Source organism: Hibiscus syriacus, unplaced genomic scaffold, assembly GCF_006381635.1.
Source record: "Hibiscus syriacus cultivar Baekdansim isolate YM2019G1 unplaced genomic scaffold, ASM638163v2 tig00117056_pilon, whole genome shotgun sequence".
Classification (NCBI taxonomy): domain Eukaryota; kingdom Viridiplantae; phylum Streptophyta; class Magnoliopsida; order Malvales; family Malvaceae; genus Hibiscus; species Hibiscus syriacus.
The window spans coordinates 8,097,913-8,170,001 of record NW_024063539.1 but is presented as its reverse complement, the minus strand read 5'-3'; the positions used below and the strand labels follow the sequence as shown (position 1 = coordinate 8,170,001).

Sequence of the window (72,089 nt, the reverse complement as noted above, 5' to 3'; positions counted from 1 at the left end):
GAAGATTGCTACTTTCTTATAAGTAATGAGACTAGGCCAAATTACAAGCAGTTTCCCTAGTGCTTGCCAAAAATTACTGCCATTTCCGAGCAACTAGACTCCTCTTGCCCCAATTTCAACAAGAAATATGTGATTCAAGCTTTTACATAGCAAGAGCTCTAGCTACTTTGTTTCAGTTTCAACATAACAAAAGAGTTCGGCATTTAGAAATTTTGGGGAAATGATATGATAGTTCACTTAAAGCATAGTTCTTAAGAGATTGTAGTTTTAAAACAAACAAAGAAGGCATTAATCTTTGTTAACAATTAGATCACATAGCTTGAACTTTGGAAAGCATATTACTCTAACTTCAAATCATTATATAAATCTGACAGATAAAAACATCCAAGAAACTCCTATACGCTAAGAAAAATAGATAACTACATCGACAGATCAAAGAAAAATTAACAAATGTATATAGACTTCTTACCAGTAAATGGCTTGCGCTTAACGGCCGGATCAAGCTGATTACACCAACGAAGCCGACACGACTTGCCAGAACGGCCGGCGATACCACGCGCAATCAAACTCCAATTCCTCGCCCCGAACTTGCTCACGAGTTCACTCAGTATTGCATCTTCCTCAGGCGACCAAGGCCCCTTCACTCGCTGTTTACGCACTCGCCCTCCAGTCGCCGAATCTCCAGTCGCCGAATCTTCGCGGCTTCCGCAATCGGCCCCTTCCTCGGCTGCTTCGCCGCCATCTAAGGGCGGTGCTGATGGGACTTTGATTTCGGTAACGGTCGTTCCGTTGCCGTTTCCAACTGTCTCGAGTTCCGTTTCCATTTAGCTTTAGAGTGATGACGGTCTCTCGAGTACCAGACTTAACGGCAAAGAGTCTTTGTTACACAACTTGGAAAATAGCTTTTATCGGGCAAATGTTGGTGGGAATCCTTCCTGTTTGACAGTTTTGTCCTCGAAGCTTTTTATCTTTACGGATTTGTCCATCTTCAGTCCACTGTAGGAATCAAATTTGGAATTTTTTCCCCTCTCAATTTCTCATAAATATGAAATATCCAGAGATAGAAGCGTAAAAAAATAAAAATAAATAAATTACTAATTATTTTATAAAAATATATTTATTTATTTTTTTTAAAAAAAATCTACTATTTCCCCCGATAATACTGAAACAAACAAGCTTAAGACATGGGATCTATGTCCCTAGCAACTAATTCAACCACCTCAGGTGGAGGATCACGATAAATCACCATCCCAAGGGTTTGACCTCTCGCCATTGAAGCAAGCTTATCCGCGACCTTATTAGCCTACCGATGAGTAAACAGCATTGAGTAGATCAACAGCTGCCTTACAATCGGTTTTCATCTCCGCCCTCCTAAAACCCATGTTCCATGCAAGCAGGGAAGTGTCGTGTATAGCCCACAGTTCAGCATTCAAAGCTATGCAACTGCTTATGCTTGAATAATTATTTAATTTAATCAATTAGGGATTTGGGAAGTTTATGAATAACTTAATAAAGGCATTCAACAGATCATAGTTAATGATTGAGTTTATTTTGTATTATAAACAACAACAACAAAATCATATTCCTATATGTAATGGGGTAAGGGGGAGGTATGGTAGTAGACTACCCTAACGTTAGGTTGAGAGCAACTTCCGTGGAAGAACTTCGACAGTCAGAAATTAAAAAAAAATAAAGATAAAATACAATGTACGTATAAATAATAAATAAATACATAGTTGAACAGTCTTAATATGCAATCAACATATGCTTGTCCATAATGAGTAGTAATCCCTGCAAATAAATCTTTATGTAAAAATCTCTGTATATAAAACGTAAGACTGAGCTAAATTTAAATAGAAGAAACATGCTTTTAATTCCAATTTAATGGGTTTGAGAAAAGGGGAGGGTGTTTCGTAATTTCATATTGATAATAAGGACAGTTCATTCATAATACTAAAATTTACACTGGGCTGAATTGGCGGGAAAGCTGCGCTATTTCTATTCACTTCGATGGCTCTAAATTAGCCGTCCACCCAAGCCCATTAGACCAAGGTTCAAATAGCCTGACATTGCGTTAGTGAGATTGGGTCTGATCATGGTTTACCAAAGCTTCCGAGTCACTCTCTCGTATAATTTTATATTATTTTATTTATTATTATGGTTATAAATAAGTTTAGTCGGGTTTAAGAATTTCTAAATTCGGCTTAGCTCGAAAACTTTAAAATTAGATTGAACTCAATTCGAAAGTTTTTGATTGAACTTAATTTGAAAGTTTTCGAGTTAAAATTATTAAAATCGACTTAAACTTTAAATCAAAATTTGAAGTTCGATTCGACTCGAAAACTCGCGATATTAATATTCATATTAAGTGTTAATAATACATAATTTAATTACTATTATTTTAATAATTAAATTATAAGTTATTGTTCAAATTAATATCTCTCCATAATTAAGTGATTATTTAAGTAATTTACCCTCTTCAACAATAATATTTTTAGTCGATAATAAAATCTTAATTCACCTTTAGTTGATTGATAATTTTTTTATATTTTTAAATGGTTTTTTAATTTCAAATTATATAAACAAAAAATCTGCTGGGGTGAGATTGATCGATTCGAATTAAAAAATTTCGAGTTTTTAAAGTTAACAAGTCTTATTATATATATATTTTTTATTTTTTTCAAATTATGTATATGTTATAAAATTCGATTCAAGTCAAGCTATTCGAATTTATATTTAAATTTAATTGTAAATATTTATAATATTATGGTACTATTTGATTATAATTTAAATAATATACAATACATACATATTTCTTCATATTTTTTATATGTGATAAAATTATACATATATGTAGACACCTATTTTAGTTCGGACACAATTAATATATTATTATATAGTATATTATATATTATATATTATATGATATAAGTATATTATTTATATTTTATATATTGGTATATGTATTATATATTATTATTATTATTATTATTATTATTTATTATTTTTATTTATTTAATTAATTTGATTCGGTCTAAGTCCAAATTAGAGTCCAAGTCTAGTCCAAAATAGGGAAACCCAACAAGCAAAGCCCACTTGACCCAATGAAGCAAGCCACCAGACCTGGTCCAGCAGAGAATGCCCCAACCCAAATACGTTAGGGTTTAGTATCAAGCTAAAGGGCGTTGCACAAATGAAGATCGTGAGATCAAGATAGAGATCAATGGCCATAATCATAAGAGAGTTAGGGTTTTTAAAACCCTAAAATATCATCACACCGCAACCGATCTTGTGTCGTTGGATTTGCAACCAATCCAATGACCAATCAAATCCCAGCTCAAGTGCCACCGTAACAGTGCATGGGAACCACGCACCGGCGAGATTGCCAGTCGGCCAAGATTTTTGGCACTTGAAACTTAAAACTCGGAGCAACTCGGGATTGAACCATCCCGAGATCTTCTGTCAAACACGAACAACCTGATTAAATCAGATAACCAGTAAACAACCCCAAAATGCTCAAAAATAATCTCGAGATGATCGGAAGCCACCGTAGTCGGAGGGGTTATATAAACCCCAAATACCATCAAAGCAACAGACAAGGGTAAACCATCAGAAAAGTGAACCATCATATACCGAAAAAGCAACAAAAAGCATCAGAAACAACATAACAGCAAGAACGAAGCAACCTATAAGCCACAAAAATCACAAAAAACCAAAATAGCTTTTGGTTTTTAACGTTGAGAGGAGAACGGTCACCGAAAATTGAGAGACTTCGCCGAGAAAAGATAAAACTCGAAAAGTTTTTTTCCTAGATCTACGCCAATAGAGACGATTTCTTGATGTTTAGAGATCGATTCCAGCCTCAGGGTGTAGAGATCTTTCGAAGGAGGTATATTTTAGGTCCCCGACCACCAGAGGCGGTGGCCGAAATGGCAGAGCAGTGGCGGTTGGTCGTCGGATGGGTATCCGACCCTATTCCGATAGGAAGAGAAATGAGAAAGTTGAGAGAGTTTAGGAGAGAGTGTTTTGAGAAATGAGGGAGAATGAGGTTTTTTTTTTGTTAAAGGGCTTTATAAAGGAAGGGTTTGGGTGTAAATAATTTTTTTATAAAATTATTTTCGCAGTCATGATATTTTGATATGTAATTCATTTTGGTCACCTGTTGTAATTTTACCCTGGAATTTTAAATTAATTCAATTTAACCCCTGTTATATTTTTTATATTCTTACAATTTGACCCCCTAACTTTTTGGTTTTGTTGGAACTTTTAATTAACATCAAATTGATCCTTGATTCTTAATTCTTTTCAATTTAGTCCTTTTTTTGAATTTTCCTTTTTATTCTTTTATTATTTAATATTTATTTATTTATTTTATTTATTTTACAGCTGTAGAAACTCATTTTCGCCCGGAGTTATTTTGTTATATATATATATATTATTTATTATTATATATATATATAATAATAATATAGTTTGTGAAAATGTTTTTGACAAAATATAATATATAATTTTCAGAAAACGATTTTCGAAAGTTTGTATACTATATGGTTTTTGAAAATATTTTTAAAAATATATATAATATATAGTTTTGAAAACATTTATATATTATATAGTTTTTAAAACATTTTGAAAACATTTATATATTATATAGTTTTTAAAACATTTTGAAAACTTATATATAGTTTTTAAAACATTTTGAAAACTTATATATTATATAATTCTTTTAAAACATTTTTGAAAAATTATAATATATAATTTTAAAAACATTTTTGGAAAAATTATATAATATATAGTTCTAAAGACATTTTTTGAAAACTTATATAATATTTTTAAAACATTTTGAAAACTATATAATATATAGTTTTGAAAACTTTTTTAAATATAATATATATTTTAAAAAACTATTTTTGAAGTATATATATATTATAATTTATATTATATTATTATTTATTCATTTTGCTTTTATTATTTTCTTTCTTTGCATTTTTTCAGGGTCAAATAACAGTCCAGATTGGGCCTGAACCAGCCCAACAGTATATTAGGGTTCTCAAGGATGTCACAACGCCGTATGGAACAAGTCACAAGGGCAATAAGAAGTCACCGAACAACCAGGCGAAAAATCCAGCCAGAAACCGGTCACAGGGGCGCAAGTCCCGACTAAATCGAGACTGAACCATCCCATTTTAGCTGGGCAAGTAAGCAATGATCCCATAATGGCGGAAACAACCCGTTGAGGGCGGAGATAACAAGCGTCAGTGGTGGGTATAAATACCCCACCACCATCAACAACAGGGGGACATCATCGACCGAGTAACATCGGGAAACAGAACCCAAACGACGACCATCAGTAACCAACCACAAACAATCAAGCCCATCAGCGCAGTAAACCAAACACAAACAAAAACTAAACACAACCATCGACTTCAAAACCAAGGCAACAAAAAAAACGAAGCAAGCATATTCGAAACAATAAAGAATATAACCCAAAAGATCCGGTTTTTGAACCAATCGGAAGGGAGCACGGTCGTGGAGCACCAACGATCGTCAAAAGGTGAAGAGGCTCGTCGAGAAAGGTGAGAACCGAGGGGTATTTTGTTAGATCTGCGACCATAAGGGCTTGTTTTGTTGATTTGGGGCTTAGATTCGATTTCACGACATTGAGGGAGTTATTTTCGTGGGTTCGAGTCGGCGGTCGACGTTGGCATGATGGGGAGGCCACCGGAGTTGTGGCCTGATATCACCCATTTGAGAGAGTATGAGAGATGGGTGGGGGCCTTTTCTGAGAGATGAATCAAATGAAGGTTTTAGGGGGATTATTTTGGGTTATATAGCAACCCGATGGATCGACCCATGTGTGACCCGACCTAGACCAGGGATCCACGTTTTTCTATTGTAAAAGAGGGTAAACTATGTTTTTGATCCCCCTAATTTATAATTAATTCATTTGGGCCCTCAATTTTAATTTTTTACTCCGGATTCCTCTTAATTTCACTCTATGTTTTGTTATTATTTCAATTTAGTCCTTTATGTTTTATTTTATATATTTTTTGTTATTTAATTAATAATACTTTTATATTATATATTTTGTTTATTTCATTTTTTTCCTAATATATATATATATATATATATTATTTAATCATTTTTTCATTTATTTTATTTCATTTTTTAAACTAACCTTCTTATTTTCTCTCTCTTTATTTTATTATTTTATATTTTTATTACTAACTTTTGTTTATCTTTGTTATTTATTTTTTATTATATTAATGTATATATATATATAACTTGTTCTTTTTCAATCTATTTATCATTATTTTACCATTTGACATTTTCAGTGGTAATTTCAATCAATCGAAGGTAAGTAATTCGAATCGAGTTTTTAAAATTTTAATTTTAATTGTAAATTTTCGTAACTAAGACAACCAACAAATTAATTGGTACCGAAAGGGTGGTTCAAGGGTGTTAATCATTACTTGACCGTAACCGACTCCCGAACCAGACACATTTATGGTACAACGTAGATCAAGTAAGATGGTGTCCGACCCACCTAAATTCATTTTAAAATGGTTGGTGGCGACTCTAACCTAAATTAATTCAAGTCGAAGCCCAATTCCGGGCCCACCGAAAGACGGGCCCGATAGCTTGGCGACTCTACTAGGGACAAGTAAGTGAGTTATACCAGAATTAATTTTTGGTTGTTTTTTATGCGAAAATGGTAAATTTTAATTTTAATTTAGTCATTCGATTCCAATTATTTTCCTTTGTTTATTTCTCAAATAAATAGTTGTACTGACATTTTTTTTCAATGATTTCAGATTTTTGAAAAGTTTCTATCTCTAGCTCTATACCCGAGCTCTGAACCCTATTTAAGTAGGGGATAAAAACGACGCATTCGTGTGAATTTATTCACCGCACAGGCCTAGTAAGTAGCCTTCGGGATTCATATACCTTATGTCGTCGTGTGAATTTATTCACCGCACAGACATAAGGGAATGTGTCCTCTCGAGTTTAACTTAGTCCACACAAGCTTGTAATGGGCTTAGGACTAAGGGGTAGGCAAGCCCAAAGGGGTACCAACAAGGAGAACTCGAGTACCCTTTTAGAACCTAAACCGGGATAGTATAGGGAATTAGAGCCCATCCCAAAACCTCATTTCAAACCCTAGGCTGCTTTGTTTCCTGCTTTATTTTCTGTTCAAAGCATGCGAACTAGACAAATATGCGGTTAGGATTTGTTTGAAATTAGCATGCATGATAGAGATCTTTTCCGGGTAGGAATTAAAGCATGTGTGGTAAGATTTTTTATTTTTTAGTGTTTTGATTTACCTCACTAACTCTTTTTATTTTTTATTCTCTTTCATCTTGCTTTCATCATTCGCATCATTTAAAAGATGTGTTGATCCACCAAAAACGTGTTTGTTAAACATGAATAATCTACATTAATAGACAAAGGGGTTGTAATACAAGAGATAAAAATGCAGAGGACAATCTACAAGGCGACTATGTGTCGCATTCAATCCAGAAGACGTGGTGCTCACAATTGAAGAGTGTATCACTCTGCTGTATTATAAAAGACTCAGAATGAAATGGGTCTACATCAAGCACAATGAAAGTCTATCTTTGAAGAACTGACTGGCAGAGGTTGCAGGGACAAGATGAAGTGAGTCCCTTCAAAGACAATAATGACAAAATGATAGCTGAAATGGGAGACCCTTGCTGACGAATTCAAGAAACATACAAATGAACTTCACATAGTTCCTATCAATTGAGGGCTCCAATGATGTATTCGTTGAAAATAGGTTTAACAAAAGATAAATGCCAGATATGCAGTCATTCGAGACTTCTTGGGCCAGTACAAAAAGCAACTCAACTTTTGCACAGATCATCCAGAGAAGCCAGAGCGGTTCGACAGGTTATTCAACCGGTGACAAACGAAGACAGAAGACTAGTCAACATGTCAGAAGCTGTCAGGATATTTTTGTCTATTAAAAGATAAAACACTTTTGTCTCCAATAAGGATTATTTCTAATAACAGACACATTTTTGGATCAATGCCTCGAACATTGCACGCATCATGCATTCCTGCATATTTCACATTATTTTTCTTTTTTATTACATTCACATGTCTCATAAAAAATGAGAACATTTTGATTATATTCCCAGGACCTATAAAGAGCTTTACTAGCAACTTCTTGACACCCATGTAGTGTCACCATACATGGTGGAAACCATGAAGTCCCCATACCCCAAGTGGTATGACGAGAATGCTCATTGTGAATATCATGGCGGTATCCTAGGGCACACAATTGAGAATTGTTACACATTCAAGAGAGTCATGCAGAAGATGCGTAACAGAACTAGATCGCCTTCAACAACTTGAGGGCATCCAAGTGAGGAAGATCATTTCATCAATTGAGTCATTATATTTGAATTTGTTTTTTTTCATTTTTCTCAAGTTTTTGTAAGGACTTTTAAAGAAATTTATGTTACGAAAACTTGCAAACTTGCAATTCTTTGAATATCATTTGAATTAAGAAAATCTGTAGATGATTCAAAGTTACAAATCTTTGACGAAGTAACATGATTTAAAACAAGGACTTTTGACCTTACCCAAAATATACACTTAAACACCACACCCTGCTCTTACAATTAACCAATGTAACATTTTCCTTTCATAAGGTGCAGACAACATGGGGTATCATTTGCATATGAAAATTACTATAATTTTTGTTTAAGACGTTCAATGATGATCATTATCTTTACAGATGGAATAGTCGAGTAAGTGAATTTAGTTTAGGTCAGTTGCTTGAAAATTGAACTCTAAAGATGAAATTTTTGACTTTCAACAACACCTAGACTATAACAGGTTCTTCTTGATAATCTTAAGAAGTTAAATCTGTAAAGTTGAGCTATTCCACTAAGGCAATTGGTTATAGAGGAAACTTGAATGCCCTGGCCTTATGAGTAGATTACATTCAAACCATGACATTGCTCGAACACTTGGTAATTCAGTGTTTACTCCAATGCTATTGTCCAGTTGAAGACTTTGTGATGAGATGAACCCTTCAGTTAACTTGATAAAACTGATTATAATGTTATGTTGTCCCTCTAAAGCAATTGGTTAAACTCCCCGACTTTATGGATTCAACTAACCAGATAACGGCAAAATAAATCAAATTTATCTAAGCAAGAAATTTTCGGTAATGATGGACTAAAGGAGTTAAGGAACATCTGGTATAGTCAATTTCACACGAGCACTCATGAATTTCATTTTTAGACCGATATTTCTGCACTACCTTTGTTAGAGGAGCTTACAAAACTTGAACAAATGAAAGATTTCAGAGGACCGAAATAAAAGGTCTAGTAATTGATCATGTTAGTTGCGTCATTTTTTCCACACCCAATTAAAATGCCAAACCAAAAAAGTATGTTGCGATATTTCAAAAAATGACATTTTGGGTTACCGAAACCTTAGAAAGAAGGCTAACCTAAAGCCAACTCATCCATTTGAACATTTTTCAAAGAGCTGTAACTCTGAAAGCAGTAAAAGAGCTATTGATTCCTTTGATATACTTTGAACTCATGTTTATAATTTGATTCAATTGCGAATAATATTTTACAGAATTTTTATCATTTTCCCTCCTAAAAACAAGAAAAAGGAGAAAAATAATTATAAACAGGATAGTCTCAAGTGTGAAAAGTTCTGGAAGCTGTTAAGGCTCATTTTGTCTATATTGAATAAAAAAAACAATGCCAAGTTTCGAGCACTTAACATTCTTGAAAACAATTAGTTCGAGAGGCCAGATATAATTTGTGACATCAACCTGAGAAAAAAATAGGGCATGGTCGATTCCAATGACAAGACCATCAGACAAAAATGAGGCTCCATCCAAGAGATAAAACAAAATTAATTCATGTTGCATGCATCTTAGACATACTTAAGCATCACATTTATCATTTTTTTCACATACATAATTTTTGCAGCTTTAGAGTCAAGTTTCAACTTCAAGGCGAAAGATACTTGATTCAAAAGAGTTTGTAAAAAATTGATGGTGATTGCTTAACTCAGCAGCGAGGAGCTACACCTCAACTAATTTGACATATTGAAATATCGACAGATCTTAGAATCAACTTCAGATGAGTTCGAGAGCTAATTTAGAATAGATCTAGTTCACGTTTTCAAGCCAGATTTCAACTCCATGACAGAGGACATTCGGATGACAAAATTTGGCTTTCCTATGAGGAGGGGGTAATCCAAAGAATTATGATCGGTTTAGACCCACGAATGGGGGCCATCTTTCATTTAGAGGAAATTTACAGTACACGTTAAGTCGAGAAAAGCTGACTGTTAACAAACAACTTTTCAGTTTCATTCAGAGTCAATTTCATCTTCACAACGAAGGATATTAGACTCAAGACAACACAAGTTGAACTTTACAGTGAAGGGGAAACTGACTGTCAACAAATAACTTTTCAGTTTCATTCAGAGTCAATTTCAACTTCATAACGAAAGATATTGGACTCAAGACAATACAAGCTCAACTTCACAGTGAATGGGCGACCGACTGTCAATAAACAACTTTTCAGTTTCATTCAGAGTCAATTTCAACTTCACAACGAATGATATTAGACTTGAGACAACACAAGCTCAACTTCACAGTGAATGGGCGGCTGGCTGTCAACAAACAACTTCCCAGTTTCATTCAGAGCCAATTTTAACTTCACAGCGAAGGATATTGGACTCGAAACAATACCTGCTTGGATTTCAACTTCACAACAAAGGATATCTAATTCGAGGCTCAACTTCACCAAATTCACAACGAAGGGAATTGTACCCACCAAAGGCCTTCGAGTTCGACTACGCTTAGCTCCAAGGCACATTATTTGCAGCATAACTTAAATCGAGAAGGGTTATCTGCCAACAAAGACCTTCGAGTTCGACTACGCTCAGCTCCAAGGCATATTATTTGTAGCATAACTTAAGTCGAGAAGGGTTATCTGCCAACAAAAGACCTTTGAGTTAGACTACGCTTGGTTCAACGACATATCATTTGCAGCATAGCTTAAGTCGAGAAGGGCTATCTGCCAACCAAAGACCCTCGAGTTCGATTACACTCAGCTTCGAAGGCACATCATTTATAGCATAACTCAAGGCTAGAAGGGTTATCTGTCACCAAAAGACCTTCGAGTTCGACTACGCTCAGCTCCAAGGCACATCATTTGTAGTATAGCTTAAGTCGAGAAGGGTTATCTGCCAACCGAAGACCTTCGAGTTCGATTACACTCAGCTTCGAGGGCACATCATTTACAACATAGCTCAAGGCAAGAAGGGCTATCTCTCAATAAAATTGTCGAGTTCGGTTCCATTCACCTCGATGACAGCTCAATCACACTACTGTCCGGTTGCAATCGAGGTTTTCAAGTCGAGAAGAAGACCCGGGTTAATCGTGCCTCAGTAAAAAAAATCGTTTCCCGACAGCATAGCTTAAGTCGAGAAAAGCTATCTTTTAACGAAGACCCTTCGAGTTCGATTCCATTCAGCTCGAGGGCTTATCAACCACATGGTAGAGTCAAGAAACTACTTTCCAGTCGAATTTTTTAACTGAGGTCTTCAAACCTAGAAGAAGACCGAAGTTGACTACAATTTTGCAATGATAAGCCACAATCCGATTCAAATCCCAAATTACAGCTTCAACTCCATATTATTTCGAGATGGACTCGACTTCACGATGGAGGGGTCATCTGCAACTCAAATTCGACAGGGAGTTATTCCTAATTCAAATCAATTTTCAGCTCCATCGAGCGAAAATTTGTGTCATTTTATCTTTATCCTATTTTCGTTCCAAGAAAAAAGACAAAGAGGGGCAGCTGTAGACACTCATTTTCGCCCAGAGTTATTTTGTTATATATATATTATTATTATTATTTTATATATATATATATGTATATAGTAATATAGTTTGTGAAAATGTTTTTGACAAAATATAATATATAATTTTCAGAAAACGATTTTCGAAAGTTTGTATATTATATGGTTTTTGAAAATATTTTTAAAAATATATATAATATATAGTTTTGAAAACATTTATATATTATATAGTTTTTAAAACATTTTGAAAACTTATATATAGTTTTTAAAACATTTCGAAAACTTATATGGTATATAATTCTTTTAAAACATTTTTGAAAAATTATATAATATATAATTTTAAAAACATTTTTGGAAAAATTATATAATATATAGTTTTAAAAACATATTTTTTGAAAACTTATATAATATTTTTAAAACATTTTGAAAACTATATAATATATAGTTTTGAAACTTTTTTTTAAATATAATATATAGTTTTAAAAAATATTTTTGAAGTATATATTATATAATTTTTATTATATTATATTATTATTATTTATTTATTTTTTTTATTATTTTCTTTTCATGTTTTTTTTAGGGTCAAATAATAGTCTAGATTTCAGTCCAGATTGGGCCTGAACTAGTCTAACAGTAAATTAGGGTTCTCACGGATTTCACAACGTCGCATGGAACAAGTTACAAGGGCAGTTAGAAGCCACCAAACAACCAGGCAAAAATCTGGCCAGAAACCGGTCACGGGGCAGCACATCCCAGCTAAATTGGGACTGACCCATCCCGTTTTAGTCGGGCAAGTAAGGAACGGTACGATAATGGTGGGAACAACCTGTTGAGGGCGGAGATAACAAGCGTCGGTGGTGGGTATAAATACCCCACCACCATCAATAACAGGGGGCATCAACGACCGAGTAACATCGGGAAACAGAACCCACGAACACAGTAAACCAACCATCACAAAGGCAGAACCAAATGACCATCAACAGGGTCATAACAACCAACCACAAACAATCGAGCCCATCAGCGCAGTAAACCAAACACAAACAAAAACTAAACACAACCATCGACCACAAAACAAGGCAGCAAAAAAAAACGAAGCAAGCATATTTGAAACAATAAAGAACATAACCCAAAAGATTCGATTTTTAAACCAATCGGAAGGGAGCACGGTCGTGGAGCACCAACGGTCATCGGAAGGTGAAGAGGCTTGTCGGGAAAGGTGAGAACCGAGTGGTATTTTGTTAGATCTGCGACTATAAGGGCTTGTTTTGTTGATTTGGGGCTTAGATTCGATTTCACGACGATGAGGGAGTTATTTTCGTGTGTTCGGGTCGGCAGTCGGTGTGGCGTTGGCATGATGGGGAGGCCACCGGAGCTGTGGCTTGATATCGCCCATTTGAGAGAGTATGAGAGATGGGTGGGGGCCTTTTCTTAGAGAGGAAGCAAATGAAGGTTTTAGGGGGATTATTTTGGGTTATATAGCAACCTGATGGATCGAACCATGTGTGAACCAACCCGGACTAGGGATTCGCCTGTTTCTATTGTAAAAGAGGGTAAACTATGTTTTTGATCCCCCTGATTTATAATTAATTCATTTGGGCCTCAATTTTAATTTTTTACTCTGGATTCCTCTTAATTTCACTCTCTGTTTTGTTATTATTTCAATTTAGTCCTTTTTGTTTTGTTTTTTATTTATTTATTTTGATATTTAATTAATAATACTTTTATATTATATATTTAGTTTATTTCATTTTTCCCCTAATATATATATATATATATATTATTTAATCAGTTTTTCATTTCCTTTTTTAAATTTAATTTATTTCCTTTTTTAAACTAACCTTCTTATTTTTCTCTCTCTTTATTTTATTATTTTATATATTTTACTAACTTTTGTTTATCTTTGTTATTTATTTTTTATTATATTAATGTATACATATATATATATATATATATATATATATATATATATATATATATATATATATATATATATATATATATATATATATATCTTGTTCTTTTTCCTTCGTATTTATCATTATTTTACCATTTGACATTTTCAGTGGTAATTTCAATCAATCGAAGGTAAGTAATTCGAATCGAGTTTTTTAAATTTTAATTTTAAATTTTCGCAACTAAGACAACCGACAAATTAATTGGTATCGAAAGGGCGGTTCAAGGGTGTTAATCCTTCCTTGACTGTAATCAACTTTCGAACCCGACACGTTTCTGGTATAACACAAATCAGGTAAGATGGTGTCCGACCCACCTAAATTCGTTTTAAAATGGTCGATGGCGACTCTAACCCAAATTAATTCAAGTTGAAACACAATTTCGGGACCAACCGTAAGACGGCTCTGACAACAGTTTAACATTAATCTGATTTATTTCTAGGTCAATTTTAAATTCATCAAAGGTAAGTAATTCTAATCAAAATTTTTAAATTTTAATTTAATTTTTAATTTTCCCAATTTAAGGCAACCGAGAAATCAAATTGGTATGAAAAGGGCAGTATAAGGGTGCTAATCCTTCCTTGACTGTACTCAACTCTTGAACTAGATTAATTTATGGTAGAACGAATATAAGACAAATGGTAGGTTAAAGTGTCCGGTCAACCTAATTTTAAATGATCAGTGGCGGCTCCAACACATTAATTCACGTCAGAATTCGATTTTGGGCCCACCCGAGGGACAGTTACGACAGCTTGGTGACTCCGCTGGAGACAGTTAAAAGAGTCATGCCGAAATTGATTTTTGATTGTCTTCTTAAGCGAAAATTGTAAGTTTACATTATAATTTATCTTTTCGATCCTTTTTATTTACCTTTGATTATTTTTTTTCAAATAAATAGTTGTACTGATGTTTTCTTAATGATTTCAACTTTTTCAAAAATTCATTCATCTCAGGCTATATTGCCGAGCTCCAAACCTTTTTTAAGTAGGGGGTGAAAACGATGCCTTTGTGGGAATTTATTCTCTGTATAAGCCTAGCAAGTAACTTTCGAGATTCATATACTTTATGTATTCGTGTGAATTTATTCTCTGCACGGACATAATAGAATGTATCCTCTAGAGTTTAACTTTGTCTACATGAGCTTATAATTGGCTTAGGACTGAGGATTTGGCAGACCCAAGGGGGCACCAGCAAGGAGAACTCGGTTACCTTTTTTAGAACTGAAATGTGATGTTGCAAGGAATTAGAGCATACCCCGAAACTTCATTTCAAAACTTAAGATGCTTGATTTAGTTCATGCTTTGTTTTCTGTTCAAAGCATAGGAATTAAAAATATATACGTTTAGGATTTGTTCAAGAAAATAACATGCGGGATAGAGATCATGTCCTGGTAGGAATAAAAGCATGCGGGGTAAATATTATGTGGGGTAGAAAATTTTATTTTATTTCTATTTCACTAACTTTTTTTTTCTTTCATTTCTATTTTATTTCCATCTTTATCATTTGCATCATTTAAAGAGGTGTTGATCTACAAAAGTTTTCGTTTAAACTCGAATAGTTGGCATTAATGGACAAATGAGTTATAATGTAAAAGGTCGAGAATGCAGAAGTACGTCTATAATCAGAAAGGACTCAGAAGGAAAAAGAGGACATTCTGCAAGACAATTATGTGTTAGATCTGGATGGCTACGCTTCCATCAGCCTCAAACAGAATGATACTAAGGAGTTGTGAAACATTTAGGACAACTGGAAAACTGACAGAAAACAGAAGTTTTATCAACGATACGGTGATATGCGCACCTGCTCTATGTCAAGATAGACGAACCTTTGATTGAAGCTTTGGTACAATTTTGGAATTCAGGGTATAACTTCTTCACCTTCAACCAAGAAGACATTGTGCCCATAATTAAGGAGTATAACACCCTGTTATATTGTGAATGAATCAGAATGGATTGGGTCTTTATTAAATAAATCAAGAATTAGCCGTTCAAAAATTGGTTGGCAAAGGTTGCAAGGGTTGATGAAAACTGGGTAACTGGGCAAAGGTGAATGAATTGATTAGACTCACATCAAGCAGTTAATGAAGAATCACCCTAATGAATGGAAGGTGATTGATCTTTTCGCACTGGGTATGTATGGCTTGGTTATCTTCCCAAAAAATTTGGGATATATTGAGGCAGTTGTGGTGGAATTATTCGAACAACTGGCAAAGTGAGTGAATCCTGCACTAGTAATCCTAGCTAAAACTTTTCGATCACTAAACTACTACAAAAAAACTGGTGGAAGACGTTTTATAGGGTGCTCACAGCTACTTCAGGTTTGGATCCATAGTCATTTTTGGAAAACTAATGGGATCTCTTACCACCGGTTCAGTGCGACATATTCACCTTTGGAAAATTCCTTACACAAAAATGGCGAGAAGACATTCCAAATGAGATATTGATAAAAGTATTTAGGCACCTCTAGGACAAGGACATCATGTGGAGAGCCCTTTGGTTGACTCATAGTGACATCCTTTACCGATGCGGAGTTTCAGGCGTAGTAATGTTATTCAACCTGTGAGGAGGAGTAGGTTATTCTTCGCTTTTAGCACTTCGACAGTATGAGGTCCGTCAGTTTTTCCCAGTTACACATGAACTATCTGGATATGAATTCCCATATTATGAAGATAATTACGAGAATAAAGTTAAATATATAGCCGAGTCATGGAAGAAGATATTTCGTACAGATGTTGTGGCGGCTAAAGACATGCTTACTCCAGACTATATGGAATAGAGGAAGTTGAGGAAAAATGACACTATTCCCATATCGGATCATGAAGACACTCAGACCGTTGAAGAGTACATTAAATCAGTTCCCTCTGAGCTGGAGATAGCAAAGAAGAAATTTGAAGCTGAAAAAGAGGAACTGAAATAAAGATTGAGAGAGATAGAAGCTGAAAAATTCCAATAGAAGCTAGATGTCGACACTCAAAAGGATCAAGCAGACATATTAGAAAAGGAACATAAGAAAGTCTACTTTAAGTTAGAAGATATGAGAAAAGGGTATCAAGAATAGGTACAGAAAAACACTAGCTTGAAAAAATTTCTGCGTATTGGAAAGATGAAGTCGGCAGCCTAAAAAGGAAATTTGAAGAATAAGATGACATATTAAAGACGTCCCAAAGATAGTTATCAGAAAGTCAACATCAGAACAAATGGATAAAGACCAAGGTAATTGATCGCGAAAGCTCCATTCAAAGGCAACAGAAACATGATAAAACTCAAGCTAAAATGGAGATCATTGTGAATAAATTCAGGAAACAGGCGAATAAACTCCAAATTATCCCTTTTGATGGAGAACTCCAGTGGAGTTTCCATTAGGAACATGCTTAACAAAGGGTAAAAGCTAGAGATGCGGTCATTCGGGACTTTCTAGAGTAGGTACAAAAAATAACACGCCACTTGCATGGTTTAGCAAAAGAAACTGGGTGGTCTGACAAGGTATTCAACTAGTGAAAAAATAAGCAAAAAGATTATTTAACTTATTAGAAATCGTTCGAGTCTAAAATATCTAGTTAGAATGAACCTTTGAATTGCAATTGGTATATTAGAAGTAACACTTTTGTCCCAATAAAGTCTATTTATAATAATAGACACGTTTTGGATTAATGCCTCAAAAAAAATTTCATACATCATACATTTTTGCATATTTTCTGCATTTTCATTTCTCTACATTCAAATTAACCAACAGAAGATGTCTCATAAAAAAAATACACAAACATTGGGCACACCTCATCAAGCACTGGACACATCTCATCCATAAAAAAGAAGAATATGTAAGCAAATTGCTCAACTTGAGGAAAACATGTTGAGATTGTAAAAGGAACTTGATGAGAAAATAAGTCAGAATCAACAAAATACCTTGAATTCCATCACTAGGAACCAAGATTCATTAGTTTTCCAGATTGTTGCAAGGTTGTCTGGCCTGAATCAAATGAATACTCTTGGGACATGGGCATCTGAAGGAGTGGTTGTACCACCTACTCCACAGTTAGTTATTTCACCTGGAATCTTGCCAGGGCTTCAAGGGGATTCATCTGTTCCAAAAGCGCAGGCCTCAGTAATCAACCCTCAAAATAATCCAAATAATTATTGTATTCCAGATTTTGATGAGGAAACTAAAACAAAGAAAATTGAGGAAAATATCTAGCAGTTGGAAGATCAAATAAAGAAAATTAGAGGAGAGGGTAATTATTATGGAGTTGATGCTCTGTAATTAAGTTTGGTCCCATATTTGATTATTCTTCATAAGTTTAAAGTCCCAAATTTCGAGAAGTTTGATGGGAATAGTTCCCCCTCAACTCACATCACCATATTCTATCGAAAGATAACAGGATATGTCGGGAATGACCAGCTCATGATTCACTGCTTTCAGAAGAGTCTAGAAGGTTCAACCATTCGGTGGTACAATCCACTAACTGCTATCCCGTTAGGACGTGGAAGGATCTTGTCAAGTTGTTCTTGGAGCAATACAAGCATGTAAATGACATGAGACCAGATCGTGTTATGGTGCAAAGTATGGAGAAGAAGCACAAAGAAAGTTTCATGTAGTATGCACAGTGATGAAGGGATTTAGCTGCGCAGGTTCATCCACCTCTAGATGAGAAAGAAACAAGGAAGCTCTTCATACACACTTTTAAGACCCTTTTCTTCATGTATTTGGTTGCAATTAAATCCGAGAATTTTTCTGATATGGCGATGGATGTAGAGATAATAGAAACGACCATTAAGAAAGGAAAGATAGACGGATGTGGGTCAAGTAGAAGACATCCCATGAAGAGGAGAGAATAAGAGATCAACAACATCAAAGCTTTCAACACCAGAAAAAATGTTATGATTTTTAAATAAAAACTAATTACAGTTGTACGTCAAGTACTTTTAGACAAGATTCTAGGGAACCAAGGAGAGAAAAAGGAAATTAGCATTTTGATCTTATTCCCATGACATATAAGGAGTTGTATCAATAACCTTTTGACACGCATATGGTGTCACCATATCCATAAGAACCTCGAAAGCCCCTATACCCCAATTGGTATGATAAAAATGCACACTGATAATATCATGGACTCCCCGGGTCATGCTATCGAAAATTGCCTCGCCTTTAAGAGAATTTTCAAAGAATGCAGCGAGAACTAGATTCATTTCAACAATTCAGAATCATCTCTAAGAAAATGAAGTAAATGCAATCACCGAGGAAAATGATAAGAAGGTCAAAACCAGAGTTTCCGAAATGAAGTCATTCTGGCTTGGGTATGAAGGCAAATGATAAATGAGGGGTTTCTTGCACCGTATCCCAACACATCAGATTGCAAGGGTGGCAATCATTGCTATTATGACAATAAATACGAACAAGATGTACAATAATATGTCGAATTTAGAGCCTTGATCCACCTAATGATAGACATAAAAGAGCTGAAATTTTACGAAGAAGGCAAGGACACTCAAAAAGCGGATATTTGTGCAACTTGAGATGCATCTAAAAAGTGAATGCCACAATCGAGGAATGGGGCATCTTGGGACGAGACAAGAGGAGATCATCACCATTACCATATAGTTGTGTTGCCTATGAAATAATGTCTTGTTTGAATTTGTCTTTTATATGCCTGAAACTTTCTTTTAAAAAATGGCATTTCTTTAAGTAATAGAGCATTGTTTGAAATTCAGTGAATATCAAGTATAATGAAATGCACATTTTGAGAAATGAAGTTATAGCCTTTTGACATATACCAAGATCAATTTTTTTTTAAAATAATATCCACATCCTTTACCCGAAAAGAGAAAAATGTTTTCTTATGCATACAAGTATGGAAGTAAACAAGATGAGGCATCTCTGATGTATGACATTGGAAGACCAGTTAGTTTGCATGTCTGTTAAGGATGTTCCGTGACGATATACAATTTTCACAAATGGAATGGTGGAATAGACAAATTTGGATTAGATCATTTGCTTAGGAATTGAGCTTTAAAGATGAAATTTTCTGATTTTCACTAACACTTAGACTATAACAGATTCTTCCTGAAAAATTTAGAAAATCTCAAAATCGAATAATTAATGTGATATTAATGAATGATAATTTTAACAATGCTGGGGGAACTCCGCTGAAAGTAGTAGGCATGAAGGTAATATCCGAGCTTTATGAAGTGAGTTTCGTTTAAGTTTTTCAAGTCGAAGACTTTCTGACACTCGAATCATTTCATTAAGGGTATTCTGCTAAAGTAATGGGCAATGTTAATTTCCCTAACTTTATGAATAAGAGTATATTCAGATCATGACACTAGTATCTATGTGTCGATATGAATCTCCCATCAAAATCTAAAGCGAGGACATCAAGTTTAACAAAACATAGTTTAAAGAAGGTGGTAAAGCTGGGATAAACATGGATTTGAGATTAAATTTTGATGAAAGGTGGACTACGAGAGTCAGTAAACATTTTTATAGTTGACTACACAAAATCACTCAGGGGTCTTGTTTTTAGATTGATATTTCTGCACTATCTCTGCTTAAGGAGTATACGAAATTTGAACAAAAGGAAGATTCCTGAGGACTGAAATATAAATGCTCTCTAAAGGGCCTTACAGTGGAATGCATCAGTTGCACTATTTTCTTCACATCCTATTTGAAAATCATGAAAATCAAAACCAAATTTTATTGTCTTCCCATATAACACATGGATCTTGACACTTGTCAAAGGGATATAATTTTTTAAAACAACTTCTGTGATTCGTTTATTTGATATTTAGTGAACTGATACTCTGTTTAAATTGCTTTGACATTATTTTTATACCAAACTTTTTAAAAAAAATAAGAGATATATCTCAGGCAAGACATATTTTCTATAAAAAAAAATTGGTTGAAGGACCTGAAACGGTGTGAGTCATCTCCAGGTTTCCAATCTCTTGTCCTTCCATCACTCGTGCCTCTTGATTAGTTCCTATCAAAACAGATCTTGACGTTGCGAAAAAGAAGGTAGCGTTACAATCCATTGTCAGACGTGATACTAGATCAAAGGGAAAAAATAACTATTCTAACCAATCATTTCAAAGTAAGTATGAGCAATAAGGATGGCCACTTATTCCATTGTAGTGTATCTCTTTACTATGAAAATGGTCGCCTAAGAAGCTACAAGAGACCAACAGTATTGAGTTGGCTGGAAAGGATTTCGCTTATGATGGTGAGACAAAATTGTTAACTATTAGGTCTCTCCTGAAGCATGAGTTCACTATTGTACTTGAGGATGCCATATCAAAGAGAAACAATGTGAATGCAAGCCATGATGGTAATGACAACCCAAATGAGTGTGAAGGGAAGAGAGCGATACACTTATAACTCAAATACGTTTAGAGTAAAGATAAGTTTTGCTGCCAAGTACTCTGTGAGTACAAGAAGCCGAGAACTCACAAAAATCACTGAGGGTGCTTGATATAATTTCAAGGCAGCATGCCCTCTTGTTCATCAGTCTTTTTTCCATGATAATCAGAATAATTTTACAGACACTGGAGGAGGTACCCTTGGCTGTAGAAGTTTTCGTTTAAACTTCCAAACCACGTAAGGAAACCTTTCATTGAATATTGATGTGTCAACTACGATGATGATTCAACAAGTTCCAGTAGTTGATCACCAACTAAAATGCAAAAGAGTCTTACTCTGTCGAGTAAACCAAGGCTAAAAGATCACTTAAGAATCTATGGATTAAAATTGACATATACAATCAGGAGTGCAAGATCACTGGATTGAGTCAACAAATGAGCAAATGTCAGATATTTTTTATGAAGGCATCAGTGCTAGGGCATGATCGATTCCAAGGACAAGAGTCAATTCAAAAGTCATTACGGTTCAGTTTAACTCAACGACGAGTGGCTAGTTTCTAGTTAAAGTTTTCAAGCTAGATTTCAACTCCATGACGGATGATATTCGACTGACATAATACCTCACTTGGTTTTCTCGCAAAGAGGAGTCACTCGAAGAACATCTCACATGGCCTGCTCGTAAAAGGGGAGTCATCTGAAGAGCATCTCACCCGGTTCAGACCCGCGAAGGGGAACCACCTGAAGAATATACCACTTCGCTTTTCCGTGAAGTGGAGTCACACGAAGAATCAATATCGACTTAAACCGTGAAGGGGAATCGTTTCAACTTTTTTTGTTGTTTTCCTTGCAACTTTTAATTAACATCAAATTGATCCTTAATTCTTTTCAATTTATTCCTTTTTTTATTTGAATTTTCCTTCTTTATTTTTTTTTATTTAATATTTATTTATTCATTTTATTTATTTTACAGTTTAACATTAATCTGATTTATTTCTAGGTCAATTTTAAATTCGTCAAATGTAAGTAATTCAAATCGAACTTTTAAATTTTAATTTTTACAATTAAGACAACCGAGAAATTAAATTTGTATCGAAAGGCAGTAAAAATGTGCTAATCATTCCTTAATTGTAATCGACTCCCGAACTCGATTAATTTTTGGTAAAACGAAGATCCGACAAATGTTAGGTTAAGGTGTCCGATCAACCTAATTTTAAATGATCGGTTCCAACACATTAATTCAAGTCGGAATCCGATTCCGGGATCACCCGAGGGACGGTTACGACAATATACTATATAGAATCGAGAGATTCGACTCAAATTTAAAAATAATCTACTAATTAATAAAAAAATTGAGTTATTCAAATTACTATTTGATTATTCAAGTTTTATTTTATAATTAGATTTGAATATAATTTTTTTTAAATCAAGTCGAATTTATAAAATTATATCAAATTAATTAGAATCTAAATATAAAAGATCAATTTTTTAAATCTAGTAATAATTTTATTCGACCCTACTTTCTTTAATGCAACAACTGACTGCATTTATTATAAGTCACTCCTTTTTCCAGAAAACATATATGAGGAAGCTTCACTGTAATTCTGGGTTCCATAATTTCAAATACTATATTTTTTATCTGGCAAGATAAAAAGTTAAAAAAAAATGGTGGGTTTGTCGATGTCTACCTGACCCTTCGCACTTTACAAAATGGCCCATCAATACAATCCACCCCTTTCCTCATTAAATAATCAAAATAAAGTAATTTATTTTCATCTTTTACAACACAAAGGGGTTTGAATTTGGAGGGTTTTGCTTGGAATTGATAAAGACTCGAGAGTTGAAGCACTTTATCATTTTTGCTGCGGGTATCAAACAAAATTAAGGTTTTATTAAGTGATTATAATATATTTATTTATAATTTTAATTATTAATAACATATATATAATCTACAAATATAATTATTCGAATCTAAACCTTTAAGATAGAACAATATTCTCTTTAATTATCGAGTCTACTAAATGAATTAACAAAACCGAAGTTTTTCTTTGACAATTTGAAAACTTACCCACATTTTGTTTTATATATTTGTAAGGATTAAAGTACATTAAATGCCATTGAATTGATTGAGTTTAACTTTTGATATCATAAAATAATAATTAAATTTATCAAAATTTTTAGATTTATTATAATATTTTAATAAATATTTTACAATAATAACAAATTTAATGATTATTTTATACTTCTTAAAAATTTAGTAATTAAAACGATTGGAAATGATTAAAAGTTTTGGTTTTGGTGTCGGTTGTGATATTCTTTATTTTTTCTCAATAATTATGTCTTTGTGATATATATATATATATATATATATATATTTTTATGGTATGTTTTCTTATCTTTTAGTACATTTGGATATTTTCTATCAGTTGTTTAATTGTTCTTTTTGTTTAACTTTCATAGGGTTATATATGACATTGTCTCGACTGATTAAGATGTCACGTATTTGTTATCATGCTGATTTTTTATATTTTGGTTATTGAGGTTGAATTTGGATACATAATTTGTGTTCGGAGATCACAACATTGAAAATGCGTTGCTATTGTCGATAGTCTTTTAATAATTTTATTTCTTATTGTGGTTCATTTATCTACACAATCAGATCTATTCATATTGATATTTTATTCGAGTTTTTTAATGTATTTTTTTACTTTTTTTATATAATCCTCATATAATTTCAAATGGCTAGTTTATTATGTAATGATGGAAAGAAAATATATAAATTATGTATTTAGTTTATTATTATAATTATAAAATTTTTATTTTTTTACTTTAAAAAAAACTAACGGATTCTATTTTCATCAACAAATTTGTTTCTTAGATAAAACTGTAAATAGACAAAAAGATAAAGTACAATCTGATAATTAAAAAAGTACAAGTGCAAAACTGAAAAATATCCATTATAATATTCCCTCAGTTAGCAACCACTGACACTGAACGACAAATGAACTATGTATTTATTTTTCACAACTAAGCCAGCCCATCCCCCCCTTTGATCATTACATTATTTTCTCTGGTTCTTCACCAACAACCCTAACGAAAAGTAAAAAGAATTCACCTCGTTGTATAGGGAATCATCATCTGGCAATTCCCAGCAGATCATAAAAAACAAAGAACAAAACAAAATCCAGATTTAACTTTTAAGTCATTTCTAGCCCTAGTCTCTATTCTATTTTAAAAGATGAAAAAATAATTTATCTCCAACGTTATTTTTATATTACTATCAACTTTACTTTATTCATAATATTTAACTATTATAATATTAATTTTACTCCGTAATGGAGCAGCGTTGGAGATGGTCTAAGCCTCTAACCCACTTCAGCAATGGCCACAATCTCCATTTCCAAGTACCTCTTCACAGTTCTTATCTTTTTCCACTTTAAAGTATTGGCTGTAGAACAAAGCTCCTCCTTTTCCTTCAACAATTTTAGTAAAGATCCAAACTTTGAGTCTACTATTGCTTTATATGGGGATGCACATGTTGCTCAGCGATTAAACTCACAAATTCGGTGAAATGGAGTGCTGGGAGAGCCATGTATAAGAAAACCATCAGGTTTGTTGAAGGTAAAGCCAGGAACTTTGCTTCTTTTTCAACGTATTTTTCTTTCTCAATGTCCCATGAGAATGGTAATGGCTTGGATTTTGTTATGGTTCCTAGGACTTTTGATGTTAATGTAATGAACAATAGTTCGTTTGGGGTTTCTTTTAATGAAAACCATGTAGGGATTGATGTGGGTAGTCTTGTTTCAGTTAAAGTGAGAAATTTATCATCTGTCAATGTGGTATTAAACCATGGAGAAAAATTACATTCTTGGATTGATTATGAGGTAACATCAAAGAGATTAGAGATTAGGTTGAGTCAAACTAGTAGTACCAGGCCTAATGATCCATTGTTTTTGCACTCGATCGACTTGTCTAAACTGTGGAACGATGAGGAAGTGTTCGTGGGCTTAAGCTCTTCAAACGGGAACTGTTCACAAACAAGCTTTATTCACTCATGGAGCTTTAAGCTAAGGCCGGTTCCGAATTGGATGCATTCTCAGCCACTTCATCGCCTTTAACATCACTCAAGCGCAGCAGTTGCTTTTTGGAAGTGTTTGTTATGTTCATTTTCGGTTGTGCATGTGGCGTAATGACAGCTTCTTGCGTGCTATATCTACGGACCGTCCTTGGTGGTAGGCGTCCAGTAGTGCCTGAATAGTGCAGTGTGCACCCTGTGGTTTCTGAGTACAAGAAAGTCGATTTAGTAGTAGAGAAAGTTGTCAAAGATGACGAGAAATAGATGACTGATTTTGTAAATCGATGGTTTTCTTTTGGTATTGTAGTTGCAGGTTTGTGTGTACTTTTGAGTTTGTAGCTGATGACCAATTGTGAAATATTTAGCTCTTTGTTACATTGTGTTAAATGATTTAAGCATTGAGATTTACCAATAATATACGTCTTTGTTGCCTTATGGTTGTTTGTGCTTCGTTTCGCTGTGAATTAGTGAAATTTGCAGAACCGGGAACAGTATGAGCTGTTATAAGGCTCCATGTTTAGTACATTGAATATTTGTATGATAGACTGGGATGTATGACATTGGCACTTGAAGTTCGAATATTGAAATAACATGGCTGGAATTATTAATATTGAAATTCAACATTCATATTGGCATAAATAAACATGTCCAGATTAATCTATTCTTTTGCCAGAGACTGGCAATTGGTAGTTTATTTTAGCATCTTTTACATAGGCCGAAGAACAGAATCATTCTTCGTCATATACGTCTTCCTCCTCGTCGGCAGTTGCATCTTGGTACTGCTGGTTCTCGGAGACCAGATCATTCATGTTGCTTTCAGCCTCTGTGAATTCCATCTCGTCCATACCTTCGCCTGTGTACCAGTGCAAGAAAGCCTTTCTCCTAAACATAGCTGTGAACTGCTCACTCACACGTCTGAACATTTCCTGAATCGAAGTCGAGTTACCGATGAATGTCGATGCCATTTTCAACCCATTTGGGGGAATATCACAGACTGTTGACTTGACATTGTTTGGGATCCATTCCACAAAGTAGGATGAATTCTTGTTCTGGACATTGAGCATCTGCTCATCAACTTCCTTTGTGCTCATTTTTGTTGGGGACACTCGGTGATTTATAAAACTCGAACTTCTATTTATACGAAATAAAATATTTTACACGAGCTAAATTTGGCACAAGAAGAACCAATTACAATCTATGTCGACAACAAGTCTACAATTTCTCTTACCAAGAATCCAGTCTCCCATAGACGAAGCAAGCATATTGATACAAAGTATCATATATACGAGAGCAAGTGAAGAACAAAAATGTGGAGTTAATTTACTGCAGAACTAAAGATCAACTAACATATATTTTTACAAAACCATTGAGAGCAGATATATTCAACCGACTCAAAGAAAAGCTCGGAATGAAAAGTTGAGATTAAGGGGAGTGCTGTAAGTCAAACTCAATTTAGAATTGTGTAGAAGTTTTCAACGTGGCAATGCACTAATATGTCAAGTCCACCTCCCGAAAGAGTTGTTTTTGTTGACACGTTTTTTCCCTTGATCCTCTCACAACTTGCTTCATTGTAATAAACATTGATCCACTCAAGTTGAAGATCAGAGTCCCCTTGGCACTTCCCGGTCGAGTCGATGCCGTGTTCGGCACAGACCACTTCCCAGAACTTGGCACCGATTTGGTTGCCGCATTGGCCTCCCTGTATGTGAAGTATTTCACGCATTATTTCCGATCAAAACACTCGAAAAGAAAGCAGATATTACAAGGAAATAATCGACTAGTGAATGAAGAAAAAGAGAGTATTAGAGAGGAAGAAGGTGGGGACGGAGGGAGCTTTATAGAAAAAGATAATGGGGTTAAAAGGTAAGAAAATTGTGGGTTTATTTTTTTGAATTTTGAATGACTAAGCGGGAGGAGGAAGGTCCTTCTTTTCCGAAAGGTAATAAAGTAACGCTCAGATTCAATTTCAATAACCAAAATGAGACAAATAGCTGGATTGCATTGGATTATTTATTTGAACCAACCAAAAACAGATTAGATTATGGTGTCATGATGTAGAATTAGAGCACCAAGTGTTCACATGGTAGCCAGCCAATCCCGGGTGCAACAAACACATGGAAACCAACATATTTCCAGTACAGCTTCATCAGTGCACATGGTGAAGAATCAAACTCCAATACTCCACAGAAAGTGCAGACCAATGATCCGTCCAACTCAACTTCCGGTGCAGCAGAGGTTAGTAAGATCGAAATAGGGTTCTCCTCGACATGCAACGGCACATGGTTCCCAGAGTTCCTTGTTTCGCTTATTCGATTGCACTATCCGCGAAAATGACAGTATCCCAAAGCATTATCTAAGGCATTGAAGCTGAAAAACTACTGGAGTGCAAAGGGAAGAGAAGTAAAAACCCTTCAAGAAAGCTTGGAGTAAACCAGAACAACTAACATATTATAGATATTGATCCAATGCAAATTCAAAATAAGTGCTACGGACCGACATATTCCCCTAGTAACTATTCTGCAAATCGTATCCCAGTGATCAAGTAATCCATGAATGATGAACAAATCAAGTTCGATGGAATAACTCTTTAGGTATATTAACTCTCTTGTAATTGGACTGAGAGACATGGTGTTAACTACTCACAATCTTCTAATGCTACTGAAAACTTTACCAGAAAGAGATACGCATAGGTAGTCAACATGTTATGATAGTAAGATTGAATCTTAGCATGAAGCAGTATCATCATGGATTCGATGCAAGCAATCATCTCACCAACAGTTATAACATGAATTAGCACCCGAGGGATTTCGATTTTAACCGATGAGCCGGATTGTGTTCACGTCATTTCCTTTCTGGCATTATGTTCGTACATGCATGCAACAATTATCGCTCTGGTGCAAAAGTTCACTTTTTGTAATAAGTTCTGCAAAAATTGAGCCGTCTCATTAACTTTGATAAAACTAATGAACAAGTACCAGAGTTATACAATCATGATTCATGAATACATTGAACAGCATCAGAGCAAAAGATATATAGTCCATATTCGTTTCGAGATGTAAATAAAATATCTCATCTTTACTCCTGAAATTAGCTTGACGTGTAGTAATCAAATATGAGGACAACAAAGAATCAAAATAGAGTTAAAAGATGGGACTTTTTCTCACCTGTTACACGAAAGTTGCAAAACGACAGCCGATTTCAGCTCGATGGGCCATGTCAGGTTCAGGAAAAGGCAATACTTTTTGATCTAACGGATAAGATCGTCCTTTGCCTACGCATCCACCGAGCAGGTGTATCCGTTGGATATGTCTTTTCCTTCATTACATGACCCGAAAATTAAGACCCAAAAGAAACGACCCGATAAAGTTTATAAGTTCAAGGACAAAACCCCATGGATAAACCCTACAACATTTGAAACAGAAACTATGGCTTCACTTCTTCAACCTCCTCACTCTTTCTCACTGTTCTTGAATTCCCCGAACCCAAGAATTCAGTTTCTAAAATCTTCCAAGTTTGTAGCTTTAACAAGGGCTTCGGTTGAAACGAACGGAGCCATTGAAACCCCAAAACCAGCTCGTCGAGGCAGGAAAAAGAAACCAACATCATCTTCCCCAGAAACTACAACGAAAAAGAAAACAGGGGGCGGGAGAAAAACCCTGACTGAAAATGGCTCGGTCGAATCTGAAAGCGAGGGAGAAGAGGAGGAGCTATGGGATTTCGACGATGGCATGGATTTTCCGTACGAAGAACCTCCTTTGATCTGCTGCTTTGGCGCTGCACAAAAGGAGTTTATACCCACGGTTCGAGTGAACGAAGAACCGATGCACCCGGATAAATACTCCACCTGGAAAATGCTGCAATGGGACCCGCCAGAGTTCGGGAGAGCTCCAGGTGGGCCACCATCCAACGTGGCGATATCCCACGTTAGGCTCGGAGGGAGAGCTGCGTTTATGGGGAAAGTTGGGGCTGATGACTTTGGCGATGAGCTTGTTCTGATGATGAATAAAGAGAAAGTGCAAACCAGAGGCGTCAAGTTTGATCAGAATTTAAAGACTGGGTGCACTTATATGAAGGTTAAGTTTGATGAGAATGGGAAATTGAAGATTGAGACTGTTAAGGAATCTGCCGAGGATTCTCTTCTTAGCTCTGAATTGAATCTTGCTATTCTCAAAGAGGTAACTTTTAGAATATTATAGGAAAATTTCCGAAATTTGTTCTTGGAACATTTTATGATGATGTCAAATTGATTAGGCTTATATTAGCATTTCTGTAGTTAGTGTACTTTTCCTGTTAATTGATTAGTTGATGCTTGATAGCTTTGAGAATATATGAATCTTTGATTCTCTTAATGTGGAAACCAGTTTCGTCTAGATGATTGAAGTGGATCATATGGTTGAATTGTGTTTCGTGATTGAATGTGGATGTTTTGGTATCCAACATTAATGCAGGCTAGGATTTTCCACTTCAATTCAGAGGTTTTAACATCTCCTTCAATGGAATCTACACTTTTTAAAGCGATTGCATGGTCTAAGAAGTTTGGGGGGCTTGTATTTTTCGACTTGAATTTACCGTTACCTTTGTGGAGATCGCGTGATGAAACGAGGGAAATGATCAAGAAAGCCTGGAACAAAGCAGACATCATTGAGGTTTCAAGGCAAGAGCTGGAGTTTCTACTGGATGAAGAGTATTACGAGAGGAAGAGGAACTACATGCCTCAATACTATGCTGAAAGTTTCGATCAAACCAAGAAAAGGCGAGACTACTATCATTATACGCCTGAGGAAATCTCTCCGTTGTGGCATGATGGACTTAAATTCTTGTTTGTGACTGATGGAACACTCAGAATACATTATTATGCACCCTCATTCGATGGTGTGGTTGTTGGAACAGAGGATGTGCTAATAACACCGTTCACTTGTGATCGAACCGGTTCTGGTGATGCTGTTGTAGCCGGTATTATGAGGAAACTGACCACTTACCCCGCGATGTTTGAGAATCAAGACGTCTCAGAGAGGCAGCTCCGCTTTGCGATTGCTGCGGGAATCATATCGCAGTGGACAATTGGTGGTGTTAGAGGCTTTCCTACTGAGAGTGCTACACAGAATCTGAAAGAACAGGTTTATGTACCTTCGATGTGGTAGTTTAGAGGCGGAGAACGCAATATCAGAAGTTTACTGTTTTTTCTAGTAGATTATAAAGCTTTGTATCTGATGAATATTGATGAGAACTAATGAAAAGAGGCAGAGGCTGCATGAAATGTATGCGGCTTAGGTCTGTTGAATTCTTTTAATTCCATCCAAGCCTTCAGAACTTGTAGAAGTGTAGGTAGGTGAGGGATGGATTACGCAATATGTTGTTGTAATTGAATTGTATTTTCTGTAATCAGATGTTCTCCATTTAAGATCCAGTATTTATCAGAATGTTGGCATAATTGTTAAGGAAAGTGCATGTGTATAGGTACCGGAGAGCGGAGGCTGCCAAACGATAATTAAATATACGGTATTATGTTCCATCAGTTTTTGACTAGGCATCTGCCATTGATGAACCTCTTTTTCTATGGCTTGAACAGTTCCAACTCTTCCTCGGTTGCCAAATTCGAATGAGAGAGAAGGCCTTTGGGTCGGATATTCTGCACGGAAGATTGTGATGCTACTGCTGCCATAGATTTCTTGTGTAACAATGTAGACAGGCGTGCCGGAAGTGTCGTGGTTTGCCTTGGGAAACACGGCTGCCTCTCTAGGGGTCATTGGTGATCGGACATCCCCATTGACCACCTATCTTCACCATCTCTTTGTCCTTCCAGTGTTTAACACGGTACCTCGTAACCGTGAGTTGGTCACCTTCTCCAATAGTAAGGTTACGTATGCAGCCCGTGAATGCGAGCATATCCTTCACATACCTCATCAAACTAATGGTTCAATGATCAAAATATAATAAATTAATGACATAAATAATAAAAATCTAAATTTTCCAAAAGCAATAAGTAAAATAAGACAAATTGAAAATATAAGTGACAATCGATGTAATTTATCCCTCTTTACTGTATTGTTTGATCACGGAACATAATTCAATGTTTTTTTCTGTAAAAAAAAAAAATCAAAGGGACCCAATCGAAAAAAGTTTTAAAGCCCAATAAAGAAGGCAAGCCTTAATCAAGAGTCCTAAAATGATAAAAAGCCGTCGTTTCATGAATCAAACGGACCAAAACACTATTTAACAAAATTCGATCAGTTGAGCCAACGAAATTTGATACGATTCAATCTGCAGAAAAAAAAAATTATAAGAAAAGAAAAGGAAAAAGTGGTTCGATTTTGATTTCGCTGAAGGGAAAACCGAAGAAACTCGTGGAGGAAAACATGCTTCAAATCAGACTCAGCAAAGGACCCTCCTCTGATGCCGGCGGTTCCGTCAAGCCATTGCCCGTGGACACGGTGACGGTGGCCTGCCCCGACCATCTCGTCCTCGCCGACCTTCCGGTTGCCAAGAGCATTGGCGCCGCTACCTCCTTATCCCTCGTGAAGACCGTCGGTCGTAGATCCCGCCGCCAGCTTGGCGAGCGAGTACATTTCTGCGTTCGCTGCGAATTTCCTATTGCGATATACGGCCGTTTGGTACGTTTTAATAATTAATATTTGTACTTTTTTTACCTTTTAATTAATTGATTGATTGCGAACGAGTAGAGTAAACAATGAATCAGATAACTTGAGCCAAATCTGTGAAAATTTGTTGTTAAAGATGTTATTTGTAAATTGAATAAGAAGTAGAAGTGGAATTGCTAGGTATTGAATGTCAAGTTCGGACGGAAGTTGAAAATTTGAAACAATTTTACTAGTAAGTAGATTTTCATCAATGGCTAATGGCTGCAATTGTTAAAAATTTATTGTTATGAGTTCCTTAATAAATTGGAATATGTTTTCTATATATGAAAATATATACTTTTTTTTCGTTTGCAGAGTCCCTGTGAGCATGCCTTCTGCCTTGATTGTGCAAGGAGCGATTCAATTTGCTATCTGTAAGTGATTACCTTTTAATTCTTTAATGCAAAGTAATGTTAAAAGTACTGTAGAATATTATATCTACTTTATCAATTTACTTCTTTGATGGTGTTCATGAGTAATAACTAATAACTGTCAGGATCAAATAGTTTATTGATTAGGGTTTCACTGGGAGCATGATCATTATGATGTGGAAATTTCTATGGTGTTTGTTTTTGGTGGAAGTCCAATTTTGGCTAATTCATGAAGTAATCTTTTATTCAGTTTAAACATAGGTAATTTGACATTGACAAAAGTTAATTTTTCTTATTCTTTTGCATAGTTGTGATGAACGTATACAGAAGATTCAGACAATCAAGATAATGGAGGGGATCTTCATATGTGCAGCTCCTCATTGTCTTAAATCGTTCTTGAAGAGGACTGACTTTGAATCTCATATCCATACAAGCCACACTGACCTTTTACAGCCTAATGCTGAGAAGGAAGATGGAAAAGAATCAGAGGTTCAGAGTGATAACCAACCTACTGGTTCAGATTCCACCGTCCGAGGTCCTCCAAGGCCTGTCATTTCTCCTGGTTCAAACCTGCAGCTCCATGATACTGAAGACAAAGCTCGTTGGCAGCAGCTGAGGGAACAATTGCCTCCGAGGCCGATGATGCCGAAGGGGTCACCAGCATTTGGTCAAGTGCAAAATTATCCATTAGAGCCCCAACTGGACAGTAACCAGCCCCCTGGTTTTGACAGGACTGGCCCTCACCACCACTTTCAGCAAGGGTTTGACAGGCAGGGCACCCCACAACCAGAATCAAGTCAGTTTTCAGACAAGTCTCAGGGACATTTATCTGAGAACCAGTTTTCAGAATACCCACCTATGCATTTCATGCAACAACCACCTAATTTTGCTATGCCAATGAATTCAAACCCCATGTTAACTCCATACGGTGTTCCTCCATTTCCAGCTGATGGGACTCAACCATTTTATGGTGCTCCCTATGAGATGGGTAGGCTGAGTTCAGCACCAGGTGCTGGTTCTGAGCAAGGGTCGTTTATGAATTTCCCACCAGGTCCAATTGTGGGTGTAAATTACCCTGCAGCTTATCCTCAGCCCTGGAATGGAGGGCAAACTGGTGTCCGATTTGAAGCTACTCCTGGTAGTCACATGACGCCAGACGGTTTTACAAATTATCAAGGTGATTATGGTCGAAGTCCTGGAGGTTTACCAATGATTCCTCCCCAACAATCAGCCAACAAAGGATTGGAAGCTGTGCAGGGAAGTAATGCAGTAGACCCTCGGTACAGTGTAGGTATATTGGCACCGCAACCCATGCAGGTTCAGCCACCACCTCCACCACATCTACTTCATATGTCACAACATAAACGAGGCAAGTTCCACCTCGGTTATATGGGTCGAGATGGCCAAGGGTTTGGTTGGCAGCAAGAGAACCGTGACGGCTTTGCAGGAGTCCAGGACTAGAAAATTGCTTGAATTTTTGTTCACATGTGATGTTTTCAGGTTTCCGATCTTTGATTAATCATTGTAAAGGGCTGACGATTTTCTCAAATTCTAAAGTGCAGTCTCCACCCTTTTATATTAGGATATCATCTTCTGGAACTTTTGCCATAGTAATAATGATACCCTCCATCATCTACAGTGATTCAGAAATATTAAATATTTTTGAAGGTATAAACACACATGTTAATAATTGTTGATCTGCCGCTGATCACCTACGAAAAACAGACTTGGTTTGTGGATAAGGTTACATTTTACATAGAGAATAGAGAAATAAAACTCAATGACTATTATTAGGGTTGTTCATTCGATTAATACGGTAGTCGACCGAGTCGAATTATTATTAATCGAATTAATCGATTTTTTTTTCTTTAACCGTTAATCGAACTGAATTTTTGTTTGAAAATATTAACCGAACCGAATAAATTTTGGTTAATTTTCGAATTAACTGAAATTTTTTAAAATTTTCTAATTTATATAAAAATTAAATATTTTTTAATTCAAAAAAAAGTTTACAATTAATTTAAATAATATATAATTATAAAATAAATTTTTTTATATAATTTTTTTAATTAATTAATATTGATTTAGGTTTAAAAGTTATTGGATCTTAAATTATTAATTGGGTTTTAAATGGTTTGGGCTGAGCCCATATATTATATATAATATATTTAAAATTTTAATTTTAATTTTAATTTCGGTTAATTAACCGATTTCGAACCGAATTAACCGCTTACTGAATTCTAAAAAATTTCTTAACCGTTAACCGACCAAACTAATTCGGTGACCGAACCGGATCGAACTAATTCGATTCGGTCGGTTAATTCGAAAAAATGAACACCCGTAACTATTATCATATTCAAAGTATATTTGATCTCAAGATTTAATTTTTATATTTATATTTAATATATACTTTTTTCAAATTGAAATAATTTTATAATTTTTTTAAATAATTTAATAATTTAAATAATATATTTTGGATTTTTAAAAAAATTAATGATTAAAAATAAATTAAAATAAAATTTTAGTTGCATGAATCGGGTAAAACATTATCTACCAAGTTTATGTACATTGACTAGGGGTGTTCGCAGTCGGTTTGGATAAATTTTTGGCTAAAAAATCATCCGATGCGAAATTATAAATGTTGGATGTTTGGATCGGTTTGGATGTTTCTAAAAAAAATACGATCCGATCCAATTAAGTACGATTTCATTAAGTTTGGATTTGTTCGGTTTTTGAATTCTACTTTTTCAAAATAATTCAAAGCAACAACACTACCTAAGGGGCCAAACAGTTTCACCTTTTTACATCCTAAGCTAACATCGATCTAATAAACACCGTGGATGAACATAAAAGGAACAATATCAGCTCCCAACCATAATAAATCCATCAAATTTCAATTCAATTCTCAACTAATTTACATAAATCATCAAAACAAACAGTAAAAAAAAATCAAAAAAAGAACAAAAAGTAACAAGAACCCAGATTCAATAAGACTGTATCTGCATCGAAAGTCGGAAAGTAAAAAAAATAGTTTTGGTATAGGAATGACTGGTGAGATAAGTTGCATATCACATTCATTCTTTGGTGGTTAAATCGCATATAATAGTGTCTTAAACAACTTTAAATTTTCTTACAACATGCATGCAACCAACTATTTTCTCTACATGTCATAGAGATTTCATAATCATACATGATGTCTGGAAAAGAACTAGACCTCAAGTATTAGCCTATTAAGCCAAAAAAAAAAGTAACACATATTCAAGCTCACTCATTACAAAAATATGGAGATATAACAATATAATCTTATCTATTTTCTTTCGAGGGGGCATATAGTGAGAAGCTTCACTAGTAAACTAATTCAGCTAGGTTGGAGATAAATACGATATAATCTTCTCTTTTCTTTTGAGGGGATTGGCTACTCTTGTAAATTAATTCTGCTAAATAGTAACTTAAAATAGCACCACATTCCTATAAAAAATAGCATCACATAAATCTTGCCAACATTAGACATGAAACATTAAAATAACTAAAATATGACCATAAACAACATACAACAGGGGGGAAAGAGGACTCAAGACAAATACACGTGTGTCTCGTAATTTATATAAAAGTACTATTAAAGCATATATAAAATCTAACAAAATTATGACATGATAAAATACTTGAAGTGTTGTGGTAACCAGTAGTAAGTTCAGCAGGGGTGTGATATAGTCCGGCACCACCAATAAATTCCACCAATTTTAGCCACCAACATAACAGAAGTTTGCTCATGTTCTTGGTATTTTTTTAGTATCTTTGTAACTTTCGCGAGAATGGCATCTACATGACAAATCAACCTACCACTGTACCATTCCTGCAAAAGATCATTTCACAAGACTAAAAATACAACACAATAGAAAAAATCAAAAAAAGAACAAAAAGTAACAAGAACCCATATTCAAATTGATGATATCAACTCAAATTCATTCCAATAGCATATTGTTCAAATTCTAAACCCCAAATAGACTACTAAAAGTTGTGCAATTGTTCAAATTCAAAGCATTCCAGAACAACAACCCAAGCCACAAGCATCCATGTTACAACAAATCACAATTTAGATAAAGAAAAAGTACAATAGACTCCAACAGATTCCAATACAACAACACTGCCATCACATTCAAAACAACAACATGATCCAAAAACAGCTCCAAACTACAGCTTCTAACAGCAACAGCTCCTAACAGCAGCAACTTCAAACAGCAACAGCTCCTAACAGCAGCAACTTCAAACAGCAACATGATCCCAAATAGCTCCAAACAACATGATCCAAAATCCACTACAAGTTTAAAGAAAAACATCCAATTAAAAAAATAATCAATATAACTATTATTAAGAAAAACAACCAATTAAAAATATTATACCAAATCAGCAACTAATTAGACTCTGCATCAGATTGCTCTTCATTTAGTTGCGGGATTGGGGTAAGATCTACAAATATTTAAAATATAACTAATTAGTATGATAAGTGAAAAACAAATGCACTACTATGAGGTACAATAAAAATACATAGCTCAAGCTTTTCTAAATCCTCCACGAGCTCTTCAACATTAGTTGATATTGGGGAGGATCGACACCAATTTTGGGTGCAAATCAAAGCCTCAACGGTCTTTGGTGTAAGAGAGCTCCTATAATAGTTAAGCACTTTACCTCATGTTCTAAAAGCAGACTTTGAAGCAATAGTAGACACAGGTATGGCCAAAACATCTCTAGCTAATTGACCAAGAATGAGATATTTGGTAGAGTCTATTTTCCACCAATTCAAAATTTCAAAATTAGGATTGTTTTTCTTCTCCAATGCATCCATGAGATACAAGTATACTTTATTTTTATTCAAATTCTCACGAAGATCCATGTCTTTTTCAAACTCAACAGCAAGTTCATCATCAATTGAATTAATGTTTATCCTTCATTTTTCATTAGATGATTGAACACAAGTTTCAAGCTACCATTGATTAGCAAAAAACCTATACTTCTCAAACATTTCATACAATCCCTCTTTCACCTTTTGACTCATAAATTCAACAATATCTTTCTCATAAATCTTGTTCATTCCCCACTCAACAAAGCGAAACTTATTACGAGGATTAAACACCACCACAACAAAAATCAACATATTTATATTTTTTCACATTCCCCTAATACTTATCATATTTAACTTTCATTTTTTCAACCATCATTCCAAGCATTAGATCACCACTTTCTATCATTTTTTTGAATGTAATCAAAGCCAAAATATGTTCATTGAAATATTGGGAAGAGGTAACATATTTCGTTGATAACTCTGTAAAAAGCCACATTTTGGGGGCCTTTTAACTTAAATTATTGAATGTTTAAAAGCTCATTTAGGACCATGTAGATGCATTTAGAAGCATTTAGTTGCATGTGGTGGATTTCGGTTTGCCGTGGCATTTTATTTTTACAGCGGTGCTACTTTATGGGAAAGGTAATTGTCTGATGATGTGCAGGTATTGAGAGCAAGGAAAAGAGGAAATAAAATGCCGTGACATAAGGAGATTGCTGAGCAAAATGAATTTTCCAAGTTCATCCGGCATTTCGAAAGTACTTAAAGTGCGAGAATATATTTTTGAAGCCAGCTGTATCCGACTGTCCGAGAGCTCTAACCGAGAAATCTACCTCGAAGATCCGCCTGAAGGGATCGGCGCTCTGCCCGCCGGTTCTACTGATGACGCCACCTGCCCCTACAGATCTTGTCTGTCCTTGGGCGTCTGCTACGGGATTATACCGGTCACTCATGTCAGCTACCTAGGCTGTTTAATCACCTGTCTTGCCTGACTCCCAAGCAAAGTAACCATGTTTTGGGAAAGTCAACTCTTAGTTCAAGGGTTAATTTTCCCCTATAAATAGAGGATGAAGCCACATTGTTAGGGACTTTGGTTCTACCCAGATTTGAGCTAAAAAAGTTAAAGAGAGAATGTCTCATCTTTCTCCGTCAATCCTATTTGTCGTGGCATTTCTCATTGACAAGCCAGAGGGAGTGTCGTCCTGAGCATCCGAGAGGAGCCAGTTCGCTAGGAGCAATGCTTGGTGTCCGAGGGAAGCATTGGGTAATGCACGTCAAAGGCTTTCTCTCCTCCCTTAGTTCTTTGCTTTCATATTTTGTTATTGGGTTGTAAGGAACGAATGATACTTGATTTGTGCTTGTTTATTTCGAACCTCACCATGAACTAATCCTATTTGGTGGGAGTTCACTTGGATGTTTAAGTTTTTATTTCAATGAATGGTTGTTTTGCTATGCTTTAATTTGTTTTATTTATGAAACTTAATGCTTTGAGGTTGTGGGAGCTATGAGAGTAGCATTTTCTTAGAAGGTGCTTAGGGTTTGAGAGAATGCCTTGGAAAAAATATCTTTAGTCTTCGAGAGAAGCTACGGATGAACTACATAAACAAAGGGATCTAGGAGTAACTAGGCCTAATCCACCTTAGAGATAAGGATAGGATTTCATTTGACTAAAAGGAGTAGAGCATAGCCGATAGGTTAGATGTTAATGCTTCCGTAAAAATGTATTGCCGAGACATATCCTGTTATCTGGACTAATAGGATCACTGTTGGGGTTTACGCCAATAAGAATTGCCAGGGCATCTTTAATCTGTCGAGTCCCTTACTAGAGATAGCATAGGACACCTTAGTAGACTCTGTCGGGCAGGCTAGGCATAGAAGATATACCATTCAGAGAAAGACTTAAATTTTCCTAGTGACTCCCATCGTTCATTCCCATAGTTGCTTGTCGTGTGAGAAAGCTAAAGTCCTATATATTAAATCTAGTATTTGCATTTTATTTTGCGTTGGCATTTGCATTTGTTTGCATGCATTACAATTTCATTTGCCACGACATATCCAATTACTACCACACCACCATCATTCCATTTACTCATCAGTCATTCCATTTTACCACAACATTATCATTTGTATATACCATCACTAACTTTACTTAGGTGACAAAGTAAAGTGCATTGACAAACCTATTTGACTTCTCCAATTCCCTGTGGAGACGATACTCTACTTATTACTTTATTACCTGTTCAATTGTGTATACTTGCACACATATCCGCACTCATATTCAGTACTCACAAAGAACGGACAAGTTTTTGGCGTCGTTGCCGGGGAGTTGGCAACTGAAAGTTAAATTGATTTGTCATAACATTTTTATTTTACTTGTTCATATTTTCTTTTTAGTTAGATTTATTTTTTACTGTCCTTAATTTTTCTTCATTTATTTTTCTAGGTACATGACCCGAAGCAACCCAGAAGAGCCATTAGAACCGATTGATCCTGAAATCGAGAGGCTTTTTAGGAAACGAAGATGCGCTCAACGTATAAACATGTACCAACTCGGAAATCAAGGTATTGGTCATGATGAGGATCAGAATGCCGGGGAAAATTTAAATGCTGGAAACACAGCCAGATCTCGTGCCATTCGTGATCACCTAAATCCGATCTTAGAGGATTTAAATCCTGGAATTGTGGCCCCAGATATTCATGCAACCCACTTCGAGCTCAAACCCGTCATGTTCAATATGCTGAACTCCATAGGACAGTTTGGGGGCATGCCAAATGAAGATGCCAGGCAGTATATTCATAATTTATTGGAGGTGTGTGATTCTTTCCTCTAACAAGGGATGCATGAAGATGTTCTCAAATTAAAGCTATTTCCATACTCCCTGCATGACCGAGCAAGGGATTGGTTGAGTGGCGTTCCAGCAGGTTCAATGGAGTCGTAGAATGATCTGTGTAAAAAAAATTTGTTGCGGTATAATCCTCCAAATATGAACACCCAACTGAGGGACGATATTACTTCCTTTCGTTAGACTGATGACGAGTCGATATATGAATGATGGGATCGATACAAGGCATTGCTTCGCAAGTGCTCAAACCATGGTTTTCAAGATTGGACACAAGTGGTGATATTCTATAATGGAGTAAACGCACCCACGAGGATGATGTTAGATGCCTCAACAAATGGAACGTTACTTGACAAATCACCAGTAGAGGCATTTGACATTCTGGATAAGATTGCCACTAATGATTATCAGTTTTCATCCACAAGGCTTGGAGTTAGGCGCAAGTCACAAAGAGTTTTTGAGCTAGATTCTAAAGATAACGTGTCCGCCCAACTTGCTGTTATCACCAACATGAAAGCCAAGTGAGGTGAGAGAAGTGAAGGCAACCCATTCAACTTGTTTATTATGCCACGATAATCACAATGAGAGTGACTGCCTAACCAATCAAGAATCCATCAACTTTGTGGGCAATTTTAATCGAGGTAACAATAACCCCTATTCTAACACGTATAATCCTGGATGGCGTCAGCATCCAAACTTTTCATGGGGAAATCAAGGATCCAACAATACCCATCAACCAGCTCGGCAGCATAATTTCAATGACCCTCAGGGTTATCAATTGAATATGCCATGGCATAATTCTAACAAGTGAGTACCATCTTCATCAAATACAAGTTCTTTGGAGGCCACAATGCAAGAGTTTATTGAGACAACAAAGACAATGCTGCAAGACCACGCAACCTCCATAAAAAAATCAAGGAGCTCTGCTTCAGAGCCATAGTTCATTGCTGAGGGCGTTGGAGAGTCAAGTTAGTCAGATTGCTGCGGCGTTACAAGAACGCAAACCAGGACAGTTACCGAGTGACACTGAAGCCACCAAACCTTATGGAAAGGAGAACTGAAGTGTGTTGACTCTCCGAAGCGGTACACAAATTAATGTTGAAAACAAGTTTGGGGGAAGACCGAAGGATGAATCACTCCTTGTAACCAAGCAAGCTGATCAAGTACAAGAAGAAGCACCAGTGGAAGAGGAAAAGGTTAAGGATTCGTCAAGTAAAGAAACTGAGGGGGAAAATAAAAATGCCAAGGCAACTTCTGTTAGCACCCCGTCAGTGCAGGAAGCCTGACCCCCACCTTATTTTCCGCAACGACTGAAGAAGCACAACGAAGATATCCAATTTAAGAAGTTCGTTGACATTCTGAGTCAACTACAAATCAATGTCCCTTTTCTGGAAGCTATGGAACAAATGTCCACCTATGCCAAATATCTCAAGAAGATTGTTATCAAGAAGAGAAAGGTTAAGCAGTACGACACAATTTCCACGACAAAAGAATTTTGCTCTTCCTTAAGTAAGCTGCCATCAAAGAGATATGATCCGGGCAGCTTCATCATTCCATGTTCGATAGGAGACAAGTTTGTTGGGAAGGCATTATGTGACCTTGGCTCAAGTGTGAACTTGATGCCTAAGTCAATATTCGTCAAGCTTGGGATAGGAAATGCGAGACCCACATCGGTCATCTTGTAATTAGCTGATCGTTCGCACGTTCGTCCAGTGGGCCAAATTGAAGATGTCATCGTACGGGTTAACAAGTTCATTTTTCTTGTTGATTTTTTTATTCTGGACTGTGAGGTCGACGCCACATCACCCATCATCTTTGGAATACCCTTCCTAGCCACCTGTCGTATTCTCATCGACTGTGAGAGGGGCGAGCTGACCATACGAGTGACCGATCAACATGTCACCGTAAATGTCTTCCGATCACTTAAGTACATGGATGATTCTGAAGAATACTAGAGCATTTTTGAAGTAGATACAGTAATTGCAAAAGAAGCATATCAATTTTTCCATGACAATTTCATTAAGCTGAAGGATAATGAGAGGTTGCTGGAAGACTTAAAGGCCGGAGAGCCTAATGATTTTTCAACCGAGGAACAGCAGGCTAGCTTTCTTAAGGTTAGCCCAGGTATGCGTTTTGAACCTCTTAATTTCGAAGAGTTTGTTCCTCCAAAGCCCTCATTACAGAATACTCGTACCCTAAAACTTAAGAATTTTCCACAGCATCTTAAATATGCTTATCTGGGTAGTGATGAAAATTTGCCTGTGATTATTTCCTCTGCCCGTACTCCTAACAAAGAATCGAGTTTGTTAAGTGTTTTGTCACAACATAAGAAAGCATTAGGATGGACGATGACAGATCTCAAGGGAATAAGTCCAACAATCTGCATGCACAAAATCCAGCTGGAAGAATGCCATGGCAAATCCATAGAGCCTCAGCAAAGATTGAACCCAATTATGAAGCAAGTTGTGATGAAGAATATTCTCAAATGGCTTGATGTTGGAGTAATTTACCCCATTTTGGATAGTTCGTGGGTAAGTCCCGTTCAATGTGTACCCAAGAAGGGAGGCATGACCGTGATGACGAGTGAAAACAACGAATTGATACTTACTCGCACGGTCACCGGATGACGAATTTACATGGACTACCGTAAGCTTAACAAGGCCACCAAGAAAGATCACTTCCCTTTTCCTTTCATCGATCAAATGCTGGATCGACTTGCAGGCAAGGCATATTATTATTTCTTAGACAGTTACTCGGGGTATAACTAGATTACCATCGCACCAGAGGACCAAGAGAAGACCACATTCACGTTCCCCAATGGCACTTATGCTTTTCAAAGAATCTCTTTTGGACTCTGTAATGCCCCGATAACTTTTCAGCGCTGTAGGCAAGCCATATTCTCTGACATGGTTGAGGATTATCTTGAAATTTTCATGGATGATTTTTCTGTTTCTGGGGACGACTTTCAAAAATGCTTCGGCAATCTAGCAAAGGTACTAAAGCGGTGCGAGGAGGCCGATCTCGTACTGAATTAGGAAAAATGCCACTTCATGGTAACAAAGGGCATTGTTCTAGGTCACAAGATTTTTGAAAAGGGAATTGAGGTAGATAAGGCCAAAATCGAGGTGATCGAGAAGCTACCCCCACCAAATTTTGTCAAGGGCATTCGGAGTTTCCTTGGACATGCTGGATTTTATCGAAGATTCATCAAGGACTTCTCCATAATATCTAAGCCCTTGTGCACCCTACTGCAACAGAACCAACCATTTGTGTTTGATCAAAAATGTCATGGCGCATTCAAAGAGCTGAAGCAAAGACTCATCTCTACACCAATCATAGTTCCCCCAGACTGGATGACATCGTTCGAATTGATGTGCAACGCAAGTGATTTTGACGTGGGAGCTGTGCTTGGACAACGTAGAGGTAAAACTCTTCATGTGATTTATTATGCTAGCCGTATCGTAAATGATGCACAATTGAATTACACTACCACTGAGAAAGAATTACTTGCCGTGGTATTTGCATTTGACAAGTTTAGGCCATACTTGATAGGCACAAATGTCATAGTTCACACCGATCACTCTGATATAAAATATTTAGTGAACAAGAATGATGCCAAGCCTAGACTGATTAGATGGATATTACTCTTGCAAGAATTCGACTTAGAGGTAGTTGATAGGAAATGAACTGAAAATCAGGTTGCATATCACTTATCTAGGCTAGAGAACATTTCATAATGTCTTGATACTTTTTATATTAAAGAAGAATTCCCTGACGAGAAAATTTTATATGCCACGGCAATTCCATGGTACACTGACCTTATTAATTTTCTTGTTAGTAGTGTTTTTCCTTATGAACTAAACAACCAGGGAAAAAAGAGGTTTCTGCATGATGCCAAGTTCTATTTCTGGGACGAGCCGTACTTATTCAAGCAATATGTCGATCAAATGATTAGACGGTGTGTCCCCAAAGAGGAGCAACATAATATCTTATACCATTGCCACACAACAACCTGTGGAGGGTATTTTAGAGGTTCGAGGAGTTTCGAGCACAAGCATATGAAAATGCCAAGCTTTACAAGGAAAAAACCAAAAAGTGGCATGACAAAATGCTTTTGCCACGACATTTTCATGATGGCCAGAAAGTATTGTTGTTCAACTCAAGGCTCAAACTATTCACTGGCAAATTAAAGTCACGTTGGTCGGGACCGTTTGAAGTTCACCATGTTTATCCATATGGCGATGTTGATATCAAGAACATGGACGATGGATCCATTTTTAAAGTCAATGGCCAACGCCTGAAGGCCTACCAAGGAATCCCACCTGCGCGTGACAAGTCTGCACTGCTCTTGCACGACATCGACACTGGTCCGACATCTTAAGGATTCCATGACATTTTAAATTTACTCATGTGCATAAATAATTTTTATATTGCTATTATTTTAGTCTTTATTATTTTTAATTAATTCTGTTTAATTTTATTTTTGCAAGGGCCTTCCCACGCACAATGCACATGAGGCGTATAGAGGAAGTTTGGAAAAATTTGGGTGGCAAATGCAAAAAGGAAAAGGAGGGAAATTTTTAACTTTTTGACTTGGGATTAGTTTTGTTTTTACTTTCATTTTGTTTCTTTCCCGCCTAGGCCCCATTTTTTATTTAACATTTCCCCACAAAATCCTCATTTTGTTTGTATCTTCATTTCACTTTTACTTTATCTTTTTACTTTAACTTTCTCTCATCTTCTTCCTCCCTTCTTATTGACCGAACCTCCATAGCTGGAAACCCAAGTTTTTTTCTTAGTTCCTTTGTGTGTTCTCATCATGGTCCGTTTTCGTCCCCCTGCGTCACCTTTGCCATTACGGTTTGTGGATGATTCTGCCCGTGAACGGTTCCAAACACTCAAAAACCGCCGAGTCTTTTTTGAGTTGGGATTTGTCTTCTTTGAGGAGGAATATGCGGCCTTAGGGAGTGAGGTTCTCGACGTTGTCACCACGCATAAGTGGCAGAAATTTGCCAAGTATCCCGCAGCCGTCAACGCCACTCTAGTGAAGGAGTTTTACTCCAACATATCCCAGCCAAACTAGTATGTCGTGACTATTTGCGACATTTCTATCTGTTTTACTCCTTCTGCAATTAATCGTTATTTTAAACTGCAGGTTGCTGAAGACCAACATGCTAGTTTTGCTCAAGATGCTGACAACGAAACTTACCAAGGCATACTGGAAGATCTCTGTCTTCCGGACACACAATGGAATAGGCAGCAAATGAGCCGCAAAACCGTGGACCGGGAGAGGCTCATTCCACAAGTGAAGTTGTGGAATCATTTCATGAAGCACAAACTCTTACCCACTTCCCACAACACGACCGTGTCTTGTCAGCGAATGCTTATGCTTCATTCTATCATCTTTGGGAGAGCCATTGATACAGGGAAGATTATAGTGGAACAGACTCATTTGTGCCTGAAGCTCCCTGCAAGTGCCTTGGTATTTCCAAATCTCATCACCGCATTATGTTGTAAAAAGATGGTCCCCGAAGAAATGTTTGATGAGATTTTACCGGGTATTATTGGGATCACCAAAGCGAAAATCCCTTTGTTATTGGGATTGAAGGAAGTAAAGAGGAAGGAAAAAGAGACATCCACATCACGAGTTTCACCATCTCCACATGCCAAGGTAAATTCAGATGCCCTAGAGCAAGCAGTCCAACGCACTCAAGATCATGTCAGGCAGCTGTCTGACAAACTGATGATATATTTCGCCTATGCTAAATGCCGAGATGAATTTCTCACCATTGCCTTGATGGAATTCCTCCCGCACACGAACCATTCTTGTCTTCCCAGACATACTCGTGCCCTAAATCGTATGGTGCAGAGAGTCCCCAGCCTGCTGAACCTGAATAACCTGCTAACGCTGAAGAGATCGATGACCGTGACCCCGTCCATGTTGTAGGACCCGATGCATATCAAGAAGCCAACCTCCAACTCGCTAATATCTCAGAGCTAACACAACTTGTTGAACCTTTGGTGGTAAAAAACCCTGAAGTATCACAGCCCACTGAGTCAACTGAGGAGTCACAATTCGAGATGCCACAGCAAGATCCTTTGCGTAGGAGCCGACGTCGCCTTAGGAAAGCATCTCAGCATCAGGAGCCCCCGCTCCCAGCAGTTCCAGAATGACCTAGCACTCCTCCAGCCGCACCTGCGTTTGACTTAGAGCACTCTAGCCCCGCCAAGCTACGAAAGCGCACTCGCCGCGCAACTGCTGCACAACTACCCGCTTAAGCCAAGGTATCTTGCATTTACATTACATTCATAGCATATATTTTTTGTTTTCTTTAGTTTTAATAAGCATTGGGGGCAATGCTTCTCTCAAGTTTGAGGGAAGTAGGGTTCTCTAGCAGTAAATTAAAAATGCCATGACTTTAGTAATTGTCTGAATAGTTTTATGTAATTAGTTAAGGATGCCCAATGATGATGAATTTGATGGCTAGGATGAAATATACATGACTGGTTGAGGATGATAGAACCAACTTTAGAACTTGCCTCTTTGAAACCCTTGATTACACAGTTGTATGTTTTCCATGCTTAAGAAACTTAGAAAATTTTTATAAGAGAATTCTTAGAATGTCTTGGTATAAAACTTTGACTGTTGAAAGCCCCGTTCCTTTGATATAAAAAAAGAGTTTGAAGTTATGAATAAATGCCTAGGCATATCTGTAGAGGGACACTCTGCTACACCATGGCATATGAGTGAATGAAAGATGTCACGGGATGACTCTATCTGACTAGCTCAGGGGTGGAAGGTATGCTCCCTTTCACCTAGAGTATGGCATGGTAGAGTGATGGGCTGACTCTCTTCGTAGCAGAACTAATAAAAAGAAAGGAAAGACAAAGTGGGAGCTGATTTAGAAAATGTCATGGCAAATTAAAGAAAGCTTGCGTAGAAAATTTTTAAGTTTGTTAAGCATGGATTGGATACAAACACGTACTCACTCACACAAAGAATCTTGCCCTATGGGACAGTATTAGATTTCTTGACCTAGTCTAGCATGTTGAAGCCATATGTGCTGAGGGCTGAAATTTTATTCCATGAAACTATTTTGCTTCTGAACTTGTCATGGTATCTTTGTTTTACTTATTACTATCAATTGCTTGAGGACAAGCAATAGCTTAAGTTTGGGGGTGTGATAACTCTGTAAAAAGCCACATTTTGAGGGCCTTTTAACTTAAGTTATTGAATGTTTAAAGGCTCATTTAGGACCATGTAGATGCATTTAGAAGCATTTAGTTGCATGTGGTGGATTTCAGTTTACCGTGGCATTTTATTTTTACAGCGGTGCTACTTTATGGGAAAGGTATTTGTCTGATGATGTGCAGGTATTGAGAGCAAGGAAAAGAGGAAATAAAATGTCGTGACATAAGGGGATTGCTGAGCAAAATGAATTTGCCAAGTTCATCCGGCATTTCGAAAGTGCTTAAAGTGCGAGAAGATATTTTTGAAGCCAGCTGTATCCGACTGTCTGAGAGCTTTACCCGAGAGATCTACCTCGAAGATCCACCTGGAGGGATCGACGCTCTTCCCGCCGGTTCTGCTGATGACGCCACCTGACCCCACAAATCCTGCCTGTCATTGGGCGTCTGCCACGGGATTATGCCGGTAACTCATGCCAGCTACCCAGGCTGTTTAATCACCTGTCTTACCCGACTCCCAAGCAAAGTAACCATGGTTTGGGAAAGTCAACTGTTAATTCAAGGGTTAATTTTCCCCTATAAATAGAGGATGAAGCCACATTGTTAGGGATTTTGGTTCCACCCAGATTTGAGCTAAAAAAGTTAGAGAGAGAATGTCTCATATTTCTCCGTCAATCCTACTTGCCGTGGAATTTCTTCTTGACAAGTCGGAGGGAGTGGCGTCCTTAGCATCCGAGAGGAGCCAGTTTTCTAGGAGCAGTGCTTGGTGGCCGAGGGAAGCATTGGGCAGTGCACGTCGAAGGCTTTCTCTCCTCCCTTAGTTCTTTGCTTTCATATTTTATTATTGGGATGTAATGAACGAATGATACTTGCTTTGTGCTTGTTTATTTCGAACCCCACCATGAACTAATCCTATTTGGTGGGAGTTCACTTGGATGTTTAAGTTTTTATTTCAATGAATGGTTGTTTTGCTATGCTTTAATCTATTTTGTTTATGAAACTTAATGCTTTGAGGTTGTGGGAGCTATGAGAGTAACCTTTCCTTAGAAGGTGCTTAGGGTTCGAGAGAATGCATTGGCAAAAATATCTTTAGTCTAGAGGTGGGTATACGGGCTACCCGCCCGTTTAGCCCGCGGGTTTTGACGGTGCGGGCTTAAACGGTGCGGGCTAAAAAGCCCGCATTCATAAACGGTTTTGAATTTTAAGGCCCGTGGCCCGTCCATTTAACCCGCGGGCTAAACGGGCTTACCCGCGGCCCGTTTAATAAAAATAATTTTAAATGCTTTAAATACAATAAAAAATAATGTTTTAACTTACTACACCTTTAAAAATGATCGAGCAACTTGAAAAGGAAGGTAGCACTGTCAAAATAATAAATAATATTTAAATTTTATTTTAAATAGCCGGAAATGATTATAAAATAATATTTTTTTAATTTTTTAATCATTAATATATATATATATATATATATATAATGATATAATTACTTAAACTCAAATTAAAAAATATTCACTTATATTACCAAATTGAAAAACAAATAAAACAATAACCACATTATACTTTTATAAAACACAATTATTCAAGGCTATAATATGAATACACAGAAGTGTCTGAAAGTATAAATTCAAACTTAAAAATTTAACAAAGTCAAACATTATACAAATCTAACAAGAAAGTTGTCAAGTGTTTCTAATAATTGTATTTTATGGATACTTTAGAGAAATACTAAAACATAATATGAAAATATAAAATAAAATACTTACAGTATAAGAGCAAATTTGAAAGATACAATTATACTAAAATTGATAAAATATAAGTATTAATTTGTTAAAATATATTTATTTTGTAAAAGTCTTTAAAAGTTGAAAAGTATTTTTTTAATTTTTTATTTTACTTTTCTTTCTTATTTTTAATCCAAATATTATGTGTCACGTGATATATTATTAGAATATCACGTGACTTTTTATAATTAAAGAACAAAATGGATAACATACTTTATGAAAAAAAATAAAGGTCATAATTAAATAAAAAAACTTTAAATACCAAAATGATAATGATGTATATTTAAATGAAAAAAATATCAAGCAACGGTAAAATTATGACAAACACCCTAATAAATTTAAGAACTACAATAGTTATAAGTAACATCATATTTATAAGTAATTTATTTTCTTTTTCTATAAAATTCTTTAAGTTTATTTTTTCTAAAATTTTATAAATTTTAAATTAAGCGGGCTTTAGCGGGTTTAACGGGTAGCCCGCGGTTATACCCATTAAACCCGCGGGTTTAACGGTCCAGGCTAAAAAGCCCGCAATTTAAACGGTCTTCAATTTTTGAGGCCCGAAGCCCGCACGGGTCGCGGGTTAAACGGGTAGCCCGCGGGCCTTAGCCCATATACCCAGCTCTACTTTAGTCTTCGAGAGAAGCTAGGGAGGAACTACATAAACAAAGGGCTCTAGGTAGTAACTAGGCCTAATCCACCTTAGAGATAAGGATATGATTTCATTTGACTAAAAAGAGTAGAGCATAGCTGATAGGTTAGATGTTAATGCTGCCGCAAAAAGGTATTGCCGAGACATATCCTGTTATCTGGACCAATGGGATCACTGTTGGGGTTTACACCAATCGGAATTGACAGAGCATCTTTAATCTGTCGAGTCCCTTACTAGAGATAGCATAGGGCACCATAGTAGACTCTGTCGGGCAGGCTAGGCATAGAAGATATACCATTTAGAGAAATAGACTTAGATTTTCCTAGTGACTCCCATCGTTCATTCTCATAGTTGCTTGTCGTGTGAGAAAGCTAAAGTCCTATATATTAAATCTAGTATTTGCATTTTATTTTGCCTTGGCATTTACATTTGTTTGCATGTATTACAATTTCATTTGCCACGACATATCCAATTACTACTATACCACATCATTCCATTTACTCATCAGTCATTCCATTTTACCATAGCATTATCATTTGTATATACCATCACTAACTTTACTTAGGTGACAAAGTAAAGTGCCTTGACAAACCTATTTGAATTCTCCAATTCCTATGGAGACGATACTCTACTTATCACTTTATTACTTGTTTAATTGTGTATACTTGCACACACATCCACACTCATATTCAGTACTCACAAAGAGCGGACATTCGTACCTTAAACTTTTTCAGTTATATCAAAAAAAATCTTCAAGAATTTAACAAGGCATCTTGCAGTTTCCCAATCTTCATTATTTGGAATACCACCTTGCAACATCACATATTCAACACATTTCCCCCCAATCTCTTAAACGTCTTTTGGAACTTTAAAACACTTTCAAGCATCAAGTAGGTGAAGTTCCACCTAGTAGACACATCTAATTGCACAATACTTTTATCTTGTAGCCTAGCTTCTTTAATGCAAATTCTAAACTTATCCATGTGACCAGGAGATGCACGAACATATCTAACTGCATTCCTAATATTACTAATTGAAGAATTCCACTCTTTCAATCCATCTTGAACCACAAGATTCAAGATATGAGCACAACATCTAGCATGCATATGTTCTCCCTTTAGAGGATGTGTATTCCAATCCTCCATTCTACTTTTCAAATAAGAGATTGCAACATCATTAGAGCTAGCATTGTCAACTGTGATAGTACAAACTTTACCTATTTGCCAACTCTCTAAGCATTTTTCAATTTTTCTACCAATTGTCTCTCCCTTATGATTTTTAATTGGAAAAAACTTAGAATCCTCTTATGCAACTTCCAATTTTCATCAATAAAATGTGCAGTGAGACAAAGATAATTCATATTTTGAACAGAAGTCCAACAATCAATTGTGAGAGATACACCTTGATGTGTGTGATTAAACAAACTTTTCAATTTTTGTTTCTCACTTATGTAAAGACTCCAACAATCCCTAGCAGCTGAAATCCTCCCCGGAATTGGTAGCTTAGGTTGCACAATACTCATAAAGTAACGAAATCCCTCCCTCTCAACAAACTTGAAAGGCAATTCATCCATAATTATCATTCTAGCTAGTGCTTGTCTACATGCATCAACATCAAAATGAACACTAGTCAAAACACTACTACCTCCCTACCCATATTCATTTTTCAATTGTTGAAAGGAAATAGTTTTTTTTATGAGAATCATGAGTCTCTTTAGGAAACTTTTTACAAAGATGCAACAAATGGTTTATCATATTACTTGTACCATTTTTTGTGAAAATCACATGTATAAGACTTTGCACACCAATTACAAGAAGCTCTACTTTTTGTGCTACATGAGAGATATTTAGAAAAGTGATCCCAAGCCCATGATCTAGTATTCCTACGATATTTTTTGTTACCTTCATCTCTAGGCTCAGGATTCTTGGATGTGGGTTCATCCACAGCTTTCTTTTTCCTTTTATCCTTTTCAACTTTAGAGCCTCCCTCTTTGTTTTCATCATGTGCCTCTTCCAAGTTAGGTACTTCATTAGTTGATTTGCTAGACTGCACATTTGTAGCTTCCATTATATCACTACTGTCATAGTTTTGAGCCTGCATCAATATATAATAAAAAAGAAAAAATTAGAAATTGATGATAGTGATACTATTAAAGACCAAAAAGGAATGAATGAATGTAATTCATTCATGTTCTTAAGGGAATGAATGACTACATCTTCCATTATTTGCTAGTTCAATAACAACTTTAGCTGAGGTAATCAAAAGACGAGGTACTAGTCTTTTAGTAATAAACTGGTTGCATAACTAAATGAAAAAAGATGATATCTTCTAGTAATAAACCTCTTCCAGCTATTGCGACCTTGTCTGCGATTTTTCTATACAATCAAAAGGAACTAAAATTAGGTCCCAGAAGTCGTTACAGTTCAACTCGAGAAAAACATACAAAGAAGAGCTGATTTTGGATCCGTATATTCACTTATCAGCTCCATTAGGTATAATAGTTTTCATACATGTCATTTACAACAGCAGTTATTGCTTCCCATAATATATATATCCACGTTGTTATCATCTGAGTTACATCCCCATGTCTTTGTGTTTGTTGTTAACTCTTAAAACCAAACCAATTCTATGAAATCCCACGTTTTCCATATTTTTTCAAGCAATGATACAATCTCAAAGAATTAAAAATGAAAATATGATAAGGCTATGTTTATAGATTGCTTGCGCTTGGGTATCAATCTATAAAGAATTAAAATTATTAGACCCTGAAAACCTTAAAAGTAAAAGTATACCCTAATCTCCTATTTTCCCATTAAGGTCAACAACAACAACAATACGCGATCATCAAATTTGCCGTGAGAAAATAAAATTCAGATCCAAGAAGAAGCAAGGGAAGAAAGAACGAAAGAGATGGGAATCAGATTCATATTAATGGTGAACAAGCAAGGGCAGACTCGTCTCGACCAGTACTACGAATGGCTCACCCTCGAAGAACGACGTACCCTCGAAGGCGAGATCGTTCGCAAGTGCTTAGCCCGCAACGAGCAACAAGTGATAATATTTAAAGAAAGAATTATATGTAAATCTCCTTTTTCTAAAAGGAACTGAGATTATTTGCCCATGATTTAACTATATTTTTTACTCCATGATTCATATATTCTTGTTGGAATTTTGTCTGTTCACGATTTATTAGAGGATTTGAAATTTTCAGTTTCTTTCCCCCCTTCCATATATATATAACCAACCCACAAAGCTATTCAATTCCTAAACAGGCTGTTCCTCATCAATTTCACACAAAACTCAAACATAAAATGACACAAAAAACTCACATTAAATTGGGCTGTGAGCCGAGGATGATGCGGAGACAGAGTTGTTTCAGCACTTGTAATTGTCACGACACTAGTTGTCTTCTCTCTATCTTGTTACTGGTCTCCGGTCACTCAACTAATCTCGTTTGGGTTGTGAGTGTGGGGCTTTGCTCTGCTCGAGGAGGATGAGAAGAGGTGGAGTCGAAAGTGGGCTAGGGTTTAAGATTTTTGGCCAAGAACTTGAAACGGTGTTGTCTATACTTCATTGTAAGAGATATCGGTTCGGTTTAGTTTGGATCAGTTCCGGATGTCCAAACCGAAATTGAACCGAACCGATTTGTTTTAAAAAAACCAAACACACTAAATCGGTTTCAGTTATCGGTTTTTTGATCAGTTTTCGATTATTTTTTGGATCGGATTGGATCTGAACACCCCTAACAATGACTATGATATAGTAACTATTTTATGATAAAATTAAAAATTATATAATTATTTTATAATTTCTAAAAAGTTAGTAGCCAAAATAATTATTTTAATATAATTGAATAATGTATTTTGTCCAAAATAGTAAAAATTATAATTACGGTTTTAAAATTTATTGCTATAATAATTACGATTTTAAGTTGTGATTAGGATTAGATGGTAGATTGTACGCAGTGAAGAAGGCGTAAAAATCGTCAATGTTGGGAGCTTTTCTTTTCAGCTCGAATATCCTTGAGACTTAGAGAGGAAGAGAAGACAGTAACTGGATCTATACAACACAAAGCCGGGGTTTAATTATTCCCATTTCCCTTTTTTGATATATTTCCTCTTCTTTCCCCTCACCAAATTATGTACTGAAACAAAGATCACACCATGAATCACTTCGACATTAGGGTTTTCTTTATAGTTTTCCTTTTCATCTCCCGCTCCACTTTATCTCACGGTGATGACTCCAATAATAAATTCCGTCAACGAAAGGCTACCGACGACGAGCTTGGTTATCCCGAAATGTAAGTCCTTTTTTTTTCTTAATTTAAATTTTTATTATTTTTCATTTTTGATTCAATCACAGGAGTTATTGTTATTTGAAAAAAAAAAGTGTGTATATGAATATGTAGGGATGAGGACGCGTTGTTGAACACGCAGTGCCCTAAGAATTTAGAACTTAGATGGCAAACGGAGGTCAGCTCCAGCATTTATGCAACTCCCTTGATCGCTGATATCAATAGGTCGAATTTACTCTTATCTTTTGAGTTCATGTTTTTATCGCATCTTATCTATGTTAAAAGTATCAATTCTATTCATTTCCACTTTCGAAAATCTGGTCATCTTTTATTAGTAAATTCATCTTTCAGAATAATTTAACTGACTCCCGTATGATTGTATAATTTTTAGTGATGGGAAGCTTGACATAGTGGTTCCCACTTTTCTTCACTACCTTGAAGTTTTAGAAGGTTCTGATGGCGATAAAATGCCAGGTACAAGTGTTTCGTTTTCCCGATCATGTTAAATTGAACTTATCAATTATTCTAGAGCAATCCGATTGAGTTGATGCCATTGAGTTTTCAATAATTTGTCAGGTTGGCCTGCTTTTCACCAGTCAGCCGTACATTCTAGTCCTCTCCTGTATGATATTGATAAAGATGGTGTGAGGGAAATCGCTCTAGCTACCTACAATGGTGAAGTGCTTTTTTTCAGGTTATTTTTCTTAATTATTTGCTCATTAGAGAAAATGCTCTATAGTTGGTAGAGGAACTCATTATTGTGATGTTGGAATACTAATTTGTCCAAAGGTTGTTATTTTTAGGGCTTCAGGGTACTTGATGACTGATAAATTGGAGGTACCACGTAGAAAAGTTCGTAAAGATTGGTATGCGGGCTTGCATCCTGATCCAGTGGACCGTTCTCATCCAGATGTCCATGATGATTCGCTCATCGATGAGGCTTCTAAAATAAATGCCATGAATCGTATGCTATTCCCAAATTTCAATAGTTTTATACCCTTGTTACTTCATTTTTAATCTCTTAGATTATATTAGTTGCTAAGATAGCTTCATTGCACTCCACTCTGTAATAGTAATATGCAGACAATGAACTGGTTCTTTCCTTATTCTGCCTCTAAGTTGCAGCACCTGTTTCTGATTTTATTTATTTATTCGGTTACATTGCTTTCATCTTTAAAAGGGAATTCTGAAACAACTTTAGGAGAACATGGTTTTATTTAATATTTTGGACCATTCTTTTTCCATGAAAGGACTCACACCATTACATATTGTGTATCCTTGCAGAAACAAATGAAAGTATACCGAAACCTAACCTTACTGGTTCAACATCAATAGCAAATCACTCTGGCGAGGTTAACTTGTCTAAGGCAGAAAATGAAACTAAAATGAGTGGAAGTCAAATAGAAGAAACCATCAAGCTGCCTACTGGTGTTAATGCTTCTGTAAACAATGGATCAGTGTCAGTGGGAAGCAATGAAACACATACAAAAACAAGTTCTGGGAGACGGCTTCTAGAAGAAAAGTCCTCAATAGATTCCCAGGAAGGTAGCTCTGATTCAAAAGAGAATGCTCAGAAAGCTAGTGTGGAAAATGATCAAGGGTTAGAAGCAGATGCAGATCATTCTTTTGAGTTATTCCGTGATACTGATGAGTTGGCCGATGAATATAATTATGATTATGATGATTATGTTGATGAATCCATGTGGGGAGATGAGGAATGGACTGAAGGACAACATGTGAAATTGGAGGATTATGTGAATATCGACTCACACATCTTGTCCACTCCGGTGAGTATAAATTTCAATGAGATAACGTGTTTATTTATAGTGAAGGAACAACATTGATAAGCTCAGTGGAATTCTACTACAAAAGTCACAGAATTTTTTCCCTATTTGTCATCAGGTCATAGCAGACATCGACAATGATGGGGTGTCAGAGATGATTGTTGCTGTTTCCTACTTTTTTGATCATGAGTAAGTTCCTTTTTCATATTTAACTTTTTCAATATTTTCTAAGTTAGTTTATATTTGTGGAAGGAGGGATGAGGGATGCCCTTTTACAATAAGTGGCTGAAAAACTGAAAATTATTTGTTAGGTACTATGACAACCCTGAACATATGAAGGAGCTTGGAGGTATTGATATTGGAAAATATGTCGCCGGAGGCATTGTTGTGTTCAATCTTGATACAAAGCAGGTTAAGTGGACGAAAGACTTGGATTTGAGTACTGATACTGCCAATTTCCGTGCACATATATTCTTCTCCAAATGTTGTTGATCTGGATGGTGATGGAAACTTGGACATCCTTGTGGGAACTTCATATGGCTTGTTCTATGTATTGGATCACCATGGTAATCTGTTTAGATTGATGAGCTTATTCCTATATTATTAGTTTAGATTTCTTACAGTTGGTTTTATATGTGTGATCATACTTTAGAATACAGCTAATCAATTTCCCTACCTATGCAAATTCAAGTAGTTGTCTACTCTACCTCGATGTTGAAACTACTTATAGCTTATGTAATTTTTTTTATACCAAATATGCATTAGGATTGTTCTTTTCTACATCAATTTATTTTATTAGACATGATTTTGGTTGAATTATGCGGGTTTCATATTTGAATTTGTTGAAAATGTTAATAGTGGAATTTTCTACTTGGAACCCTCATTATCACATTGCTCTGTTTTGTGTTCCTTCTTTTGAAGTTTTATTGTGATGCTTGGTGTTTTCATTAGAAATAACTTTCCGTGCAAAGATTTTCCATCCTTGTTTTTCTTGTTTGAAATGGCTTTATTTATATGCAATTATTTTCTCCAATCATTCCAATTGAATCGTTCATTTCATTCAGGAAATGTCAGACAAAAGTTTCCTCTTGAAATGGCGGAAATTCAAAGTGTTGTAATTGCAGCTGATATCAATGATGATGGCAAGATTGAACTAGTGACAACAGATACACATGGGAATGTTGCAGCATGGACTGCACAAGGAGAAGAAATTTGGGAAGCTCATGTAAAGAGTTTGATTCCCCAGGTGAGTTGTAGCACACTTTCTGTATCATTGTCCATGCATGATACATGGATAGTATGATTAATTAATAGGTAGCTAGTTTCTCTATATGCATTTACAATCTGGTATTTTTCCACCACTGTTCTTTTCATTCCTGGCAAATATCATAGTTTGTTATTGCCACTTTTTATTATTGCCTCAAATATGATGGTGCATTTAGCCATTTTCCAAGCATCTGCCTTCTGATTTTGAACTCTATGGTGAACTAAATAATGCATTGAGAAATTAGTGCTGAGCCGATACACATCAATATTTATACCTGTTTGAAGTACTTTGAGTTTATTGTCTGAATATCATTTATTTCCTCAGGGTCCTGCTGTTGGCGATGTTGACGGAGATGGACACACAGATCTTGTTGTTCCCACAGTATCTGGGAATATTTATGTTTTGAGTGGAAAGGATGGTTCAGTGGTTCGTCCATATCCATATAGAACTCACGGGAGAGTTATGAATCAAGTTCTTCTAGTTGATTTAAGTAAACGAGGGGAGAAAAGCAAGGGGCTCACTATTGTGACAACATCCTTTGATGGTTATTTGTACCTGATAGATGGACCTACATCATGTGCTGATGTTGTGGATATTGGTGAAACTTCGTAAGTAGTTTGTGCATATGCTCTATGGTTCTGTACCTTTCCCATTGTTCTTTCAGGTTTCTTTTCTTATATTTGAACCATTTATTGACAGGTATAGCATGGTGTTAGCTGACAATGTTGATGGTGGTGATGATCTAGATCTTATCGTTACAACTATGAACGGAAATGTCTTTTGCTTCTCGACACCCGTCCCGCATCATCCCCTCAAGGCAGGATAGAACTTAACCTGACATATGATTGATTTATTGCGCATTAAGAATTATATTGATTAATTGTAATTTGTTTCAGGCATGGAGATCAAATAACCAAGGAAGAAACAATGTTGCTAACGAGTACAACCGTGAGGGAGTATATGTTACACATTCATCCCGAGCTTTCCGTGATGAGGAAGGCAAAAACTTCTGGGCGGAGATTGAGATTGTGGATAAACATAGATATCCTACTGGGTCCCAAGCACCTTACAATGTTACAGTAAGCCACCGTTTCATGCACAAATGAAAACTGATAAAGCAATTCAAATGTTTATTCTTTTAACTGTCTAAAGTAGTTTTGCTTTTCATTCATTTTTCCCCTCTTGATACTTTGCTGAAACAATGCAGACAACATTATTAGTCCCCGGTAACTACCAGGGGGAGAGAAGGATAAAGCAAAGCCAGATCTTTGAGCGTCCAGGCAAATATCGGATTAAACTTCCAATGGTAGGGGTTAGGACTACAGGGACTGTTGTTGTGGAGATGGTCGACAAAAACGGACTCTATTTTTCAGATGATTTCTCCCTCACATTCCACATGTATTACTACAAACTGCTGAAGTGGCTTCTCGTCATCCCAATGCTCGGGATGTTTGGTGTGCTCGTCATCCTTCGTCCACAGGAGGCCAGGCCTTTGCCGTCTTTCTCCAGAAACACTGACTTGTGATAGATGCACCATATTGGATCTCAACACATGCTATAGTTTACATTACTTAAAAATCAAGGCCACTGACCTAAGATGTCTTTAAGTCGGTTAAAACGAGAGAACGACAGACTAGCACAATTTTGATTTGTTGTTGCCTATACTGCGTTGCCCTTTATAACGTTTTGATTAAGTATGCGTAAAGTTGTACAATTGTTGGCGTCGAATTTGAGTTTCTCTTTTGAGATAAGATAGTTAAAAGTTAATTTTGACACTATGCTTTCTTCAATCTAATTATAACACACCTGTTTCTTTGATTTGTCAGTTGAGCAGATTGGGAATAGTTTTGAGTTAAGATTATTTTAGGTTGAATTACTTTGGATTCGGGTCGTTTTGGTTTAGAATCACTATGGGCCTAAAAGTGTTTGAAGACCAGTGGGAAAAAAATGGCAAGTTCAACCTCTATCCCTTAACAAAAGCTAATGCAGATTAAGGGTGAAATTTTCAAATTTATATGGGTTCTTATTTTCTCCTCTGCTTGAGGGAAAACAATTGCATGTTTCTTTCTCAAAACATTTCCTTATCCTATTAATTAATACATGTCTTACAATTTTTGTCCTACAAAATACATGGAAAGGGTAATGAATGAGGTTTCCATGCCCATTCTCAACAACAATTATTCTTATGGGATTCAACCAAACCATATACATACAAACTATACCACTGCCTATTTGACTTCAGACAATGGGGTGATGCCATGATTACCAAAGGCTCATCAAATATATAACCTTTAACCGGACACTATGGCTGACCAAATGCTTTCTTAAAACAAGCTGAGCTGACTCTTGTCTTGCGATCATTTCATTCATCATGGCTGGGGGAGTGAGTGTATCCTAGAAAAGTGATCATATACCCTCATACTTAACAATTTAAAATTTTCCTCTATGGATTTTTACATACCTAAAGCCGAACCAAACCAAATTCGAGGCCTTTCACAAGAAAGCAGCTCCTTTGAACAAAATGATTCTTTAGCTAAAGCATTAACAGCAGAAAACTTAACCCAACATGTACAACCTATCACTCAGAGACCATAATTATATCTACAGATTCTACACCAACAATCATCCAGCTGAGTTTCAAATGATTACTGTCCATCAATGATTTCTACTCAATTATTCATATCATAAACTCAAGAGAAACGCAAATTAAACATTGTCAGTAGCAAGATGTAAAACAAGAGTTTAATTAAAGCTGACGCCATCGTAGCAAACAGATGAAAAATACAAGTAAATTGTATCATATGAAGTAAACAGGAAAAAAGAAGTTTTACACAAGAACCCTTTAGAAGCCCTGTAATATAGGTCTCTTGCCGAGCCTCTTGATCTCCCTATCCATTTTCCCAGTAAGCATCAATCCAAACATCCTGAAATCACACAAAAGGGACCAAAACGGATGCCCAAAAGTGGCAGGAACATTCCCTTCCACAAAGAAGTGACTGTACCAGGCCAATCCATAGCCACATATAGGCACAAACACCAAGAACCACCAGTTAAACAACGAAGAATATCCAAAAAACACGAGACTCAAGAGTGTGCCAGCAAAGTGCCAGCGTCTTGTCGATGGTTTGGAGTGCTGATTCACGTAAAAGGCCCAAAAATCCTCCAAGCTCCTGAAATTCATCTCTTTTGAACCCCCAATCCAGAAAGTTGATCCCTTGGAATCACCTGATAAGAAAAAAAGGAAGAAACTTTACAAGAAATTAAGCAGAGAAAAATCCAGTCTTGATTTGGTTTGACTGATGGGTTTTGGTTAAAAATCACCCAAAAAAAAACAGAGTTTGACTGGGATTTTCCCAAACCCAAATCGAGGAAAACTATAAAGAAGATGGGATTGTTTTAGATATGAGGAACCTGTCACTCCTGGTCATAGAAAAGGTGAAACTTTGGGTGGGTTTGATGTAATTAAGAATGTATTCCAAGGAAGAAGAAGAAGGGTGAAGAGATTATGTCTATTGAGGTGGAGGAATCAAAGTAGGTTTGGAGGGCCTTCTGCAACAGTTATATGGGCTTTGTCAGCTGAGATATGTGATGGATAAGAATTTGGCGTTTTTTTCGATATATCATATTTTCTATTTACTTTTCCTATTAGGTATTTTTCACCTTAAGTTTAATTACATACCTACTCCGACCGTTCACTCCATCTCCCTCCCTATAAATACACTCATCCTCAATCACTTTCATCACACCAAATCCTCTCAACTTCTCTCAACCTCTCTCAAATACTATATTCTCTGTTTAAGGTATATTTTATTATATTTAATATTTTGTATTTAATTTATTTAATATTGTATTTAATTAATTTTTTTTGCATATATAAAATGGAAGGCGGTCTGTTTCGCTTGGATTGAAATCATATATCTCGATATTTTGTTGATACGGTAACATTTTAACGTTTTAATTTAATTTAAATTATTAGTAATAATTTATTTATTTATTTAATGCATGATTATTAGTTTAAAAATTAATTTTTGGAATTATTTATATTTTAGGAGAGAGGTCGTATATTAGATCTTTTTATTAGAAACCTTAAGTTAGGGATACTTGGATGTGTCATGCCGTATTTAGTAGAGGTTGGATTCGGTCACATAATTAGATATGAGGGTAACTGTAAGATAGAACCAAACCTTATTGCTGCCTTAGTGGAGCGGTGGAGGCCGGAGACACATACATTCCATCTTCCGTGCGGAGATTGTACGATTACACTTGATGATGTTTCTATGCACCTGGGGCTTTCGGTGGATGGAGATGTGATAACGGGGATGGCACACAGTTTATGGACTGCTTTGTGCCAGGATTATCTATGACGTGTCCCGGAAAGTTTTAACGGTGGTTGGATACCGTTAAATTGATTAGATGCCAATTTTCGGGAGTTGAGCGAGAACGTCTCTGATGATGAAGTTAAAATGTATCCACGGGCATACATACTGCAGCTGATAGGAGGGTTGCTAATGCCAGACAAATCACGCAACCAAGTTCATTGTATGTGGTTGCGACATCTTGGCGACTTTCGTCTGGCCGAATCACTCAGTTGGGGCTCGACAGTTTTGGCTTTCCTTTACAGGGAGATGTGCCAAGCCACTGACTACAAGAAAAATGTTATATGTGGATGTTTCCTGCTGCTGCAGTCTTGAGCATGGTATCGATTGCCCTTTTTATGTCCCGTTGTCAAGAACCCATTCGTATTTCCGCTATTCTTGAGGTAATTATAAAACTGATTTCGTATATTAATCATTTTATACAGTGTATACCTTGAATAGGTGGTCTACTGATAGGAAAAATCATCAGGAGCTACCTGATGATTTAGAAAAATTTGGGTGCTAATCGATCAGAAGGCTGACACACATGTATGTATTTTAATGTTTAAAAATCGATTTTATATTATAGTTGTATAATTAGATTATTATTTTGATAAAAATTATATATATTTGTTTTAGTTTGAATGGGTGTCATATTCTAATGATGATGTGAGGATGGTGATCTCACCTGAGTTGAGGGGCCCATTAGATGTTTAGATGGCGATGGTTCTGTTATGCGATCGTTGAGTGGCACTCCACTGATCGCGTGCTCTGGTAATTTGGTTGTTTTCAACCAATTTCGGAAGTACCTCGCAATATGGACGAGTTGCATAACACAGATAGACGCGACAAGACCGATACAGATTGGATGGTGAGGCATCACGAGTGAGTCGTATTGTGGGAGGATCGACATCGGTGCCTTCCCCGTAAAGAGCCCATTTTTATTGACCTCTTGATGGTTGCTGACGATTATTACGAGTGGTTCAACAGTAACGGGAAACCGTTTCTGCTTTCCGAGGATGCACGAGGGTGGACCTTTCAGTGAAATCGACAGAGACGTTCACCGACACAATACCATCGTCCCCCGACTCATGTACGGAAAGCAGGTGCTTCCGGTTCATTCTCAACTGTACCAGCAGGACCTTTACAGTAGCCACCGTCTACAGCGACTTACCTTCCGTAGCTATATGTGATGTCGTCATCGCCGTTCTTTTACCCGATGCCACCGCCGCCACCGTCACCTAGTTTTATGACCCCGCCGCCGCTACCGTCACAAAGTTTTATGACCCCTCCTGGAGAATATTATGTGTCTATGTTTGCAGATCCTACTTAGGGTTCATATGCTGGATATTTGGCGGGTGTAGTCTCATCACCTATGGCAGCAGCACATACACCTCATGTACAGTTTTCACACTCGACGATATCTGGGTTTTATGAGTTTTCTCAGTTTTCGCAGGCCGGTGGGATAGTCAGTCATACACTTCCATGGTCCTTATTCTATGGAGGTGTTTCATCGTCATCAGCTCATCCTCAACAAAATGTAGCTGCTCAGGACGACGACGACGACGATGATGATGCTGATGACAGCAAGGAGTCATAACCAGTGATACAAAGAAATCCTCCTCGAGACCGACAACCACCGTCTTGCGAAACACATTTACGTCGCAGGCATCGATAGATTTTATTTTTTATTATATTTGTATTTAGTTGTTTATTGGACTTTTTTATTGTAATTTTTTTTATTTATCATTTAATACTTAATTTTTTTGTTAATGTGGTTGGATTTATTTTAATTTATTTTGTTAAATTTGTTATACAGTTTTGTTAATGTATTTTGGTTAATTTTGTTTATTAATATTTAATATCAGTTATTGTTATTTGGTTATCATTTACCATTTAATACTTTTTGTAAGTTTGTTGTATTTAAAATTATGTTCAAATACCAAATTGTTATTAGTTTGATAAAATTTAATAATTGTGTTCTCAAGCTTTCTTCAGTTTGTCACTTATTATCTCTTTTATTATAATCACATATAACACCAATGTTCAATCTCATTTTCTTGTATCGTTTTTTACTGTTCATCAGCGGTTATCGAATGACATTAACTTTAAGTAAATGCAAACTAAAGTACAAGAATTATTATATGATAAACAACTACATCATGTCATCATCAATTGTTACTTGATGACAACAGAAGTGGATATGTTTTTCTAGTGTGTCCTAGGTTTCTACAATGCCCACATCTTCTGTCTTGTCTAGATATTTCTCGAATATCCATATCACAATGAATTCGATTGGATTTTGGACGACCATGCTCCCTCAATAAACTTGGATTTGGTACAATCCGAAGCCAATCCTGAACCTCATTAGGGTCTTTGTCATTACCTATGGGGGGAACTCAAATTCGTATACCTTATAAACTTCAGATAGCAGGTATACGGGATCCACAAAACGGTTATAGTCTTGACGCGTATGCGAGCAAGCTGCTATCACATGAGAGCATGGATATTTCAGAGCTTGAAAAACACGCATTCGCACGTTTTGTCCCGTAGATTTACTCTTAACGACACAACTTCAATCCCTTGAAGAAGTCACGGTAACTCTGTGACACGAAACATTTCATACCTTCTAGAGAAGTCAGATACAGACATTCCATTTGATGCATCAATTTTTTTCCTGTAGATCTGCAACTAATCTAGGGTGATAAACATGATCGCCTTGCATCCAGGTTTGAGTTTGTCCCCCGAGCTTCGCAAAAAGCGCCCCAAACGAAAATATGTAGTTTTTACCAAAGTCGCTACAGGTAAGTGACGTGCACCCTTTAAGGTTGAATTGATTGCCTCAACCAAGTTGGCCGTCATGTTTCCATATCGATATCCACCATCATATGCGTTCATCCACATTTCTTTATCGATGAGGCTAATGTAATCGTATCCTTCCTCGTTCTTCACCCGTAAATCTTGAAGCATTGATTCAAACGTTCGAGGAAGTAGTTTGTAACCTGATCAAAAAATATATAACTTACTAACTTGTTTTCTTTGCAAAATTCAAATGATCGAAAGAAAACAAACTACATCAGTTTCACTTACCCATGCGCACAATTAATTGATGTTCATCATTCTTCTTGTACCTTCCATGGTAGTTCGCATCAATGTGTCAGAGATAATACCTATGTTAGACAAAGGGTGGTTGCCACATTAGACCCAAAGATTCCATTACTACTTTGATCCCAACTCCGCGATTTGAAATGACACATATTTTTTCCCTCGTGATAACATGTGCACGTAAGTTTCGGAGGAAAAAAGCCCAAGAATCTGTATCTTCTCCTTCGACAAGAGCAAAAGCAACTGGAAGAATGTTACGATTGCCATCTTGGACAAATGCCAATAATAAAACTTGCTTGTATTTTCCATACAAGAAAGTCCTGTTGATCTGGACCACAGGCTTGCAGTATTTGACAGCATTAACGCACTGTGGGTAAGTCAAAAAAACCTGGTAGAATTGGCATCGATCGCGTAGAACTCAATCATTATGGTATGCATAGGAGGTTTCGAAGTCCACAATTATCCCAGGATTCAACGTCCGCACTAGCCTAAACCAACCTGGAAGTTCGTTGTAAGATGCATCACATTCGCCATGAACTTTGACAATGACATTTTGTTTTGCCAACCAAGCTTTTTTTATAGGAGACAGTGTACCCATACTGTGATTGTATAACTGAAATCAACACTGCAACAGCTATATGAGAGCTTGCTTTTACCATGGGCATGATGGCTTGGCATATCACTTTAGAGTCCAAGTTGGGATGATCTTGGTTGACCCCTCTAGCACAACATGTTTGAGGACCGTTGTATACTGTTAGTTCCCATATGTTGGTTTTCCTCTTCCTTTCGATACGCGAACCATCCAATTGCATCCGTTTTCGTGCCGGGCACAGTAACATACATATTTTTCGGTCGTGGAGCGGTCGACTCTGGACTGAACAAAATTACGAATATTGTAATTTTTGATAGCCATCATCTCTTCTTCTCTGCTTGAAAACTCTATGCCTAAAGATAACTCACCATTATTTATTGATGAGTAATATCTATAGTCACCGAGATGAGGCATATCCACAAATTCTGGCCCGTACATTGCACCATAATTAGCTTAATACATGTGTGTAGGAATGTCAGTTTGTGCCACATTTCCTGGAACTTCATCTACATCATCATCATTGGAGTTGAATTGATGTGATTCTGGGTGAATGAATAGTCCAGTCTCAGCATCATTCGCACCAGACTCACAAAGCGGTTCTTCTGGTGGAGATGATGGTTCCTCCATGCTCTCCACATTTAGGTCGAATAACCTACTACTTGCACGCCTTCCCCTTGAATTGGAAGACATATCGACATTGAGATTGAAAAAGCTCGCAGTCGAATGCCTCCCCCTAGAGCTTGAAGCCATCGTGTCAAATGGATAGTGCACAGATTGTTGCGTCGATTGCATCTCCATATTAAGGTCAAAGGGATTTGCAGATGAATGTCTTCCCCTTGAACTGCACGCGATATTGCCATACAGATTGTTCGTTGACCCATCTCGGTATATATCGTAAGGAGTTGCGGGTGAATGTCTCCCCATTATGACATTAAAATCATTACACATTACTGTCGTCGGGCTGTCAACTTGATCAATTTGTTCAACCAGCCCATAGTGGGAGCTTAATGACTGACCCCGAGCAGCACGCACTTGAACAAAATTTGCATACATCTCAATATCGACGTCTGAATAATTACTTTGAGATTCAACTATCACTTCAATATCATCATTGTTCGAAAGTTTGAACGTTGTATAAGTTAATGGCAATAATGATGTTGGAAATATGTACTGCAACGATGACATTCTTCTACTACTTCCAACATGAACCTTCCTCAAAATCTTTGTTATCAGCTCCTCAAGAGTTATGTTTCTCTTGAATGATATTTTAACATGCTCATTTGATATGAAAACAATGCCGGTTTCATCTTCTTGAATTTCACCATCATAATAAACAATAGCTGAAAGTTGCGTCATTCTTTGAGTTTAAAAGTGCGATAATATTATATCTGCAAAAAAACAACTGAAACAAACTTGATTAAATAAATAATATATGAACGAAAATATAACATAATAAATTTTTTACACATAAACGTATAATATTTTTTCAAATAATCATATTAAACAATAAGTATAATAAAAAAGTTTATAACAAAATTACTTTATAACGAAAAATCGCACGAACTTCTAAATCAAATATGAGAAGATTGTCGGAATTATTGACTCGTTGACGAAATTGTTGTATTAATTTATAAGTTGAGAGGGGAGATGTGAGAAGTTTACTGGGGGAGAAGGGTATTTATAGCCAAGAAAAGTAGCTATAAATAATATCTGCACCGCGCCTTATATAATTGTATAAGTTAAAACTAAGGCGCGGCCCCTGCCCCGCGCTATTGCCCTACGTGGCGTAAGGCGCGCCCTAGGGGTCGCGTTTTACACACGTGTAACCACATCAACATAAGGCGCGCTACATGGGGCGCGCCTTACCCTACGTGATGCCAGATCAGCATAAAGCGCCCTGCAGGGGGCGCCTTACTGCAAAGGGTGTTAGATCGGGAAAAATAGTCTGAAGGATGCCTGACAGGGAAAAATAAATGGAAAATGTGATATATCGGGAAAAACGCCTAAGAATTTGGACTTTTCTTTTTCTGTTTTCCACTCTATTTTTTGTTATTTTTGAGTTAATAATATGCATACATTTTTGTAGTTAAATTCTGGTTTGTCAATCATGCTAAATTTTAAAATTACAATTTAGGGTGCGTTTGGTTCATGAAATGTAACATTATCTCCGGGAATGAGATTACCGGAATTTAACATTACCTGATACATTATTGGGAATGTTTCATTACCGTGTTTGGTATGTTTGGCAGGAATGTATGATTACAGTGTTTGGTTGAAGGAATATGAGATTACTGGAACGTATATTTTAACAAATTGTACTTGTTCTATATGTGTTAACAAGTGAAATTTTAAATGTTTAAATGAAAATATTTATATAAAAAATCATCGAAAATATATTACTTTATTATTTTAAATTTATATATTTTTTTTAATAAAATTTATATATACATTTTTTATAAAATTTAAAAGATAAATGGGTAGAATAAAAGAGTAAATATATCATATATTATTTTAATAATAAATAATATTACTTTTTACAATATTTATCTAAAAATATATTAAAATTTTACATCAACATTTAACTAAATAAACATATGAAATTTTTAATAGATGAACCATTTTACTCCTACCAAAATGTAGGATGATGCTCACTTATTTTACTGAATTCTCTGTAAATGATAGTGTGTGTATATGTTATATTTAAATTCTACAATTCTATCTTGCAATTATTTGCATTAGTCAAGTAAACTTTATTTATCATATTTGTATTATAAAAATAAACTTGTTGATTCTTATAATTTTTTATGATTTATTAAATGTTAGTACATTTTTCGTTTTTATAATTTAAACATTTTCTCCGTAAATGAGAACAAAACAACATACAAAACAGATTCATTTTATTTCAATTGCAACCTATTGACTTTGCAAATTTCAACACATCAGATTCATTTTATTTTGCACACAATAATAAACAGAATACAAAACATGTGGTATTCTTGATACCCATTACGATGCAACATTTTATGAGAAACACTGGGAAGCAATAAATTATTTTAGCAATTTCAGATAGACTGATAGATAACACTAACAAGCAGCATGCAACAGTAGAACGAAAAGCAAAAGTGCAAACTGAAAGATAAGAGATAAGCTTACATTCTTAGTTTAGTTTACAAAACAAAAAGAAGTATAACATTAACCATAAAAAGCAACAATAATGTTCAGACTTACAAAAGATAATGGCCATGACATTTTAAACTTAATCATATATGTTGGCTATATTATATACACAACTTCCTTTGGACCTTCAAGGATTTTTACAAGATGGCCAGCCCTGTCCCATATGCACATCTTATGCTCTCCTTTGATATAAGAAGCAACTATTACCCACGCACTGTCACCACTGAAACAAGGTGCTTTCCAATGGATCTTCGTGATTGAATCTTGAAACTCCCGAATCAAGCATTTGGATCCAACAACCTTCAGCTTCTCAAGTGTGTTAAAATCCAGTAAAAAAACGACAGTGTGTTAAATTTTATCTGAAGAAACAATACTTGGTGGAGCAATGCTAGAGCATGAAACTGCACAAGGGATGCTCTTGATTGAACAACTTCTTGAACCTCATTACTCTATCTTTTAACAATCTCAGGGTTTGTCTGCCCAAATGTTTTTGACATGTTAATAAATGGCAAATGTTTTGATATTAATTTAAAAACTACGCGAGCATATTTGTGTGTGTAAAGCAACCCTAAGAAAATTGTTACCTGCAATAAGTGGATACCGCTGAGTAAGGCTGCACTTGCAACAACTGGATTTTTGTCAACAATTGCTTGTTTCAAGTATCGTTCGATCTGGGTTAGAAGAGTTCCATCTGTTATCCGAAAAAGTACATGAATAGCATTTGCTCGATACATATCAGTCTTGCTAGTCATGTCATTCATGAGAGAGTTTGTAACAATAATAACCTATTATCATCAAGAGGAATGATTAATTAGTATCAAAATAAGCAAACATGCATGCACAAACACACAAAAAGTTATTCAACGATCATGGAAAATTCAAGACATATAACCTCATCTGCTGATGGAGATAGCTCCTTTATCATCACATAAACCATTCTCCTGAAACCTATATCCTTTTGGAATAACTTTGTCACAACAAAGAAACCTCTGTCGCTTCAACCTATCGATATAAAAAAAATCGTCATTCACATTATGGTAGAGCTTATTTCCTTCATTATACATAACTACAGAAGAAATACATATAATATAGGTTAATTGTAATTCAACAAAAAAAAAGGATTTGATCCTTTCGCGTACAATTAGAAAAGAAAGACCAACCTTAGTGAATGTTTCTCCTTGGTTCAGTAGATAAAGAAGTTTTGTGATAACCTGAGAGCATCTTCGAGGATCAAGCTATCATTGAAAACTCTAGCTTCTTGAAGAACATCACCCTTCTCAATCCCAAAAAACAGAGAGTAATCTGCTGTTTAACAAACAAAATTGCAATAAGAAAAAACATTCTCTAAACACCTAAAAGCTGGAAGAACTTAACAACACTACAAATAGAACTCGAACATAATGCATTCATAAAGCCTCGAGATCCATTACTGGCATAAAATGCAAAAACCACAAACATATACACGACATGAGAATTACATGCATGATTTTCTTAAACTCGTAATCGCAAGTTCTCACAAAAAGGGCCAGAAGAGTAATACTTTAAAATACCAAAAACAGTAATTCATCATCATTTCCCCATCCAACTAAATAGCACACATTTCAGCTATAAATGAACTTTCAACTTAAACATAAATTAGGAAAACGAGTCAAATGAAAACTCAGAAAGAATATAGAATATAAGCAAATATTGTTTGAGCAAAATCATAAATGAGGGAAAGATATCACATTTTCCTTGTTTTTCTTCTTCAAAAACAGTGTTATGTTTATTAACAATTAATGATGGATTTTCTTTCCCTCCTGCAAATTGTAGTTAACAATAAAAACCAAATAAGCTTTAACACCAAAAAGAATATAAATTGCAACTCCAACTAGCTGAATTCGCTAGGAAACACTCACCCATTTGAGAATAAGGGGGGAAAATATCACTTCAATAAAAAAATACTCAACATACATAGCAGTTAATTTCTTTTAAAAGAATAACAGAGGGAGAGAGAGAGATATATACCAGCGAGAAGGGTTCCACGGCGATTAAAGGCAATGCATTTCATAACCCCATGCTCCAAATACTCTTCTATCACCTCTGTGGGAAATCTCCTTGCAATGGATCTTCTCCAAATAAAACCCAATTTTAGAAAATCGAAAATAACAAGAAAAAAATAATTTTTGAAACGACAGAAGAAACCTTCCCTGGAGAATCACGGGGAAAACCACGAATTTTTATTCCTTAACAGAGGCAAGGTCACGGGGAGAAGAAGATAAGAAAGGGCATTTTAGCCTTTAAGCACGGGAATGAAAAAATACCTAACTCACCTGTGGGAATAACATTCCCGAGAATAAGCACACAAAAAGTTACTGTTGGCATTGAGATATTACCCTTGCTTAGGAATTTTGTCCATCCAAACATGGGTATCTTAATCAGGAAAAAAATATTCCTCCTAGGAATGATGAAATCCTTGATCCAAACGCCCCCTTAATATAATTTAGTAAGAGTATTGAATTTCAAATATCAATTTAGATTATGTCAAAAAAATATCAATCAGAGATTAAATGCAAAATAGAATTTTTTATTGTCCTTTACGAAGCTGGTAGAGTTTTGGTGAAGTAAATTACAATAACATGTTTAATTTTGTGTGAAGGAGACTTGGAGATTTAAATAATTTTAGCAAGTTTTAATAATCATAATCTCTCATTGTTTCCAAAGTTCAATTTGTTATTAACTAAAATTTAAACTTTTATATTATTAACTGAATAATCTTTTTAATTGTTTTATTTTTGTTAAAATAAAATAATTTCACGTTTAAGATGTTCAATTAAGACATTTTAAAATATATTAAAAAATTAATGAATAATCAATCCTTTTGTAAACAAACGTCTTAACTTAAATAAATATTTGGATTTCATTTGAAAATCCATCACAGATGTTATATAAAGTTGTTTATTTAACGAAAAGTTGAAATATTATACATTAGATTATTTTTTTAAAGTTAGGACATACATATGATTTTATTTTAAAAAATAAATTTCTAAAATTTTAGGAGAGCAAGAATATATTATCAACGGGAATTGTAAAGGAAAAAATCTAAAATATATAATAATTTAAGTTAATTGCGTCAAACAAATTAACAATTATAATATACGGATAAACTTGAAAAAGAAGTGATCTTGGATTTACCTGAACAACGCCGAGGAAAGAGCTCGGCCAACCCAGCTGATCAGCGAGTGGAACAATCGCAACCGACATGACAACTCGATCAGCATTACACAAACACTTAACAAAAGCCATTAAAGCCACCATCTTGAACCTTTCCGGTACCCTCACGACGGCGGCGGCGGCGGCTTCACGTGAGATCAATGTCTTTCTTTCAATCCCCTCCGCCGTACACCTCACCACCGTTCCTCTCTCTTTCTTCTTCGAAACCGAACCCTCCGATCTTCTTCTTGATGCCTACCCCAAGCTCTCCCATTTGACTTGCTTTCCCAGGGCAACGACAGCACACTGCAACCCGAGGTTGGCTGTCCTAGATTTGGTCCAACGTGATCGAGGACTGCTCAAAGAACAACAAGATTTGGTGGATGGAGAAGATTGAAGTAGTAGAGATTGAGCAGCCATTGGTGGGAGAGACATGCAACTAGCTAAACAATCGGTCACCTTAATTTAAACCATTTCAACTTTTATTAAGATATATTATGGTGCATTAAATATAGTTGTATTTGTGTAGGGTTGCTTGTGTTTTTGATGCTGGAAGGGCAGTATGTGGTGCTCAATGGTGTTTGGCACCTAACTCAACTTCTCCAACAACCCCTGTGCTTTCATGTGGTGTTGGTATTTGCCGGTCCACTCGAATTCATTTTCCTTTTGTTGTTGGTGGTAATGGTGTCGTCCTTAAGGTAGTTGTGCTTCCAATCACATTATTAAATTCCGCTTTTGTTTTTCTTTGAGAGAGTTTTACTCATTACACTCCGTA

At 36.0% G+C, this 72,089-nt stretch overlaps 5 protein-coding genes and 2 pseudogenes across 6 annotated transcripts in view; 4 read left to right on the top strand and 3 right to left on the bottom strand.

The window, feature by feature from the left end:
* LOC120197932 (transcription factor MYB1-like) overlaps positions 1-875 on the bottom strand; it is a 2,348-nt gene extending 1,473 nt beyond the window's left edge. The window contains exon 1 of the mRNA XM_039199331.1: positions 470-875. Within this exon, the coding sequence (XP_039055262.1) occupies positions 470-824 (355 nt within the window). The 5' untranslated portion in view covers positions 825-875. The remainder of the gene's footprint in view (positions 1-469) is intronic.
* A 23,669-nt stretch (positions 876-24,544) lies between these two features.
* On the top strand, positions 24,545-25,502 carry LOC120198505 (annotated as a pseudogene).
* Positions 25,503-25,966: 464 nt separating this feature from the next.
* Positions 25,967-26,329, bottom strand: LOC120198598 (tubulin beta-1 chain-like). Its single transcript, XM_039199908.1, has one exon. The coding sequence runs from the start codon at positions 26,327-26,329 to the stop codon at positions 25,967-25,969; it is 363 nt and encodes a 120-aa protein (XP_039055839.1).
* A 2,278-nt stretch (positions 26,330-28,607) lies between these two features.
* Positions 28,608-30,681, top strand: LOC120198597 (fructokinase-like 1, chloroplastic). Its single transcript, XM_039199907.1, has 2 exons — positions 28,608-29,413; positions 29,687-30,681. The coding sequence occupies exons 1-2, from the start codon at positions 28,664-28,666 to the stop codon at positions 30,377-30,379; spliced, it is 1,443 nt and encodes a 480-aa protein (XP_039055838.1). The 5' UTR covers positions 28,608-28,663; the 3' UTR covers positions 30,380-30,681.
* An 838-nt stretch (positions 30,682-31,519) lies between these two features.
* Positions 31,520-33,846, top strand: LOC120198584 (E3 ubiquitin-protein ligase HAKAI homolog). Of its 2 annotated transcripts, XM_039199894.1 has the most exons (4): positions 31,520-31,849; positions 32,192-32,250; positions 32,556-33,424; positions 33,497-33,846. In XM_039199894.1, the coding sequence occupies exons 1-4, from the start codon at positions 31,595-31,597 to the stop codon at positions 33,706-33,708; spliced, it is 1,395 nt and encodes a 464-aa protein (XP_039055825.1). In that variant the 5' UTR covers positions 31,520-31,594; the 3' UTR covers positions 33,709-33,846. The 2 variants fall into 2 exon arrangements, with proteins under 2 accessions (XP_039055825.1, XP_039055824.1); XM_039199893.1 differs by having other exon boundaries at positions 32,556-33,846.
* A 19,647-nt stretch (positions 33,847-53,493) lies between these two features.
* Positions 53,494-58,685, top strand: LOC120198300 (annotated as a pseudogene).
* A 983-nt stretch (positions 58,686-59,668) lies between these two features.
* On the bottom strand, positions 59,669-60,207 carry LOC120198298. The gene has a single exon (XM_039199635.1). The coding sequence runs from the start codon at positions 60,072-60,074 to the stop codon at positions 59,736-59,738; it is 339 nt and encodes a 112-aa protein (XP_039055566.1). The 5' UTR covers positions 60,075-60,207; the 3' UTR covers positions 59,669-59,735.
* Positions 60,208-72,089: the final 11,882 nt, after the last annotated feature.

Coding starts and splice junctions, on each gene's coding strand:
- LOC120198598 (XM_039199908.1), bottom strand. CDS start 26,329: ATGAGCACAAAGGAAGTTGATGAGCAGATGCTCAATGTCCAGAACAAG.
- LOC120198597 (XM_039199907.1), top strand. CDS start 28,664: ATGGCTTCACTTCTTCAACCTCCTCACTCTTTCTCACTGTTCTTGAAT. Junction 29,414..29,686: donor ATCTTGCTATTCTCAAAGAG/GTAACTTTTAGA, acceptor ACATTAATGCAG/GCTAGGATTTTCCACTTCAA.
- LOC120198584 (XM_039199893.1), top strand. CDS start 31,595: ATGCTTCAAATCAGACTCAGCAAAGGACCCTCCTCTGATGCCGGCGGT. Junction 31,850..32,191: donor TTGCGATATACGGCCGTTTG/GTACGTTTTAAT, acceptor TTTCGTTTGCAG/AGTCCCTGTGAGCATGCCTT. Junction 32,251..32,555: donor AGCGATTCAATTTGCTATCT/GTAAGTGATTAC, acceptor TCTTTTGCATAG/TTGTGATGAACGTATACAGA.
- LOC120198298 (XM_039199635.1), bottom strand. CDS start 60,074: ATGAATTTCAGGAGCTTGGAGGATTTTTGGGCCTTTTACGTGAATCAG.